Consider the following 72089-nt stretch of genomic DNA (forward strand, 5'->3'; position numbering starts at 1 on the left):
CCAGGTCTCCACCAAGTAATCAAGATTTTCTGTAAATGTCACTAATGAGTTGCATCAAATCTTATTTTGAATGTGCATTGCAATTGTTGTCATTTTGGATGTGCATTGCACTGTTTAGCTGTATGATGTTTTTAGACCCACAAACTCTTGTCCACATGAGCTGAAGAATCACTGGGAGTGAGAGCATTCAGATTCCCACCAAATTTTTGTTGAATAACTAATCTCCAGATTGAGAAACACTGAATTTGAGATAGGTTATATATGTGTCTGACCTTGTTGGGGTATTTAAACCTGACATTTTTAGGAGAGACTTGAACGGAATTAGGGGCGCCTAATAAAACAAATATAGGGTCACCCAAACCTTAAATGAATGGACCCCTTATCTCCCATTTTTCATAATGGAGAATCTATCCTTGACAATCGGTAGATAAGATTACAATCGAGAGAAATTATTTATTTAAAAAAAAAAACGTTTTCTATTTTTTTCTAACACATGTCTGCAATAGTGTCACGCACCAAATCGTGCCTAAAACTTAAGACCCACCTCATTTGCACAATGCAAGGCATGGTAGCCGAAAATATCCATATCCCTTTGAAAAAGTGGGGGTCTAACAACACCACCCAATATTTTGCTTAGCAATATGTATGGACTAACTCCGAAATACTTCGCTAGAGAGTCAACTAGACAGTCAGACTCAATCTAGATAAAAGTATCTCAAGGAGTTAATATCTCTCTCTTGATTTGATGTTTACTCAAGCTAAAAACAATAGCGAGTCTTTATCAAATACAAGGAATAACTTGGAAGGTACCAAAGACCAACGTCCAAGTGTTAATCAATGAAATCAACAACCATAAGGTCGGATCTCCAATCGATTAACCTTTAACGCATAACCTGTATTATTTCAGTTATAAAGATAAACAATATAATGCGGAAAATGAAATAACACAGACACCAGAAATTTTGTTAACGAGGAAACCGCAAATGCAGAAAAATCCCGGGACCTAGTCCAGATTGAATACATACAGTATTAAACCGCTACAGACATTAGCCTACTCCAAGCTAACTTCGGACCGCACTATAGTTGAACCCCAATCAGTCTCCCACCGATCCAAGGTACAGTTGTACTCCTACGCCTCTGATCCCAGCAGGATACTGCGCACTTGATTCCCTTAGCTGATCTCACCCACAACCAAGAGTTGCTGCAACCCAAAATCGCAGACTTGATAATAAACAAATCTGTCTCACACAGAAAAGTCTATCAAAGGATAAATCTGTCTCCCACAGAAAAACCCTAGGTTTTGTTCCGTCTTAAGATATAAAATCAAGGTGAACAGGAACCAATTGATAATCCGGTCTTATATTCCCGAAGAACAACCTAGATTAATCAATCACCTCTCAACAATCCTTCTTGACTACACAAGCGTTTTGTCGAGGAATCACAAACAGTGAGACGAAGATGTTTTTGACTTCTTTATCTTGCATATCAGAGAACTCTCACGATCTCAAGCCAATCAAAGATTGTACTCGCACGATAGAAGATGCAAGATCAGATCACATAACTACGATAAAAGTAGTATCGGTCTATCTTCACAATCCCAATGAAGTCTTTAAGTCATTAACCAGGTTTTAGAGAAAAAAAACCAAAGGTTAAAGGAGAATCGACTCTAGCGAGCGCACTAGTATCACACAGACGTGTGGGGATTAGTTTTGCCCAATGCTAGATGTCTCCTATATATAGCCTTCAAATCAGAGTTTGCCTTAGTTACAAAGCAATCCATATTCACCGTTAGATGAAAACCTGATTTAGATTCAAGCTAATATTTCTCAACCGTTATATCGAAAACTTAGCTTGTCACACACACTTGGGTAGACATTTACTGGGTTTGTGAAAACCGTGCCCAAATGTGCACGTGTATGTTGGTTCAACATAGTAACCCAAAAGGTTAACCATATGAGAATTTCATATTAACCTAGTTCTTCTTCACCATAACTAGTTCAATTGACTCAAATGAACTAGTTAGAGAGTTGTTCAATTGCTATGAGATCTTATGTAACTACACAAGACACAATTGAAACAAAAATGATTCGATTCGATGAATCGGCTCATGAACTTTATAGCCACGGTTTGCATAAAGCATTCCTTAGTAATTTAAGTTTCATGTTCAGAGCACTTCTTTAGATCATAACCACTGAAGCTCACAAACAAGTTCGCGGACTTAAGGAAACCGGCAGAGTTTTCTAAACTCAGCAAAAAATCTCGGCAAAGATACTTCCGCCAGTTCGCGGACTAAACATGCAAACGAGTTTTTAGAAAATCCAGCATAAATTCTCGGTAAGAGAACTTCCGTCAGTTCGGGGACTGAGTTCGCGGACTTGGCAAAGCCAATTCCTCTGGTTTCTCTCAATCAACAAAGTTCGAAAACTTCGGATTAAGGAATACATGACTATGTAATCTAAACTCTTATTCCAATCATTGAGATATTCTCAGAGGACGTTATATATCCGTTATTCACAGACCGTTTTACGTCAGAGCAATTCTCAAAGTAATTGAAACTTTTCATGACTTTCGTCACTAGGTGAAGATAAACTTGATCAAAGAGAAACGCTTTACCAACACACGATTTCGAGAAAAAGATAAGTACTGAATACTCAGCTCGAAATGTCAAATGTGTATGATCCAGTCTATATAGCATACGACTTTTTGTCTCATAAGAAGTAGGAGATATAATAGATATACTTTTGAGTGATAGATAAGTTCAAGTCTCCACATACCATTTTGTTGATGAAGTTCCACTGTTCCTTGAGTAGATCTTCGTCGTTGTATGATGAATCACCATGAATTCTTTGAGCTCCAACTACACTTTTCTATCCTAGTCCGAGACTTAGCTATAATAGACTAGAAATCAAGACTCATAGTTTTGATCACTAACATTGACAAACATGCTTGATATAGCAATGCATGCGAGGTTGACCGAGCTATTCTCTAACAATCTCCCCCTTTGTCAATTTTACTGACAAAACTATTAATACATATGGAATACAAAAAAAGATTAACTTTAGCGGCTCCTATTCCATAGTCTAATCTTCAACGTTCCTTGAAATCTTCGTCCTTCCAAGTACTCCAATGATCCCAAAGGTTGTAAGTTTAGCACCACCGTTGTTGAAGATCCGTAGCTATAACAATGAGAGAAATCGAGATTATCGATCATCATTATACAGTGTCATAGTATCATTATGTAACATCAAAGTCCAATTGCAACACGACTTTAACAACAATACTATGGTGATATGTATCACTCCCCCTTAGTCAATACTCCATCTCGATCATGGAAACCACTCCCCCTTACACAATGATCCGAAAACCATATGTATTTGTAGTGTGAACTACATTATTTCTCCCCATTTTTGTCAATAAAATTGGCAAAGGTAAAAGAACGAGATCATAATGAAATTTCCACAAGAGACATTTCATAGACTAAAAGAAAAAAATACATACCAACTTAATTTAGATGCAATCATAAAGACGAAGCTAAATGCATTAATCAAGGAGTTTTAAGATACAAGATAACCCCTATAAAATTCCACAGCCGCACACCCCGCAAGATATTACCATTAAGCACAAGTTCAAAAGAACTTTCCCCCATTTGATGTCATTCCCGAGAGAACAACAAGAGCGACCTTAATTTCGAAAGAAAAAAAGGATTTTAATTGGACACCAAAAACCATAGGAAAATTATTTTCTATATCCAAAACTCAATCAAATTAATCACAAGTAAACTCATGATTAATTTAATTGGAATACACAACTAAATCAAACCACAAAAGTGATCAATTTAATTGATTGTGCTCAAACATAAGTAAACTTACGGAGCTACGACTAAGGTAATCATACGGAGATGACTAACTTAATCGTTCACATACTCAACATAAGAAAAATCTTACGGAATATACGACTACATCAACCAATAGAACATAGTTAGTATAACCGTTCATATACTCAACACAAGAACTTGTGGAATATATGAAAACTCAACTAGACTAATTACAAGAGAACCAAAAATTAATCTAATTGGAATACAAACAACCAAACTAATCACGAAGGTAATCAATTTAATTGTCAAAAGTTTTGCTCGACAAAAGAAGACTTTCGGAGCAAATAACTAAATAACCAACCAAGATGATTAATTTAGTTCATAATACTCAACGTATAGCATCTTATGGAACAACCAACAAAGCCAATAAGAATAATCAACTTAGTTGTATCGTGCTCAACATAAGACACACAATGGAGCTTTCACGGTAATACAAAAAGAATGGATCAATGAAGATCAATACCGTGGAATACATACAAGGATCTATTCTATCTTTCCATCACTATATGCATAATGACATAATAGACTTTATCCTTGTCACACAAAAGATTTTACCCTATTTTCCATCAAATAAATGACTGCATAGGTATAAATTTTGTATTTGTCAAAAGTCCATTCGTCCTTTCATCAATACGAATACCAATTTATGAACGACTTTACTTTTGAAAACATATGGGACCTTCAAGTTCACGGACGGAAACAATACATATGCCATAAAAAATTGCAATATCACAAAATCATAAAGATTAATACTGCAATAACAATCTTTTCCCTTAGAAGGTAGAATCAATCTTTTTCGCACGGATTTATACCAAGAGTGGTTACCAAAAGCGTATAAAAAAGCTTTCCTTAACAAAGAAGAACATACAAAGTCATTGACGACTATGCACCATGATTGTGAACACTCAAGAATATATAGAAATGTGAACTACTACCCATTCTCGAACTTCCTTCTTTGTGATTCACCAACATCACTCTTGTAACAGCCATAAAATATCTTAGAATAGGATTTCTCCAAGAATCCCAGTGCCCAAGTCCAAGAGAATAGAACAAGTGCAACGAAACGGAGAAAACATTAAAAAACAAGAGACAGAACAAATACCAATATTAACTCATCAAAATTCAACAATTCTCATCTCCATTTTGAAGGGAATTCAATAAGGAAGAGAATTCAAAAAGAATGAGGTAAATCCGAGTTCGGACGAAGAAGTTACGGCCAAAACAAGTTTACCGAATATCGACGTCAAGTATGCATACGGGTTTGCGAACTTAAACCCCTGGATTTTGATTTTAAATGTTGTTATGCATACTTGGTATGTGTACGATGTAGTCCAAACATCCCGAACTATTATTTTCAAACCTAAACATTTAAGAACCTTAAACACAGATCAAGTTAGGTAGAAATGAACGATAAGCAAGATTATTATAAGTATTCTAAGCAAATAAAAGTACAAATCTTGCTCAAGTTTATAGACATACCTTTTTAGATGAATCCAATCGAATTCTACCGCCTTACCGAACATAATCTGTGTGCCCCAATTCTTGTGCTTCCCTCACCGTATACAAAGCAGGGCATTCCTTGGTGAGGATGCACTTCCAACACAATCAAGTTGCGTTGGGGTGAACAAAGTCTTGCTCACCACAAGTGACCTTTGGATTATCATGAAAGAGATCACTTTTAGAACCTTTCACATCCAATTCCATTTTTCCAAAAAACTTGTTAAGTTCCAACATCATGGATACTGCCTTTTCCATAGTCATGGAGTTTTCTGGAAGATCATTCCTTTTCACACTCAAAACATCATTGTCTTTCTTCGGTATCCACTTCTGAGTGCGTTTAGGAACAGTCGGAACCTTCTTCCCATCACTCTCTTCTAGAATTCTTGGAAGAGAATTGGATTGACTATTCTTTTGCAAGTTAGTCTTTCTCCAATTGGGAGCATCGGATCTTGTCTTCGTCTTTACGAAGTTATCCTTTTGATAACCATTACGATTATGAAAAGGATTCGTACGACGTTTATAGGCAAATCTAGGTCTATCATAGCACTGATTCCTTTGCCTAAAGGTTGGACAATTACAACCTGTAACGTTAAGAGGATCAGTCTTAACGTATGATCTTGGTTTCACAACTTCTTGTGATGCCCAAACAAGAACATCATGAAGTTTCTCATTCCTTATACGGAAACGACATCTCCTTTCCAGGTGACCTTTATTTCCGCAATAGTGGCAAACATAAGGAATGTTCTTACCTCGATCCGTGTGTGCTAACTTTGGAGGTTGATAAACTTTGCTCTTTTGAACCTTAACTGCCGGAGAAGGTATTTCACTTTTGCCATCAGTGGAAACCTTTTGTTGAGAAGAATCACTAGCCTTGACAAATTTTACCTCTTTGCTAGTACTTGGAGCATCTATTCCCTTATAGCCCAATCCTCGTGTATCACGATGATTTTTACTTGCTCCTAGCATAGTGGTTAATTTGCTTGAACTAGTATTGAACTTTTTCAAGTCATCTTCTAACATCTTGATTTTATCAAGAGCAGCAGCTAAATCTGCCTCAAGGCATTTTTCTCGAGTGAGATAAGCGCTTTCTCTGTCATCAAAATTTGTTTGCTGGGAGTTAAACCTTGCTTCAGATTCTGTAAATTTCTCTTCCAACAAAAAGTAATTTTGATAAAGATTATCACATTCAAGTGACTCCATACGTAGGTTTTCCTCAGAATCCTTGAGGATCGATTCGGTAGAACGATTCGAAAAATAAACACATGCGTAACATCTTCTCAATTTCTTGTTTTCTCGACAGAGAGGAGTCAGAAGAGGTATGACATGAGAAGTTGTAATTTTCTTCATATTTCACGAATCCAAAAACTTAACATACTCTGGGACTTCCTCATCAACATCTCTATCAATATCTGAATCACCTTCATCAGAAAGTTCATCCAACTGTTCTTCTAGGAGAGTTTCCCAATCAACAGTTTTTACATCAAGAGAATGTTTGGATATTGACTTAGATGTGACAATTCTCTCAGGTGAATCCAAGCTTTTAGAATCATCTGGTAATTTCTGAACTGGTACGTTATTTGAGATAGACTCGTCCATAATCAGATCGCTACAAAAACAGACTTATAAGGTCTTTAACGTGTTTTCCTGCTCTGATACCAATAGAAAAAGTGGGGGTCTAACAACACCACCCAATATTTCGCTTAGCAATTTGTATGGACTAACTCCGAAATACTTTTCTAGAGAATCAACTAGACAGTCAGACTCAATCTAGATAAAAGTATCTCAAGGAGTTAATATCTCTCTCTTGATTTGATGTTTACTCAAGCTAAAAACAATAGCGAGTCTTTATCAAATACAAGGAATAACTTGGAAGGTACCAAAGACCAACGTCCAAGTGTTAATCAATGAAATCAACAACCATAAGGTCGGATCTCCAATCGATTAACCTTTAACGCATAACCTGTATTATTTCAGTTATAAAGATAAACAATATAATGCGGAAAATGAAATAACACAGACACCAGAAATTTTGTTAACGAGGAAACCGCAAATGCAGAAAAATCCCGGGACCTAGTCCAGATTGAATACATACAGTATTAAACCGCTACAGACATTAGCCTACTCCAAGCTAACTTCGGACCGCACTATAGTTGAACCCCAATCAGTCTCCCACCGATCCAAGGTACAGTTGTACTCCTACGCCTCTGATCCCAGCAGGATACTGCGCACTTGATTCCCTTAGCTGATCTCACCCACAACCAAGAGTTGCTGCAACCCAAAATCGCAGACTTAATAATAAACAAATCTGTCTCACACAGAAAAGTCTATCAAAGGATAAATCTGTCTCCCACAGAAAAACCCTAGGTTTTGTTCCGTCTTAAGATATAAAATCAAGGTGAACAGGAACCAATTGATAATCCGGTCTTATATTCCCGAAGAACAACCTAGATTAATCAATCACCTCTCAACAATCCTTCTTGACTACACAAGCGTTTTGTCGAGGAATCACAAACAGTGAGACGAAGATGTTTTTGACTTCTTTATCTTGCATATCAGAGAACTCTCACGATCTCAATCCAATCAAAGATTGTACTCGCACGATAGAAGATGCAAGATCAGATCACATAACTACGATAAAAGTAGTATCGGTCTATCTTCACAATCCCAATGAAGTCTTTAAGTCATTAACCAGGTTTTAGAGAAAAAAAACCAAAGGTTAAAGGAGAATCGACTCTAGCGAGCGCACTAGTATCACACAGACGTGTGGGGATTAGTTTTGCCCAATGCTAGATGTCTCCTATATATAGCCTTCAAATCAGAGTTTGCCTTAGTTACAAAGCAATCCATATTCACCGTTAGATGAAAACCTGATTTAGATTCAAGCTAATATTTCTCAACCGTTAGATCGAAAACTTAGCTTGTTACACACACTTGGGTAGACGTTTAATGGATTTGTGAAAACCGTTCCCAAACGTGTACGTGTATGTTGGTTCAACATAGTAACCCAAAAGGTTAACCATATGAGCATTTCATATTAACCTAGTTCTTCTTCACCATAACTAGTTCAATTGACTCAATGAACTAGTTAGAGAGTTGTTCAATTTCTATGAGATCTTATGTAACTACACAAGACACAATTGAAACAAAAATGATTCGATTCGATGAATCGGCTCATGAATTTTATAGCCGCGATTTGCATAAAGCATTCCTTAGTAATTTAAGTTTCATGTTTAGAGCACATCTTTAGATCATAACCACTGAAGCTCACAAACAAGTTCGCGGACTTAAGGCAACCGGCAGAGTTTTCCAAACTCAGCAGAAAATCTCGGCAAAGAGACTTCCGCCAGTTCGCGGACTAGGTTCGCGGACTAAACACGCAAACGAGTTTTTGAAAAATCCCAGCAGAAATTCTCTGTAAGAGAACTTCCGTCAGTTCGCGGACTTGGCAAAGCCAATTCCTCCGGTTTCTCTCAATCAACAAAGTCCGAAAATTTCGGATTAAGGAACACATGGTTATGTAAACTCTCATTCCAATCATTGAGACATTCTCATAGGACGTTATATAGTCGTTATTCATAGACCGTTTCACGTCAGATCAATTCTCAAAGTAATTGAAACTTTTCATGACTTTCGTCACTAGGTGAAGATAAACTTGATCAAAGCGAAACGCTTTACCAACACACGATTTCGAGAAAAAGATAAGTAGTGAATACTCAGCTCGAAATGTCAAATGTGCATGATCCAGTCTATATAACATACGACTTTTTGTCTCATAAGAAGTAAGAGATAGAATAGATAAAATTTTGAGTGATAGATAAGTTCAAGTCTCCACATACCTTTTTGTTGGTAAAGTTCCACGGTTCCTTGAGTAGATCTTCGTCGTTGTATGATGAATCGCCATGAAGTCCTTGAGCTCAGTACACTTTCCTATCCCAGTCCGAGACTTAGCTATAATAGACTAGAAATATGGACTCATAGTTTTGATCACCAACATTGACAAATGCTTGATATAGCAACGCATGCGAGGTTGACCGAGCTATGCTCTAACACCCTTTTTTACATAAGGGACAAGCACCATCTACTTCGAAAAGGGGGATCCCTAACCTATACTGGAGAATTTCCTAGATCCAACATGTTGATTGAGCCCCAAAATTGGAATTTCCATCAGGAAATCCCACGCATCTTTTGTTTGGTTGCATTGCCATAACACAGAATCACGCTCTGTCATAACATAACTGGTGGGTATGTTCTTCTTGATCGCATAAAAGTAGATAGTTGCCAAGGAGTTCATGGAAAGTGCTAAGAGAAGAGACAACACCACATATAGAGTTGAAGGAGTCCATAAATTGCTGGAGAGGAGGACCACAACCACTGAAACCAGTTTTTCTCAAAATGGTGGACTGCAATTCTTAGGTCTGTAGACAGGAAGCAAGGAAACAATAGTGCTTGGTGTCTTGCAAAGTATACGCACCCAAAACTCTATGCTTGAAATGCAGAGTAGAGAGTCTGTGTTGAAGAAGACCATAACCCATCCCGTCTCCTGTAATAATATGTCGAAGAAAATGATGCAAACGTGTGTCAAACAAGTCTTGAGCTTCATGAAAAAACCCTGGATTGGTAGTTCGTAGCGCGAAGTAGATCCCTGACACACCTGTACAATTCTGAAATAAAATCAGTTCACATTAAGGGTCATCTAGCTTTTCTGCCGCATCTACTGACAACCAAATCCTTGTTGAATTGAGCATCAAGACTAACCAGACCACCAAATAGTTTCATTCCCTTAGCCGTCCTTAAGGCTGTCAATATACGTCCGAAATCCGAGATCCGATTCCGAAAATTCGACATCCTATAGGATTTAATCCGATGTATCGGATTTCGGATTTCGGAACTGTATTACTTATCAGAATTTATCTCCTTATCATAACGGAACCGGATAAGGCTATATACGATAGGTTAACTTCCGACATCCGATAAGCCTAAGGACGTATAGTATTTTCCACTCCTAGGTATTAGATGTCGATAAGATAAGCCTTTATCTTTAACATTTTTTTCTTTTCTCTCCTCAACATAAAGAGACTGATAGAGAGAATCAGAGAGATATCCAAAGAGCCACAGTCTCAAAAAGAGGTAGATCGATAGAGAGAGTTTGATACTCACCAAGACATATTGAATCGTTTGCCAGAGACAGATAACAGATTGAATCGTGAGAATCGATTTGAGATGGTGTTGTTATTGATTTTAGGTCAGGTCAGAGAAGATAAGTTTTTCATTCAGAAAACAAGTAAGTAATCTAAACCCTTTGTTGATTTTTGTTAAAATCGACTCATGCATGATGTTTTTGTTGATTATGTTAGAGAATTGCTCGGTAGAACTCGCATGCGTTGCTATCTCAATCATGTTTGTCAAGTTTAGTTGTCAAAACTATATGTCATGATTTCTTGACTACTTATAGCTAAGTCTCAGTTTAGGACAGTTTAGCGTAGTTGAGCTCCAGACTCCATGGCGATTATCTTACGAAGACGAAGAACTACTCAAGGAACCAGTGGAACTTCATCGGACTAAAAGGTATGTGGAGACTTGAACTTATCTATCACTCAAAAATCTATCTACTCTATCTCCTACTCTTGAGACAAAGTCGTATAAGTATGATAGTTTTCATACATACACATTTGCTATTTCGAGACGAGTTTACTCGCCTATCTTTTTATCGAAATATGTGTTGGTAAGCTTTCGCTTTAACCACTTTTCATCTTTACCCGTGACGAAAGTCATGATGACATTTCAATCTTGAAAATAGCTTTGATGACGATAGTTGTGAATAACGACTGTTATAACATTATAAAAGAATGTTTCAATGATTGAAACGTAGAGTTGAGATTACGTAACCAACTAAGGATATAAGCATATATAGTGTGTTCGCACATTAGTGTATAAATCAATGTGCCCGAAACCAAGTGTGTGCATATGTGTGCATACGGTATTGGTAAAGGAGACAGGTTGAGTACGCGTACCAGCGGAAGTTTTCGAACCGAAAATTTCTGTTGAGTTTGTAAGTTTGCAGACTGTTAAATCAGTCACCTCAGGTACGCATACCCGTACGCGTACCCACAGAAGTTTTCGAACCGAAAATTTCTGCTGAGTTTGTAAACTCAAATCCGGTAGCTATGGTACACGTACCCATACGCGTACCCAAGCTGGTTATATTTCTCAAATTGGAAGTTCATGAACTTAAAACAATAAATTATAAGGAATGCAATCTTTGCAAACTGTGGCTATATTGTTCATGAATTGATTCAAGTGAATCAAACCGATTTTGTTTCAATGGTGTCTATTCATAAAGACCTAAGAAATTGAACAACTCTTCAACTAGTTCTTATGAGTCATTTGAACTAGTTATGAGAAAGATGAATACAGTTAATATGAAAGTACTCATATGGCTAACCATTGGTTAACTATTTCTGAACCAACTAAGTGCACATGTTTAGGTACGGTTACTCAAACTTAAATGAAATACATTTCATTTGTGTGTGACAAGCTAAGTTTCGATCTAACGGTTGAAAGATATTAGCTTAGTTAAATCAGGTTTTTCATCTAACGGTGAATATTGAATGCTTTGTTACCAAGGTAACTTGGATTGCAAACCCTAATTTGAAAACTATTTAAAGGAGACATCTAGCAACTGGAAAAACTAATCCCCACACCTCTTGTGTGATACTAGTTGGTTTGCTAAAGTCAATTCTCCTTTAACCTTAGGTTTCTTCTAGAGACCTTGTAGATTAACGATCGAAAGACTTCATTGGGATTGTGAAGCCAGACGAAACTACTTCTCTTGTAGTTGAGCGTTCTGATTTTGCCATTTTCTATCGTACGAGTTCAATTGAATAATTGACTTGAGATTATATCTACAATAGGGCAAGATAAAAAGAAATCAAAAACATCTTCGTCTCATCGTTTGTGATTCCGCAATATCTAGTTTCGCTACCATACGATTTAGATTATTGTGAGGTGATTTATAATTCTAGGTTGTTCTTCGGGAATATAAGTCCGGGTTATCAATTAGTTCCTGTTCACCTTGATTTTATCATAAGACGGAACAAAACTCATAGGTTTATCTGTGGGAGACAGATTTATCTATTATCGTAGACTTTTCTGTGTGATACAGATTTGTTTATTAAAGTCTTCTACTTTGGGTCGTAGCAATTCTTGGTTGTGGGTGAGATCAACTAAGGGAATCAAGTACGTAGTATCCTGCTGGGATCAGAGACGTAAGGAGCGCAACTGTACCTTGAATCAGTGTGAGATTGATTAGGGTTCAAGTACAGTCCAGACCGAAGTTAGTTTGTAGTAGGCTAGTGCCTGTAGTAGTTTAATACAGTGTGGTGTTCAATCTGGACTAGGTCTCGGGGTTTTTCTGTATTTGCGGTCTCCTCGTTAACAAAATTTTTGGTGTCTGTGTTATTTCTATTCTGCATTATATTTTGTTATATAATTAAAATATCACAGGTTGTGCGTTAAGATCAATCAATTAGAATATCCAACCTTTGGTTGTTGATTTAAATTGATTGACACTTCGATATTGGTCTTTCGTACCATCCAAGTTACCTCTCTAGTATTTGATAAAGACTCGCAGATTTCTATTTGCTTGAGTATAGATCAAATCGAGTGATTGAGATATTAACTCTTTGATATACTTTTATCTAGATTGAGTCTTACTATCTAGTTGATTCTCTAGAAAGTATATTGGAGTTAGTCCATACAGATTTCCAATCGAAATATTGGGTGAGGTTGTTAGACCCCCGCTTTTTAAATTGGTATCAGAGCAAGCAAACACGTTCAAGACTTCAAAAGTCTGTGTTTGTATCAATCTGACTCTATGGACAGAGGTGCTATCTCTATTAGCGTACCACCAGTCTTAGATGGCTCAAACTACTTATGGTGGAATATTGCTATACGAGCTTTTCTTCAAGCGCATGATTTTCAATCATGGGTATATGTTGTTAATGGCTATGATGCTCCCGTTGTGGCAATAGGTAACGCTATTGTTCCAAAGAATATTGGCGAATACGATGCTGCTGAGATACTTGATGCAAAGCAAAACTCCTACGGTTTGAATGTTATCATACATGTCATTACCCTAAATCTTCAGCACCATGTGTCAAATTGCACTAGGTCTAAAGATGTGTGGGATATCTTAGAAACCGTATTTGAAGGAAATACCAGTGAAAAGGAATCCAGGTTTCAAAACCTAAATTCTGATTGGGAAAACCTTCGTATGGCAGATGAAGATTCATTTGATGAGTTGAATCACAAAGTGTCTGAAATTGTTAATGCATCTTTTGCATTGGGTAAGACTATTCCTGAAAAGGACATTGTGATGCAAATTCTCAGATCGCTGCCATCTAGATACGATTCTAATAAGCATGCCATCGTTGAGGGAAATAACCTTGATACCCTCTCCAGAAATACATTGGTTGGGAAGATAAAGATCTTTGATCACGAACATTCGTCCAAATCCAAGGATGTTGCGTTCAAAGCACTGAAAGACACAAAGTTACTTGATAAAAGTAAAAATGTGTATATCTCTGAATATGATGACTCTGAGACGGATTCATCAGATGAAGATCTTGACAAATCAGTCTCGATGATCACAAGACAGTTTAGGGATCTTCTGTTGAAGAGAAGTAAACGGTTCTCCAGAGATAAGCCAAAGGCATCAGTCAAACCTCATAATCGTATTCCTCCTAAAAACAGGGACACAGATGAAACTGATGACAAGGATATGCCTCAGCACTTTAAGTGTAAGGGTTTTGGTCATTTTGCAAATGAGTGCCCAAATCGTAGAAAATACACAGTGAACAAAGGTCTTGCTGCGACACTTGATGAGATGTCTGACAGTTATGATTCTGATGAAGACAAGAAATCAAGTGTTGCTCTTCTATGTGAAAATATTGATTTTGATAATTGTAGCAATACATACATCAATCTTGATAATCTTTTAGAAGAGAACCCAATCAAGACGGAAGAATCAATTGACCCATCTTTTGGAAACTCTATATTTAATGTTTCAGGATCTACTTTGTGCCTAGAATCTTGCACTTCACAGGCGCCTGAATCATCTTATTCGTTGACATGCTCCTATTGTTCTCTCAAGGGTCATGAAATTTCAAAGTGTTTCAAGTACAAACACAAGATGAGGTGTCAACAAGCTTCAATGAAGAGCAGATCGTCTAGCTATCAAGCTTAAATTAGCGGAGAAAACAGCTGAGGTATGTAAGATCTTATCTTCATCGAAGAAATTAGTTTCCAAAGATAGATTTAGACCACTAGAGAAGAAAACATGGTCTAAACATAAGGAAAGGTAGAGTTCCATGAATTCCAACCAAAAGGGTCATGGTGGACAGATTGTTGTTCACCACAACACAAATTGATTGTGTTGTCTTGTGCATCTTGTATCATGTGCCTGTTCAAAAGAGACAAGATCTTGCACGCCTCAGGCATTAAAAATAAAAAATTTTAGTTTTGTTTTTTAGCTTAGTATTGTTTGGTTTTTGGAATTCCTCCATATCACTGTTGATATTGGAAATGACCGTTTTTCCAAAAGAAAAGGGTTATTATCGACAGTTCTACTCTTTATAGGGTTGTGAGTTGGACGTGTACGAACCTGTTTAAAGGTTTCGAAACCCTACATTCCTTTTTCCTTCTCTGATACTATTTATATCTTAAGACTGCTTGTTGAGAATGTGTATTCCTCTCACAAAACCGGTTGCATAAGGGTACTCCAAGCATCATGTCTTCTAATGGAAAAGATATCAATATGATTTTTAAGCCATCAATCACTAAGAAAAAAGAGAAATCTCCTTTGTCTCCAACTTTGAAAAGAAAAAGAAGGAATTGAGGAAGCCAAGAGCAGTTCCTTCTAATTCTCAGAAGTTTTCTGATGTTCTTGAAGAGTTGAAGCTGGCAAGAAAAGAGATTCAACAAATAAAGGCTTGTGTTTTAAGATCATTAGAAATTCAGAAGGCCTTGGTTCGACATCATCAACCAAGACGGTTTATTGGTATTGACTCCTTCCTCCATGAATATGTTCCAATGGCTGTTGACGACAAGGAGTTCGGGGACGATAAGGAAATTTTCAAAGATCTTAACGTCTTAAGAGAATTTTATTCTTGTTTTGTTTAGGAAGAATAACTAGAAATTGGAATAGCCATTATTATGAGTACACATAGCTATGTCCAATGTTTTCATCTTGCAATGTTTTTAGATTTATTTATTTAAATTCTAAAGTGATTTGGAAGATGATGTTTGCAGTATTAATCTTTATGGTTTCATATATTGCAATATGTTATGGGATATGTTTGTTTGCGTCCGTGAACTATTATTGTCCCATAAAATGTCAAAAGTTATCTCCTTCATATGTCGATATGCATGTATTGATACAAGATCGATGAACTTTTGACAAACAAAAGTTAAGCCTATTATGTTAATTCTTTGATGAAAGATAGGTTAAAATCTTTTGTTCACGAGGATTATGTCTATTATATGTCGTTATGCAAATAGTGATGAAGATAGAATGAATCTTTGTATATTCCGCAGTATTGATCTTCACTGGTCCATATTATATATATATACTGTGCGGCTCCATAAGTGTTCTTATGTGAGCATTTCCGACTAGACTAATCATAGATTCATTTGTGATTAATTTGGTTGTGCATTCCGATTAAATTAATCATGGGTTCTCTTGTGATTAGTTTGATTGAGAATCTTTGGATACAAAATCATTTCCTTATGGTTTTTGGTGTCTAAAGAAATCCTTCTTTTCTTGTAAAAGTAAGGTCGCTCTTGTTGTTCTTTCGGGAATGACATCAAATGGGGGAGAGTTCTTTTGAACTTGCACTTAATTTCCATATCTTTGTGGGGAGTGCAGCTGTGAAATATTTAAGGGGTTATCTTGTATCTTTATAAACTCCTTGATGAATGCATTTAGCTTCGGATATATGATTGCATCTAAACAAGTTGATATGTACTTTTCTTTGGTCTTGAAGCATCTCCGTGGAAATTTCATTAGGATCCCGTTTTCGTACCTTTGCCAATTTTATTGACAAAAAGGAGGAGAATTAATATGTAGTTCACACTACAAATACATATGGTTTACGTGTTTTACGGAGTGGTTTTCATGTTGAGATGAAAGTATTGACTAAGGGGGAGTGATACATATCACCATAGTATTGTTGTCGAAGTTGTGATATAAGAACTTTGATACTGTGTAATAATACTATGACACCGTATAACAATGATTGAGAGCTTTTGTTTTCTCAATGTTATGGCTACAGATCTTCAACAATTATGATGCTGAATTGAACATCTATGGAATCATGGGAGTACTTGGAAAAGACGAAGTTTTCGAGTAATGTTAAAGCACCAAGGAGATCAAGCATGTGTACTAGAAGCTACAAAGTTTTATTTATTTTGTAATCCATATGTATTAATAGTTTTTCCACTAAAATTGACAAAGAGGGATATTGTTAGAGCATTGCTCGGTCGAAATCGCATGCGTTGCTATCTCAAGCATGTTTGTCAAGTTCAATTGTCAAAATTATATGTCTTGATTTCTAGACTACTTATAGCTGAGTCTCGGTTTAGGAAAATTTAGTGTAGTTGAGCTCCAGACTCCATGGCGATTATCTTAGAAGACGAAGAACTACTCAAGGAACCAGTGGAACTTCATCCGACTAAAAGGTATGTGGAGACTTGAACTTATCTTTCACTCAAAAGTCTATCTACTCTATCTCCTACTCTTGAGACAAAGTCGTATAAGTATGATAGTTTTCATACATACACATTTGCTATTTTGGTCCGAGTTTACTCGCCTATCTTTTTCTCGGAATATGTGTTGGTAAGCTTTCGCTTTAATCACTTTTCATCTTTACCCGTGACGAAAGTCATGATGACGTTTCAATCTTGAAAATAGCTTTGATGACGATAGTTGTGAATAATAACTGTTATAACCTTATAGAAGAATGTTTCAATGATTGAAATGTAGAGTTGAGATTACGTAACCAACAATGGATATAAGCATAATAGTGTTTTCGCACATTAGTGTATAAATCCATGTGCCGGAAACCAAGTATGTGCATATGTGTGCATACGATATTGGTGAAGGAGACATGTTGAGCATGCGTACCCGTACGCGTACCAGCGGAAGTTTTCGAACCGAAAATTTCAGCTGAGTTTGTCAGTTTGCAAACTGTTAAACCAGTCACCTTAGGTACGCATACCCGTACGCGTACCCACGGAAGTTTTCGAACCGAAAATTTCTGCTGAGTTTGTAAACTCAAATCCGGTATCTATGGTACACGTACCCGTACGTGTAACCAAGCTGGTTATATTTCTCAAATCGGAAGTTCATGAACTTAAAACAATAAATTATAAGGAACGCAATCTATGAAAACCGTGGCTATATTGTTCATGAATTGATTCAAGTGAATCAAATCAATTTTGTTTCAATCGTGTCTATTCATAAAGACCTAAGCAATTGAACAACTCTTCAACTAGTTCTTATGAGTCATTTGAACTAGTTATGAGCGAGATGAATACGGTTAATATGAAAGTGCTCATATGGATAACCATTGGTTAACTATTTGTGAACCAACTAAGTGTACACGTTTAGGTACGCTTATTCAAACCTAAATGAAATACATTTCACTTGTGTGTGACAAGCTAAGTTTCGATCTAACGGTTGAAATATATTAGCTTGGTTAAATCAGGTTTTTCATCTAACGGTGAATATTGAATGCTTTGTTACCAAGGTAACTTGGATTGCAAACCCTGATTTGAAAACTATATAAAAGAGACATCTAGCAACTGGAAAAACTAATCCTCACACCTCCTGTGTGATACTAGTTGGTTTTCTAGAGTCGATTCTCTTTTAACCTTAGGTTTCTTCTCGAGACCCTGTAGGTTAACGACTGAAAGACTTCATTGGGATTGTTAAGCCAGACGAAATACTTCTCTTGTAGTTGAGCGTTCTGATCTTGCCATTTTCTATCGTACGAGTTCAATTGAATAATTGACTTGAGATTATGTCTCCGATAGTGCAAGATAAAAAGAAATCACAAACATCTTCGTCTCATCGTTTGTGATTCCACAATATCTAGTTTCGCTACCATACGATTTAAATTATTGTGAGTTGATTGATAATTCTAGGCTGTTCTTCGGGAATATAAGTCTGGGTTATCAATTAGTTCCTATTCACCTTGATTTTATCATAAGACGGAACAAAACTCATAGGTTTATCTGTGGGAGACAGATTTATCTATTATCGTAGACTTTTCTGTGTGATACAGATTTGTTTATTAAAGTCTTCGACTTTGGGTCGTAGAAGCTCTTGGTTGTGGGTGAGATCAGCTAAGGGAATCCTGCTGGGATCAGAGACGTAAGGAGCACAACTGTACCTTGAATCAGAGTGAGATTGATTAGGGGTCAACTACAGTCCAGACCGAAGTTAGTTTGTAGTAGGCTAGTATCTGTAGCGGCTTTATACAGTGTGGTGTTCAATCTGGACTAGGTCTCGGGGTTTTTCTGCATTTGCGGTTTCCTCGTTAACAAAATTTCTGGTGTCTATGTTATTTCTATTCCGCATTATATTTTGTTATGTAATTGAAATATCACAGGTTGTGCGTTAAGATCAATCAATTAGAATATCCACTTTTGGTTCTTGATTTAAATTGATTGACACTTGGATATTGGTCTTTGGTACCATCCAAGTTATATCTCTAGTATTTGATAAAGACTCGCATATTTCTATTTGCTTGAGTATATATCAAATCGAGAGATTGAGATATTAACTCTTTGATATACTTTTATCTAGATTGAGTCTGACTGTCTAGTTGATTCTGTAGAAAGTATATTGGAGTTAGTCCATACATACTGCTAATAGAAATATTGGGTGAGGTTGTTAGACCCCCGCTTTTTCAGATTATATTGAAGTTGAGATGATTGATAATTCTGAAATTAGGGTTTCTAGGAGAATTTCGAAATTAGTTTCTGTTTTTTTCTCAAATTGATTGCAACATGATTAATTGTGTCAAGTTAATTACATATTATGCAAATTCCGTTTACTGATGAATCTCGTTTGAATTGGGTACAATTGGTTTAATTTTGATGAATCTCGTTTGAATTTTGGGAGCTTCTTTACTGACAATAGAGTTTGGTTCCTTTGAAAAACTGAATTGTCCAAACATTGCCATAGATCCCTGTCAATAATTGAATTAGGGACTGAAAAGATGAGGGTACCCAAATATACTTCAATCTAAAAATTTTCCACCTATAAGTCCTTTCTCCGAAAGTGATTGTCTATGGACTGAGTCGAGACAATACAACTAATCGGTTCACACTTCGTGTGATCGTCTATGGATACGAGATCGAGACAATAAGACAACAAGATAACTTGTGTGATTGGCCATGGATACAAGATCGAGACAATACAATAACAAAGTATGCTTAATTGATAATAGGTTCAGACTTAACCAAACACAATAGGATTGCTATCAAGTAAATAGGAATTAACGTTTGTGTATTTTACTTCTAATTATAATAAAACAGTTATAATTGTGGTAATAGAAAAGTAAAAGACACAGCAAGATTTTGTTAACGAGGAAACCGAAAATGCAGAAAACCCCCGGGACTAGTACAGAATTGAATACTCTCAAGATTAAGCCGCTATACAAAATCAAACCAACTTCATATAGTTGAGACCAAGCAACTAAACCTATAGTTCAACTAGTTTCGTCTGTATCCCTGCGCCTCCAACTTGCAATAAGTCACGCACTTGGAACAATTCCTTTGGTTCGTATTCCAAACAGTAAAGGAACAACAAATATGTTCGGTAACAACTCTTTTCAAACAAGTGATATGAGTTTGACAAAAGGCTCTTCCGTTTATCCCAATAAACTCCTTTGTCAGGTCCTTAGATCTATCTTTTCAACAACTACCAAAGTAATTGTTAAGATTATGCAATCAATACTTTGAATCACAAAGAATTGTATTGATGCCGATCTACTCAAATAATCAGTCCAATCTATCGCAAAGATAAACTGATTATAGTTGGATCCCCAGCCGATCAAGTTTTATGCACACCAAAGATTATGAACCCAAATATCTTCTTTGTCTTCAAATCTTTTTTGATCTTCAATAAACACCTGCACACAATCAACTTGAATCTCTTGTGATCAATAACACACAGAATGGAGTCTATTAACGATGGATTATCACAAGACATCTTTAGATCTACAAACAGTCTAAAGATCCCCGTCGAAACTTCGATCTAGTTTGAGTGAATCTTATATCAGAAGAGAAGATTCTCAAGCATAAACAAACTAGGTGCAATCAAAGTTCAACGACCTTTATTCAATCAAATCATTCGAGAACTAATAATAAACTGCAATTATCTAGTTTTCCACCAACGGTACTCGTAGAGCTTCCAATACCAAAGAAGTCTTTAAAGCGAGCGGTCGTAAGAGATTTCGCCTAATTAGGGTAATTTCCTCTCCGAATAGACGGATCCACCAGTAACAACACAACTAGGTAGTTTTGCTGGCTCTGAGGATTAGTTTGCTAGAAATGCAAACTTCAGTATTTATAGACAAGGAAGTTTGGACACCAAGGAATTTCCAAAACCGAATATTCTCAAAGATATGCAATAAGCGCAAAAACGGTTTTCATAATTCCTGAAAATGCTTTGTCCAAATATTGACCAAAATCTCATTAGAAAATCTCCAACTAGCAAATGCACATTACTAATTTTTATTTTCTAAAGATATGCATTTTAATTGCTGGAAATTAAAAGCATATAAAACTAAAAACCTTAATTAAAAGATTCTCAATTTATTTCGATCCGGGATTCTCCTTTAGCTATTAAGGAATATCTTTGAACAATAAAAGATAAGAGTTACTGCACATGTTCAAAGTATGTCGACATCTTTACTTTGTAAATCCGTTTTCATATTTACAATCTTGGAACCGATTTGCACACTTCCAAACAAGTTTAGAATTGATTCGTATGACTTCCAAGAACTATGTGATTGATTATCCTATCAAATCAACATTAATGGGTTTCACGGTTCTACCTCAACATAAAGTTTCGGTTCGACCTCCAAGTGGGTACTAGGATCGATTACACTAGTTACCATAAAATGGATAACTAAGTACTAGGATCGTTTACCACTTCTTATGGTAAAACTTGTGATCGGTTGACAAAGTTATAGGATCGGTTACACCAACTTACTAAAACTTGTTAAACCTCTTACAAGGATCGATTACACTTTCTCTTGTGATCGGTCACACCTCTTACTAGGATCGGTTACCCAATGACTAGTATTTAGTCACACCAATTTCAAGATATCGATCTTACCATCTCAGGTGATTACTTAAGATCGATTTCACTAATAAAAGTCATACCAATACAAAAGTCAGGCCTTGTGAATAGTTTTACCAAGATACATAAACAAGTTATGAGCGGTTATACTAAACACACATATTGGTAATTCAAAAGATTTGCAATGAATAACAATACCAATAAGCCTAGAGATTTCCCTTTCAATTCACAAAACAAGTTTATGAATTTACTTCTTTTAAACGAATGTAAAAAATTGTTTCCAAGGACGAAATCTTCACACATACCCATACATAATCACAATAGCATTAATATGATTATGGCGATGTCTTATATACACAGTTCAAAAGATAGACGTTATACTTCGTATTGTAATTCCTTAATACTATGTATTACTAGAGTATAATATTCACAGCTTCGCAGTTATGTTTTCAATATGCAAGACTTGAAAGATACGTTAGGGAATGAAACATTTCAAGTCAAATATTACTAACCTCAAGTGGAAGGATGATGTCATCATTGTAGCTCCTTACTTCTTCACATTCTTCAAGTCTTCACGTAATACTTGTAATGTCGCATATCCTAATACTTTCAAGCTAACCTATACGAAGTTGACTCTAGTAAATAATCAAGCGACTCTTTAAATGAGTTTTGGTTCACTAAAATATGACAATCAAACTTGACATACCAACGCTTGGTGGGTTCAACCGAGCTATGCTCTAACATGGACTAAATTTCCTTCATATTTATCACTGGTTAGGGTTTTTAAATTGATTGAGCTGATTGTACCTTGATTGATGTTTCTTTGATTCTTTCTTTTATCTACTTAATATCTCTATGTTGATAAAGAGTGGTTCATGTTTAGAAATTTTAAAACACCTCTCCCTTGTTTTTCTTTCCTCTATATTATTGATTTTGGTATGAAATGTGTAGTCTTCTTTTATATCGCACTTACTGTCTTCACCTTCGTTAAATGGTTCTCTTCTCTTATTCTGACTTGAATGTTTGTATACTATGTAGCTATGGAAAGACTGAAGTTGATGCGACATGCAAGCAGCCAAGCAAGAACACTAGCAGTCTGCCATTGCCCATTGACAATTTATTTCTTTTGCTGCATGTTCTGCATTTCTTTGTGACTTTTGTGGGGTTGTCTTTGTACTTTATTTTCATGTGTGAGACTGAGAGACTGAATTGAACTCTATTTTAGAACATTTTGAATGTGTATGAAGACGGAAGAAGACATTTTTAGAACTGAGTTGAAGTTTTGGACTTTGTTTTTCAGTTTTTTTTCTTTTCCAGAAACCGGATTTTATCGGAAATAAATCCGATATCCGATAACTTAGCCTAACGGAATCGGATTATGAATTTTGGATTCCGTCGGATTTTATCAGATATCGGATTTTCGATAAACCTTAAACTTAACCTTATCGGATTGGTCAAAATCCGACGGATTTTTATCCATTAACACCCCTAGCCGGCCTGCTAATATTAGTAGGGAAAACACCTGTGACTGAAGCTCTAGGATCAGGAGAGGGCCAAAACAGCTCAGTTTTTGTTACATTCATATGCAAGCCCCTCTCAACCCCTTCATCCTATATGATCTTTAAGACCTTTGCAACCATCGATCTATCGCCTATCAAGGTTCCATCATCAAGGTACCAGGCTTGAATTTCAAGCTCACATTGCTCCGCAATACTCTTGACCAAAGGATGAAGTGAGAGAGCAAACAACAGTGGTCCTAAAGGATCACCCTGCTGCACTCATGGGGATGTGGAGAGAACATGATCCATATAATACAAACGAGATGGAGAAGTGTAACAAAATTCTACCCAACAAGAAATTGATGGGCACATCTTATGAACCTCGGATAATTGTTAGAGCACTGCTCGGTCGAACTCTCAAGCGTTGCAATCTCAAGCTTGTTTGTCAAGCTTAGTTGATCAAAACTATATACTTGATTTATAGTTTACTTATAGCTATGTCTCGGATTAGGATAATGTGTAGTTGAGCTTTACACTTCATGACGTTCACCAATTGAAGAAGAAGATCTACTGAGAAGCTTGGAGGAACTCACACTCCGTAAGAAATCCTTTTTTTCTTGTAAAAGTAAGGTCACTCATGTTGTTTCATTGGGAATGACATCAAATGAGGGAGAGTTCTTAATTGAACTTATGCTTAATTGTCATATCTTTGTGGGGAGTGCGGCTGTGGAATATTGTAGGAGCTATCTTGTATCTTTATAAACTCCTTGATGAATACATTAAGTTTTGACTATGTGAAATCATCGAAACAAAGTTAATATGTTCTCTTTTAGTCATGAATTATCTCTTTGAGAATTTCATTATGATCTCGTAGTTTTCGTACCTTTACCAATTTATATTGAAAAAAGGGGGAGAATTATTTGGTAGTTCACACTATATACATATGGTTTACGTATCATTATGTAAGGGGGAGTGATTTTCATTGTAAGATGGAAGTATTGACTACGGGGGAGCGATACATATCACCATAGTGTTATTTCAAAGTTGTGATGCAATTGTACATTGATTCTATATAATAATACTATGACATTGTTTAACAATGATTGAGAACATATGTTTTCTTATTGTTATGGCTACGTATCTTTAACAACAATGGTGATGAGTTGAACACGTTCAGAATCGCTGGAGTAGTTGGAGTAGCGAAGAATTTAAGGAATGTCGAAGAGCCAAGGAAATCAAGCATGATGGATGAGAAGCTACAAATTTCATTTATTTTGTAATCCGTGTGTATTGATAGTTTTGTCACTAAATTTGACAAAGGGGGAGATTGTTAGAGCACTGCTCGGTCGAACTTGCAAGCGTTGATATCTCAAGATTGTTTGTCAAGTTTAGTTGATCAAAACTATATACTTGATTTCTAGTCTACTTATAACTATGTCTCGGATTAGGATAGAATGTGTGGTTGAGTTTTAGACTTCACGGCGTTCACCAATTGAAGAAGAAGATCTACTAAGGAGCTTGGAGGAACTTTATCAACAAAAGGTATATGGAGAATAAAACTTATCTATCACTCATAAGTCTATTTTATTCTATCTTCTAATGAGACTAATTCGTATATCTATATATAATTTTACATTATAGACATTTGATATTTTGCGCCGAGTTTATATCGCTTATATATTTCTAGAAATATGTGTTTAAAGTTTTTTGCTTTAACTATGTTCATCGTATTCTTGACGAGTTTAGTTGGAAACAATCTATTTGTTGGAAACTAAATGTTAAGTCAAAAGATGATCATGTGAAAATTACCTTGAACATCTTACATGATTTGTGTAAGACAGTCATTTGATGTTAACTTGGGAAGTTTCGTATTGATCATTCGATCACTTGAAAATTACTTGAAGCTAATAGTATGTGTGAGATTACCATTGTCGTCTTCTAAGGATGTTTGAATAATTGAAATGATAGTTTAGAACAATTGCCTATGTCTGGATGCAACACGGTATGCATACCTAGTATGCGAATTGTTTTGTAATGATTCAGGTCCGGGAAAGTTGTTTGCGTACCTAGTATGCGAACGGTTTTACCTGAGTTAGGTATGCGATGGCTGTTTGCGAACGGCTTGACAGGCCAAGGTCCGGAAATGATGTTCGCGTACCTGGTTTACGAACACAGTGGTTAAGTTCTAAAATTGGTAATGTATGGTTCTCATACTCATGAACTAAAACATTTATGAATTAAGGAATGCAATCTTTGCAAACCGTGGCTTAAAGTTCATGAATTGATTCTTGTATAAGTACTTTGTATGGTTACGAATCAATCCGATTGTGTTCCAATTTGTTCATATATATTTCTATGAGACATTGAACAATAGAACAAATCTACTTGGAACACAATTAGATTCATTTGATTATCTTTCATGATTGATTGATCATAATATTTGATCTAGAAGTGTTAGATGAATATATGGTTAAGACAAAAGTCATCATATGGCTAACTTCGGTTAATTGTTATTGAGCTAGCTCAATATACACGTTTAGGTACATATGGCTAACTTCGGTTAACTGTTACCCATATCTAGATGGAGGTATATTTCATTTGTTTGTAACAAGCTAAGACCATCTAACGGTGGAGATTAATTGATTAATTTCTTAGCAGACTTAGCTTGAATCTTAAATCAGGATTTTATTTAACGGTGAATATTTAATGCTTTGTTACTAAGCTATCTTAGATTTGATTTTAAGCAACCCTAATTTGAAAGACTATATATGGGAGAACTCTAGAAAATGGAAACCTGATCCCGACACTTTCATGTGTCCTAGTTGCAAACTAGAGCCAATTCTTCTTTAACCTAGGGTTTTCCAAATCCATTATAGGTTAACTACTTGAAGACTTCATTTGGGATTCGTGAAGCCAGATCAAACTATTTTCTCTATAGTTGCGTATTCTGATCTTACTTGTTTTATCGTATTGAGTTTTATCCTTTCTAAGATTTACTCGAGATTTATCTATGATATGTAAGATATAAAAAGTAATCACCACAGTTCTTCGTCTCAGATTCTTGTGATTCCGCAATAACTTCTTCTGTTAATTAGTTGGGTTATTGTGAGGTAATTGATATTTCTAGGTTGCTCTTTTGGAGTATAACACCGGATTATCAATTAGTTCATGTTCACCTTGATTTTTATCAAAATATAGAACAAAACCGAATAAAGAACAAACATATCTTTGGGAGACATATTTGTTCATAAGTCTTCGACTTTGGGTCGTAGCAACTCAGAGTTGTGGCTGAGATCAACTAAGGGATCAAGTGCGCAGAATCCGGCGTGGTTCTAGAGGCGTAAGAAACGCGACTGTACCTTAATCGGTGTGAGACTTGGTTAGGGCTCAACTACATTCCAGTCTGAAGTTAACTTGTAGTAAGCTAGTGTCTGTAGCGGCTTAATAAAGTGTAGTGTTCAAAGCTGGACTAAGTCCCGGGGTTTTTCTGCATTTGTGGTTTCCTCGTTTACAAAATTTCTGGTGTCTGTGTTATTTCTTTTCCGCATTATATATGTTTTTATAATTGAAATATCACAGGTTGTGCGTAGTTCAATCAGTTGATAAATCATACCTTGATTGTTGTATATAACTTGATTGAAACTTGGACATTGGTCTTTGGTACCGTTCAAATTACTTCTCTTATATTCAATCGGGCTCGCAAATTCCTATTTGCTGATTGCGGATTGAATTGAGAGATAAAGATACAAAACTCTTTGATATACTTTTCTCTATATTGAGTCTGAATGTCTAGTTGATTCTCTTGAAAGTATATTGGAGTTTGTCTATTCAGATTGCCAAACGAAATATTGGGTGTGGTTGTTAGACCCCCGCTTTTTCAGTAAACTTATTATCTCATACCCAAAATGATCAAAAGTGATATAACATGCATTGTGTTTTATGAATCTGGTTACTGACAGTAAATTATGTTTCATATCTGGAAAATGCAAGACATTGTCAAGTCTAAAACTAGTTTTTGGTGTATGAATTTGTGTACTACCATTTTGTGAAATGGTTAGTATCTTACCATTGCCAATCATGAAACTATCTTTTCCTTTGTAGTTAGAAGTATTTTGAAGTATTGTCATGTCTCTAGTCATATGAGTTCAAGCACCACTATCAGAAATCCACACACTGTATTTGATGAGGAAGGATTATCATTAACTGCGGCATCGTTGACATTCAAGCTTGTGAAAGCATGTTGACTAGCACCAACACCAGAAGAATGTACTACTTTATTAGAATAATTTGCTTGATCATCAAAATTAGCAAAGTTTGCTTGAACCTTATAACCAGTTGAGTTACCAGTTGGTGGTGGACGATACCTAAAAAACATCTAGTTGCTACATGACTATTCTTTTTACATATCTGACAAAACTTTTTTTGAATAATCCATATAAGGTCTTGTATCACCATTTGAACTTCACCCATTCTGATATTGACCATTTGAGTTATTAGAACTAGACCCATGTTGATCCTGACTGTTCTTGTAATTGCCACTATTACCATTCCTGTTATTACCACCCTTTCTTTTGTTATTATTATAACCATTACAACCATTTCTTGTAAACAAAGCAGTTGAATTTTGTTCATCATAAACATTTCTCGTATTTTATTGCTTGGCAGCCAAAAACTGCTCATGAGAAAGAAGTTTAGCTTTTACTTCTCCAAAAGAATAAGGTTTCTCCCTACTCTGTGATGAAATGATGAATATATCATAATCACTCCCTAACCCATTCATCATTAAATCTTCATCACTTAGTTTTTCTCCAATTGCTGCTAAAGAATCACCAATAGTTTTAGTTTTCTGAAGATAAACCACAATAGACTAATTTCCCTTTTTAATTCCATGCAGTTGGGTTCTTAACATTTTTTTTCTAGACAAAAACTTTGATTAGATAATGCCATATCTCCCTTTTCTATAGAAAGACCCAGATAATCATCATTAACAGTTGGTGTGAAAGTTTCCTTAAGACATGTTGAAACAAATTTATCTAACTTTCTCCAAGAAACCCATTTTCGGTTAATTATGTCAACATCATTAACATTTTTCTTGTGGTGGTTCTGCCTTCTTACCATCCACATATCCATAGATATCAGTAGAAACCAAAAATCCCTCAAATTGATCACGCCAAAGCAAATAGTTGGAATAATCTAGCTCATGGATACTAAATTTTTTATATTTACAAAAGGAAGAGCACAAGAATTACTAGAGGAAGTCGATATTGTATTGCTAATTTGATGATTCTGCAAATTTTCCAGATATGGGTTAAAATTGTTATTGTTGTTGCAATCAGATGTTCTTATAGTTACCATAAAGATTCACAAGAACCCTAGAATTGGATAATTGGGGGAAAATTATTGAATTTATTATTTCCCATAATCGGTGATGAAAAGCTAAAAATTATTGATAAAATTTATTGAGCTTTGGTGATCGAATGATTGAGGACCGTTTCTAGTATGATACTATGAGAATTAATGTATTCTCAAGATAATCAAGATCAAGAATGAAAACAGAGATGAGAGAAATAAGAAGAAATTATATTTCTGTTAAAGTAAATGTTACTGAGAGGTCTGTATTTAGACACATTTAGGACATTTTCTAACACATTTGACCACGAAGACTTATTGACATGTTGATACTCATTGACTTTGGTAATATTCATATTACAGAAACATCATTCGTTGAAACTAAGATCATCATGAAAACTCAAGAACCTAAGAAAGGATATGTTATAACTATCTTTTAGAGTGTAAGAGGTGGTCTGTATAAGCTAGTTGGCTATGGTTTTCAAACAATGGGTTCCTCTGTTTTCAAGGAACCCATTGACAAAGTTGATGAAATTAAGAGTTGGGTAGATACTAGCATAAAGCAAAACAAGAATGAAGTCAACTTATGGTTGTTGAAGTTAAGCAGCGTGCATAAAAGATTATTAATGATCCAAAATCTAGGGCATATAAAAAGGTGGATGATACTATAGTTGTTTACAAGAACACTATTTATATCTTGAGTGGAGTTATTCCAGGATCAACCATGGTTCTTGCTGGAGTTACCTTGGGAGTTGGCTTTAGATTTGCTAGGATTCACTCCAAGTTATTTGAAGATATGGTGAAGAGAATGAAGTTAGTGGTTTAGGTTTTAAGGATTGAAGGTCTCTAAGGTAATTTGGATCATGAACAATGGGTATTAAGGGTTTATCAGGTTGTCTTATGTAAGGAAAATAATGGAAATTAAGGGTTTATCAGGTTGTCAGGGTCGCCTCAACGTTCTCGGAGGCATTAGGAGAACTTCAAATTTGAGTTTTTTTATGTGTCTCTAATACGCTAGAAAAGATTATTTTTTTTTTAAGAAAAATGTTTTTTAAAATAAAGGAATTTATTTCTTAAAAGTGGTTACAAAATGTCCAAATTCATAATGATAATATATGCGAAACAAATATTTACACGAAAAGAAAACAAATCATATTGCACTAGAAAACGTATATGTAAAAAGATATTCATCAACAAAAACAAAAGTTCGTATAATGACACATTGTATTTTTCATATGTGAAACAAATTTTGACAATTAAATTAATAGTACCTGCAAATAGTAAATGTATTCATATACTAACATGAAATTTTATATTGAAAAAAACTACTTATATGCAAATAATCAAATGCAAGAGAATAAATCATGCTATAAATTTCGCAGGTGTAAACTATTTTTGTTTTGAATATAACATTTTTCTTCAACAAATTAAAAGTGGCACATTTCGTATATATAGAAATAAATTTGGGGTCTTGCAAATCCTAACTTGAAAATTGCTTTAGAATTTATTGAAATGTTAATGAAAATAATTTTAATGTGTAAAGAAGAATTTATAATTTGTAATTTGGGCAAACGCCTATTACCTCGAGTTTTTTTGTAAGCGACTAAAATAAATATGCATGACAACAGGTAATATCTAAATTCATTTACTCAATCGTAAATATTAGCATATATTTACAATCTCGTTCAAGAAGGTGTGTTAGAGTGAATGCTCGTTTGAACCCACATACCTTGGTATGCGTATGTTGTCAAGTATGGATGGCAAACTATTATTTTTTTGATTTATCCTACTAAAGTCAGCTTCAGTTTGGAATAAAATAGGTAATAGAGTCTTAGGATTTTCCAAGTTACTCAAGAAGAATGAAAAACTGAAGATTACATGAAGACTTCAATTTGAAGAAACTTCATTGAGGTAAGAAACGAAGAATGGTCTTTCCTTTTTGACTCTTTTTTGTTCTATTTATATATATATATTTACTGTAGCAAAAGTTGAGGACTTTAGTAGATGATCATATCACGGATTAAGTCTAGTGATATTTCAACTTCCCAAGCTTTTTTTTGTCGAGAACTCGAAACTAAGCTTGATAGAAAGCACAAGTTTTGTAATGTAAATCTCAAGGCTTTCAAATTCATTCTTGAGTTTGTAAAGTTTTGTTTTTGGTAGTTCACTACTAATAATTTTCACTCACTTGAGTTCGCGAACTCAAAAGTTTGAGTTTTCGAATTTATTACTTGTAGAAATCAAAAAGTAAAGTTAATAAGTCAATTTTGTTTGCAAACCTAAATAGGTAAGTTCATGAACCTATCGTTGAAATTTCTTCTGTGACCTTCTTGACATTTGAGTTTGCGAACCTAGTGAAGAAAATTTCTCATGAGGCTTAATGCGATCTGAGTTTGTGAATTTGAAAGGGTGAGTCGCGAACCTAGTACAAGAAAAGTTCTCCAGCGATTTTTTGGGCATTTGAGTTCGCGAACCTAAAGGTTTGAATGTTTTGTATAACTTCAATTGTTTTTCATTTCTCGAACCTATACATATTCTGGATTCTTTTTTGTCTCTAACGAGTTCACGAAGTCATCACCTGAGTTCATGGACTTGACAGATAAACAAGTCAACCTAATAAACTATTGACTTTGGAATCATTCAATCTTTTTTAATTTTCAAAGAAAACTTTTCACACGCTTAAGAATTGTTTTTTTCTTAACTAATTCCTTTGTATGGAAAAGTTTTAAGTTCTTTCTAAGAATTTATCTATCTTGAGATTCAAGATTTTAGATTTTCTTATAGACAACTGCCTCTTTGTATACATTGTATATCCTTGGTAGTTTGAAGTTAATCTTGGTAGTAATTCTTTTAATAAAATGTACTTGAGCTGACAATAATGTACAACTTCAAACTATGGAAAAACCTCATTGCAAGTCTAACTCTTACCAATATTTTTTTTTTGTTGTATCTAAGGAAACTACGAGAATCACTTCTTCCGTTCTCCAGCAAATTCTCCGTATGGAGTCTAACCCTCCCTCCTAAGACTTTCTCAGAAATTTATAATGGTATTTGTGGACCTACTTTTTTAATCTTAAAAGTCTATCTCTCTCTATATATAATTTTATTAATATTCTGAAGGTAATGCCAAACTGTACACATGTTTAAAAACAAGGAAATTCTATAAATCCTAGGTAATTTAACTGAGTTACCGAGCACACGAGAGATTTGGATGAATTCCGGGAATTTTAATCCCACTCAAGATTGTGAATTTTGTAACCAAACCCACCATAATCATTTTTTATGGTTGTCATAGCCATAAGATTTTAATTAGGATTTTTTTTTCTTCTTTACAAAATCACTATTATTCGAACCCTAATCACAATAATATTTCCATAAGTGATCCAAAAAGATCGAGGCCAAACCTTTAGATGAATCAAAACAAAAATCTAGGTCAAATCCGTTTGGCAAGTTCAGAGAACTTATAATTTTCTGGCACCGAAATTGTTGGACAAGGTTAGTGCACCACAATGAATCCCTCAGTGAGAGCATTTAGATTCCCACCAAAAAAAAATTTGTTGAGTAACTGATCTCCACAGTGAGAAACACCATAATGGAGACGGTTATATATGTATCCGACCCTTTGGGGGTATTTAAAACATGAACCAGAATTTTGAATAAGTTGAGCGGCCCCAGGAAACCTTTTGATAAAGATGCGTACCAAAAATTTTGGCGTCAAAACAAAGCCTTCAAATAGCTTCAGAATAAAGCTGATACCACTATACCAGTAGCACAACCCTTTCTATAAATATAAAAACCCTTTGCATATCTTTCTTACATTCCTATCCTTCGATTTTTTTATATTTTTCATCTTTTACTTTTTTTTTTTTTTTTTTTTTTGGGTTATGTTTGATAAATTATTGCGCAGGCACTTTCAAATCAACAGACTGTTGATTATCCCAGTTTCAAGCTTGTGATTGTTGGTGATGGTGGAACTGGTAATTATAATGATGCAATCATGCTTATTAGTAGATTTCCCGACTGAGAATATTATGTTCTGACTGAGAGTACTGTTTTCTTTTTTTGTTTATTGTTATTAATTTTGAATTTTCACTATGTGCTCAGGAAAGACTACTTTTGTCAAGCGACATCTTACAGGAGAATTTGAAAAGAAATATGAACGTGAGTTTGTTTAAATTTATTGAATTTAGAATTCGATTGCGTCGAAATGATAATAGTGCATGTTTTATATATTGATGGAAATCTTTATGTTGATATTGTTGCAGCTACAATTGGTGTTGAAGTTCATCCTTTGGATTTTCATACAAACTGTGGACGTATTAGGTTCTACTGTTGGGACACAGCTGGTCAAGAAAAGTTTGCGGGCTTAGAGATGGATATTAGTAAGATTTTATGCTTGCATCTTTCGGTTCTTAGAAATTGGTCAAGATTGCTGCAAATTCAAGCTTATAATCTTTTATGTTCTCATGTAGCATCCATGGGCAATGCGCGATAATTATGTTTGACGTTACTGCCCGTATGACTTACAAGAATGTCCCTACCTGGCACAGAGATATCTGCAGGTTTGTTTCCTCTCCATTGCTTTCCATTCATTAGTTGTAACCTTTGAAGTATCAGTATTTTGAAACTTAAATGGTCGCAATTGTAGGGTCTGCGAGAATATCCCAATTGTTCTTTGCGGAAACAAAGTCGATGTCAAGAACAGGCAAGTGAAAGCAAAGCAAGTTACATTCCACAGGAAGAAAAGTCTCCGGTACTACGAAATTTCGGCAAAGAGCAACTACAATTTTGAGAAGCCATTCTTATATCTTGCCCGAATGACGTCAGGGTACTGTAATGCGTAATTTTTTGGGTTAAAGTTTTCATCTCATTCAATGCAACTCCTTGTGCTGAAATTACTAATGTTACTTGCATGTACTGCAGCGATCTTTGTGGAGTCGCCAGCTCTTGCCCCTCCTGAAGTTAAAATTGATATTGCATCACAACAAGAGTAAGTCAAGTGTTTCTTTTTTACATAAAAAGTCTACTCTTTCTTTCAGTAATCTTTTCTTGATTTTAATTCTAACTAAAAACTATTCTAATAATGCACACACTGCAGACTCTATTTCTCAATTTGTTTCCCCAAATATAATAAGTGTTGCACCTTGATGTAGCTCCCAATCGACCTGATTAACAAAAAAATTTATCAGTAAAGTTTATTATTTCCTTAAACTGTTCCGACCTCTTGAAATTTCAATCTTGTTTCAATCTTCTTTTCTGCATTCATGTATTGGAAAAACAAAAAAAAAGAAGGAAAAAGGATAGGGGCATTCCGAGAATCGAACTCGGGACCTCTCGCACCCAAAGCGAGAATCATACCACTAGACCAATTGCCCAGTTGATGTATTAGACAGAATTAATTTAGCACGTTCAAATCAGAGGTCCACCTGATCCCAAGACAGCCGCCTTGGAACTTCTATGCTCAGCTTCTCAGTCAAATCACATCAATTTCAAGCAAAAGCCAAAGACTTCACACCAGGGCATACAATGAATATGAATTCAGCTTCTCAGAACTATGCAATGCGAGTAACTGTGTTGATACTGACCATACTCGGGATCAATATCTACAGCTTATAGACAACACTAACCCCAAGTTTGCCAAGAATACTCGCGACGTAAGAAGAAACGATCAGGATCCTCGAAAATCGAGTAGCAAAGAATGCACAAATATGAGTTTAGCTGGATTCCTTTATGTTGTAACATCTTGTTAGTTGACAGACTTGGATGAAGAGCAGCCCACAGACACAAAGAACCTTCGTTAGCAACCATTTTTTCCAAATCAAACGAGTGAAAAGACCCTTCAATAGTACTACCAGATCTCGAGCTAAACACTGCTACAACAAGAGAACTAGAAACGCTTGGAAGCACCTGCAGAGAAGTTGCTGATATGAATCTGTGCTGCCGAGTTACTGCCAGGAGCTGAACCATTGCTGTTGTATGAATCTGAGCGGCTGCTGTTGCATCGTCATACTGAATTAGACGCTGCTGCACAGAGAGAAAGAGCTAGAAACTGTATAGAAGTTGCTGTTCAAATGAACCTGGGCTGCCGAGTGACTGCCACGAGCTGAATTATTGCAGTTAATATATGAATCTGAGCAACTGCAGTAGCTGAAATGGCGCTTTGAGACACTGCTGAAAGTTGTTAAAAATTGCTGTGAGAAGTGCTGTAGGTACAAATTGCCTCGTAGGCAGCTCAAACTTTAGTTCCTGCAAATAGATAACTCTGCAGGATCCAGAGGTGCTAAACATGATATCCCATTGACCCATTCATTCTTTAGAGGTGCTAAACGTGATGTCTCATTGACCCATTCATTCTTTACAAGTAACTAACTCACCACAGCTTCCTAATCAGAGCAAATTTCGACAGTTTAGGATATGAGTCCATAAGTCTCTTCTTGTAACACCACCTCCACCAGTCCCTCCAAAACCTTGTAATATGGCCATGCTCCCCTTTATACCATTCTTTTCTTTGGATTTAAAAAATAAGTCCCAGGCATTATTCAAAAAAAGAAAAAGAAAAGGGGCATTCCGAGAATCGAACTCGGGACCTCTCGCACCCAAAGCGAGAATCATACCACTAGACCAAATGCCCTGATGGAAGAGAAAGCACAACTAAATAATTACACTGTTGTAATACAGCTAATAGAGGATACTCAGCACTTCACAGGGAATAATCGCCACCTAACAAAGTTCTATGACTTGCAACTGTTGAAATGCACAATGCACACAAGGATGGCTAGTCCATTCATAGATAAAATGGAACTCTGACATAAAATTGTAACAGAATTCTTTCTGTACAAAATGAGATTTATTTTCCTATTGCAAATCACAGAATAACAGAATGCCAAGGATAGCAAATATCACCCAATAACAGAATGGCAAATATCACAGAATAACAGAATGTCAAGGATAGCAAATATCACCCAATAACAGAATGGCAAGGATAAAGATGAACATAAGATAACCCTTCATCAGATTAAAAGTTGAGGGGCATTCCGAGAATCGAACTCGGGACCTCTCGCACCCAAAGCGAGAATCATACCACTAGACCAAATGCCCAATTGGTTAAGAAATCACCACTAATTAACTATCATTAGAATTAGAGATCATCCTGATCAGAGCCAGTGTAATTGATTTATTAGACGCCAACTTACGATCAATTTTTGTCTGTCTGGAAAACACATTATTCATATTCCTGGCGATCTCAGGACTAACAACCAAGGTTTTGAGGACCTATAACCGCAAGGCACTTCATCAACTGAAAGAATAGGTCACAAGCACATTCAACTTGCTACGCTTGACTAACTTTACCCAAACAGATTACTTTTCAACATTCAAAGAGACAAGAATATATGAATATTTTAGACAATATACCAAAGTAACTAGTTTTTTCAAGAGTTGAATATATGCATAGAAAACCTACCAATGACGAATTCATCAATCTTTAGTATGGGTCATCGCTAATCATATAGGTTTCATTCCACATAGAATCAAGACGCCACCATGTAGCATAAGTGATAGGTGCAATAAACCTTACAGATCCAAACAACTATCAAGGGTATTATGACTCCTATGTTGAGATACTAAAACAGATTCTTTCAAAAAAGAGAACCGAAAATTCAATGCCAGCATATGTACTTGCACCTACTGAAGCAGCCTTAGTATATATGAGTTTCAAATAGACAGCTCAATGCATTTCGTCCTTGTTTTCCATAGAGTTTCTTTTAGAAAGTAGAAAAATCACATTATGAGTTGAGACCAGTGAAGTTAGTAGGGAATGGATCAATGGATGATATAGATCAATTAACATCAAAATTAGAGGTCAGCATGAGCACAGCAAGTTCAGTAAGTTAACCCCCTAATGGCCTATGCTAGGTCTGCATCGCTTGTAATTACGTCTAATTAGCAATTATATGATGCCCCACCAAACTACTTCTAGTTCAACCAAGTCTATTATGAATCTATGATCTCAATTGTTACAGCAAAAAACACTAGTTTAATATGACCAAAATTAGAGGTCAACTTGAGCACAACTTGTTTAGCTGACCAGGCATCCTCAAATGATACAAAGTCGGTTAAGAAGCTAAGTTTACCCAATGTTATCAAAACATTCAATACCGTTATAGTCTCGACATACTACACGGAAGAAGAGGAATCAACATCAAATAAATTCCATAGAAGCACAAACAAACCCATCAACAGTAAAAGAGCATAACTAATCCTATATGAGACTTTCAAACAGATTTCGTTCAAAGATGAAATTGAGAATTCAATGCCGACAGTGCTACATAGGCTCAAGGATAGGCATAAAATCAATCCAAAAGCACTACAAAGACACAAGCCTAACTCTAAGATCAAACAGTAAGACCCTGGCATACACCCAACCACAAAATTGGAACCCAGAAAAACTATTTTTTCTTCGCTGAAACTCTTTTGCCTTTCCCTAGATTCAAGTACGAACCTCCCTATTTCACTTTCCTGTTGTCTATGGGAATGTCATAGTTCAAAAACAAGACCCAGACCTTCTTCAGAAAAGGTTTGGGGTTGTCTATGGGAAATGTCATAAATCAAAAACAAGACTCAAACCTTCTTCACAAATACTACACGGAAGAAGAGGAATCAACAGCAAATAAATTCCATAGAAGCACAAACAAACCCATCAACAGTAAAAGAGCATAACTAATCCTATATGAGACTTTCAAACAGATTTCGTTCAAAGATGAAATTGAGAATTCAATGCCGACAGTGCTACATAGGCTCAAGGATAGGCATAAAATCAATCCAAAAGCACTACAAAGACACAAGCCTAACTCTAAGATCAAACAGTAAGACCCTGGCATACACCCAACCACAAAATTGGAACCCAGAAAAACTATTTTTTCTTCGCTGAAACTCTTTTGCCTTTCCCTAGATTCAAGTACGAACCTCCCTATTTCACTTTCCTGTTGTCTATGGGAATGTCATAGTTCAAAAACAAGACCCAGACCTTCTTCAGAAAAGGTTTGGGGTTGTCTATGGGAAATGTCATAAATCAAAAACAAGACTCAAACCTTCTTCACAAAAGGTTAGGGGCATTCCGAGAATCGAACTCGGGACCTCTCGCACCCAAAGCGAGAATCATACCACTAGACCAAATGCCCAATTGGTTAAGAAAGCAAAACTAATTAACTATCATTAGAATTAGAGGTCATCCTGATCAGACCCTCTGTAATTGATTTATTAGACGCCAACTTATGATCAATTTTTGTCTGTCTAGAAAACACACTCTTCATACTCCTGGCAAACTTACGACCAGCAACCAAGATTTTGAGGAACCTATAACCACAAAGGCACTTCATCAATCGGAAGACTAGGTCACAAGCATATTCGACCTGCTACTCTTAACTAATTTCAGCCAAACTGATTTCTTTTGAACATCCAAAGACAAGAATATATGAATATTTTTAACAATATACCAAAGTAACTAGTTTTTTTCGTATAGGTTTCAGACATTATAGATCATTACTAATCATATAGGTATCACTCCACATAGAATCAAGAAATCAATGCCACCATGTGAACTAGCTGAGTGTAGCATAAGTGATAGGTATACTAAGCTTTACAGATCTAAACAACTATTAGGAGTATTATGGATCCTATATTGAGATAAGAAACAGATTTCTTTCTAAAAAGTAACCAAATGTTTCAACGCCGGCATATGAACTTGCACCTACTGTAGTAGCCTTAGTATATAAGAATTTCAAATAGACAGCTCAATGCATTGAAAAACACTTACATAACAATTTCGGCCTTGTTTTCTATCAAATTTCTTTTAGAGATGCCAGCATATGAACTTGCATCTACTGTAGTAGACTTAGTATACGGATTTCAAATAGACAGCTCAATGCATCGAAAAACACTCTTGTTTCTATCAAATTCTTTTACAAAGTAGAGTGGTTACATTATTTATGAGTTGAGACCAGTGAAGTTAGCAGGGAATGGTTTAACTAACATCAAAATTACAGGTCAACCTGAGCACAGTAAGTTCAGCTAACCCCACAATGGCCTATGCTAGGTCTGCATTGCCGTTTAATTCCATCTAATTAACAGTTATATGCTGCCTCATCAAACCACTTCTAATGCAATCAAGTCTATTTTGATCTCAATTGTTACTGCAAACAACACTAGTTTAATGTCATCAAAATCTAGATCAACTTCAGTACAACTTGTTCAGGTTCCCGATGTTATCTAAACATTCAATACCAGTGTGCTACGCTATAAAGAAGAAGTGGAATTAACAACCGATACATTTCATTGAAGCAGAATCAACCCACCAATATAGTAAAAAAAGAATAAAACTATTCCTATATTGAGATCTCCAAACAGATCTGGTTCAAAGATGAAATTAAGACTTGAATGGCACCATGTGAGCCAGTTGACCATAACATAAGCAATAGGTTTAATACAAACTATACATTTCAAAGAAGCACAAACACACACAATGTTAAGGGTATTATTACTATTCCTAGTTTGAGAACTCAATCAAAGGATTAAAAAAAAAAACTGATAGTTTTATGTTCAAGTAAAACACACTCATATAACAGTTTTCCCCCAATTTTATCTGATTAATCAATTTCAAATACTAAAAAGAATATTCAGTGAAGTTAAATTATCACCAGTTTTATGATTTTCTGCAGAGTATCCCTTGATTGACTCCATTACCCACTGGCCACTGACACAAATCAAACCCTATCCAATCCGTAAACCCGAGAGAAGTCAATCGAAGTGAGAGATATAAGTATCAGATTCATAATCAATAAAAAAACTCAAGGTTTTTGTAGAAAATTAGGGATTTTGCTTTAACCAAATTCGATTACCTGAAGCGACGAAAGTTAAGCAGATATTGTTTGTATTTATTTTTTAGCTTCCATGTTTTATTCATTTTTATTTTTATTCATAGAAAGTGCTACTTTACATCTATACTTGGTGGGTCGTCCACGTGTTTAAACTTGATCATTTGCAAAAATGATAGGAGGTTCAGCTGTTTTATACGGTATCTCGGAAGAAAAACAATGCAAATTAGCGATCTTAATTGGTAGAAAACACATATTATTGAAGACATAATCATCATCAAAGAAGGTAGATACCAAGCCAAACGGCGAAAAACAACATGACGCTACCCAGCTTACAAACAAAAGAAAACAAGTACATATTGGTTGGGCACTACATTAAATCCTATCCTAAAAAAGCACAAGGATGTCACACATCATGTAACTCTCTATTAATGGCTCCAGAATAACTCTAAACTTTGTGGCATGCTGATGGAAGTGGTTCATAGGCGAAGGGACCGACCGTGAAGAGAGCAAAAGGTAGAGGTTTTGGTGGAACGGTAAGCCTCAAGTAAGCACCACTTAGACCCCCGTGTATGTGTGTTGAGTGTTGGCATTTGGAGTGGGCTGGTGCTGAATGTAAGTAGACTTTGCACCTCTGTCGAGCACCATGATCACTCACCTTCTTTGTTGGTGGGATGAAGAAATAACCTTTTTTGTCTGTCACAGCAAATAGTACTAGTGCATTATCTCTGGGCTTGCCGTGGCATATCATCTTCACCGTAGCACCTACAACAACAAAATAAACAATTAGACTTGAACCTCATGTGGAGTACGTTACTAGATTAGTTTCGATTCGACTGATAAACTAACCTGGGAGTGGTAGACCACGCATAATGGCATTGTGACCAGCATCTGCACATGACTTGCAGGAAACATAACCTTGAACTGCAATAAGCTTTCTGTGTGGAACATAAATAAGCGGAGTTGGTGGAACTGGTACAAGAACGGGTGCGGATTCAGCAGAAACTCTGTTAACAGAAGCTTTTGGTGATTTTGGTACAGGACATTTGAGCTCATCGGCCTCACTACTATAAGTATTGCTGAGCAGAACTAAAAGCATCAATGAAACTAGGACCTTAGGCAAAGCCATTTCTTGCTTCCCAACTCTACCCTGTTTCTTTACTGTAAACAGTAAACTGATAAGATCGTAATTAAGAAGCGAATGAACTTGGAGTAAATAGCTAATACAGTAGTGTGATATATATAGTAGCTTCTAGGGGCCAGTGGGGGAACCACTTGGGGCCTGATGGCTCAACTTGGAATAGTAAATAGCTAAGTAGATATATAGTAAGTTTTTAGGGGCCAGTGGAGAAGCCACTTGCAGACTTGACATCCCATCCCAAGATTGATTTACAACTATTAACAACCTGAAACGAAATCTTAAGATTAATGGTCCATCGACTCTATCCCAAGTTTGATACCATTAGCTTAAAATAGCAAGTATAAAAAGATTTCCTTGACCAAATAATTGGTCCAACCTCTCCAAATTCATGCAGTATCCATGTGCAATATGAAGATTATGTTTGACGTTACTGCTCGTTTGACATACAAAAAAAAATGTCACTACTTGGCTTAAGGATATAGAAATTTCACTACATGGCATAAGGGTATATGCAGGTTTGTTTCTTCTATTATTGGTTTCCACTGTTTAGTTTGAACTTTGAAGTATTAGTATTTTTGAATGCATAATTTTGTATAGTTTGCAATTCGTAGGGTATGTGAGAATATCCCATTTGTTCTTTGTGGAAACGAAGTTGATGTCAAGAATAGATTAGGAAGCAGGTTAATTACATTCCACACGAAGAAAAAACTCCAGTACATGCATGTACTACGAATATATCTACAAAGAGCGACTACAACTTCAACACTACCTGATACACTAGCAAGAGGTGGGATTCGCTTTGAGAAACCTTTCTTATACATCACCAGAAACGCTACTTTGGTATATTAGGTGAAGAATTAGATTCTTTTAATTCACACAAACAAATTGACAAAAGAGGTATACTTGAATTAACTTCGTCGTTCCAAATATAGGAGATTAGGAGCTAGGAGACTATCACCAGAAACGCTATTTTGGTATTTGTAGTGTGAACTACAATATTTCTCCCCCTTTTTGTCAATAAAATTGGCAAAGGTACAAAAATGGGATCATAATGAAATTTCCACAAGAGACATTTCATGACCAAAAGAAAAATACATACCAACTTAATTTAGATGCAATCTAATAGCCGAAGCTAACAACATTCATCAAGGAGTTTTAACATACAAGATAACCCCTATAAAATTGCACAGTCGCACTCCCCGCAAGATATTACCATTAAGCACAAGTTCAAAAAAACTCTTCCCCATTTGATGTCATTCCCGAAAGAACAACAAGAGCGACCTTAATTTCGAAAGAAAAGAAGGATTTTTTAATTGGACACCAAAAACCATAGGAATGATTTTCTATATCCAAAGCTCAACCAAATTAACCACAAGTAAACCCATGATTAATTCTATTGGAATACGCAACTAAATTAAACCACAAAAGTGATCAATTTAATTGAAGGTGCTCAATATAAGTAAACTCACGGAGCTACGACTAAGTCAATCATATAGAGATGACTAATTGAAGGTACTAACATAAGGAAAACCTTATGGAATATACGACTACATTAACCAAAGAACATGATAGTGTAGCCTTTCATATACTCAACATAGGAACTTGTGGAATATATGAAAACTCAACTAGATTAATTACAAGAGAACCTATAATAAAAAAATTTGGAATACAAATAACCAAACTAATCACCGAAGTAATCAATTTAATTATTTTTGGCTCAACATAGAAGAACTTATGGAACCCCGACTAAGTTCATCATAGGATATGACAATCTTAACCGTACATGTACTCAACATAAGAAAGAAAACTTATAGAGTACTAACTAAATAACCAAACTGGTTGATTAATTTAGTTCCTAATGCTCGACATATACCATCTTATGGAACAACCAACAAATCCAAGGTAAATCGACTTAGTTGTAAGGTGCTCAACATAAGACACACAGTGGAGCCTTCACGGTAAAACATAATAAAATGGATCAATGAAGATCAATACCGTGGATAACATACAAGGATCTATTCCCCATCATAACGATATAATAGACTTTATCCTTGTCAAACAAAAGATTTTATCCTATTTTCCATCAAGTACATGATTGCATAGGCATAACTTTTGTAATTGTCAAAAGTCCATCCGTCCTTTCATCAACACGAATACTAATTCATGAACGACTTTACTTTTGACCGCAATATGGGACCTTCAAGGTCACAGACATAAATAATACATATCCCATAAACAAATTGCAATATCACAAACCATTAAAATACTGCAATAAACATCATCCTCCAAATATTTTTAGAATTTAAAACCAATAAACCTAAAAAATAACATAAGAAGATAGTTATGTGTAGTCTCAATCATCGTTATTCAAAGCACTAGTTATTCTTCCAACTAATCCAAAAAGAAGACATCCTAGGCGACAATGCCTTTGAGAAATTCAGCATCATTCCTGAACTCCTTGTTGTCAACAACCATTGGAACATACGGTTCACGAAGATAGGAGTTTATATCAACGGACTGTCTTGGCTGATTATGTCGTACCAGGGCTCTCTGAATTTCTAAGGACTTTGACACAAAAGCCTTTATTTCACGAATCTCCTTTCTTACTTCCTTCAACTCATCAAGAACATCGGAAAACTTCTGAGAGTTAGAAGGCACATCCCTGGTATTTCTTGTATTCCTTCTTTTTCTTTCAGGGACTTAGAAACAGCAGATTTTTCTTTTTCCTTGATTGAAGATTTAACAATCATGTTGACATCCTTTCCATCTGACATGGTGCTTTGAGAACAGTTATAAACAACTGGATTTGTGTAATTGAATCACTTAACTCAATAAGCAATCTTATATAGGATGTCAAAAAGGAAAAAGGAATGTAGGGTTCGAAACTATTGACAGGTTCGTATACGCCCAACTCTAAAACCCTATAAAGAGTAGAATTATCGATAATAACCCTTTATTTTATTTGATAGACAGAAAATAACAAATCTAAGAAAAAAAGGAAAAACTTTACTGAAGCCTGAATCAACACTCAATCTTGTATCTTTTCAATCAGACACATGGGACAAGATTTTCCCAACAACACAATCAAGTTGTGTTACGATGAACAACGATTTGTCCATCTTTTTCCTCAAGGGAGGAATCTTCAGACTTCTGTCTATCAAAACGATTCGACCATACTTTCTTTTTAAATGGTCTTACTCTATCCCTAGAAACCAACTTCTTAGACGAAGATAAGATCCTCAGCTTCTTGCTAATCGATCTGCTTTTCGTTGAAGTTTGCTGGCGTGCCTTATTTGGTGCTTGTACTTGTAACACCTTGATAGTTCGTGTCCCTTCATCGAACAAAACGAGCACGTCAAACTTGGATAGTATTCAGGCATCTGAGATGTGAAAGCAGCTAGATATACAGTAGATCCTGAAACATTACTGACAGGGTTTCTAGTTAGAGAATCTTCCAGCTTGATTGGGTTTCCTTCTTCTCCAAACCCATTGAGGTTGATATATGTATTGCTACAAGTATCAAAATCGATGTTTTCACCAAGGAGACCTGCACTTGATTTCCTATCTTCATCGAAATCATAGGTTTCAGACATTTCATCAAGTGTTACAGCTAGACCTTTGTTCCCAGTGTATTTTCTACGATTTGGGCATTCGTTAGCAAAATGGCCAAAACCCTTACACTTAAAGCACTGAGGCATGTCCTCGTCATCAGCCTCGTCAGCATCCCTTTTTTTAGGAGGTACGCGACCGTGAGGTTTGTCTGATGACCTAGGTTTGTCTCTTGAAAACCGTTTACTTCTCTTCAACAGAACATCCCTAAACTGTCTTGTTATCAAGGAGACCGACTTGTCAAGGTCTTCATCTGAAAAATCATTCTCAGACTGATCATCCTCAGAGACATGAACACTTTTACCTTTGGCAAGTAATTTAGTGCTCTTTTGTGCTTTAAAGGCAACATCCTTAACGACTTTGGATGTATGCTCATGGTCAAAGATCTTTAGCTTCCCAACCAAGGTGTTTCTGGAAAGTTTATTGAGGTTATTCCCCTCAACGATGGCATGCTTCTTAGACTCGTATCTATATGGCAGCGATCTGAGAATTTTCATCACAATTTCCTTTTCAGGAATAATCTTACCCAATGCAAAATATGCATTAACAATTTCAGACACTTTGTGATTAAACTCATCAAATGTTTCTTCATCTGCCATACGAAGGTTCTCCCAATCGGAATTAAGGTTTTGAAGCCTAGCTTCCTTTTCACTGGAGTTTCCTTCAAATAAGGTTTCTAAGATATCCCAGCATCTTTATACCTAGTGCAATTAGACACATGGTGTTGAAGACTTGGGTAAATGGCATGTATGATAGCATTTAACCCTTCAGAATTTTTCTTCGCAGCAAGAATCTCGGCAGCATTATATTCACCAATATTCTTGGGAACAGTTCCGTCTCCAGCTGCAACAACGGGCGCATCATAACCATTCACCACATATACCCATGATTGAAAATCACGCGATTGAAGAAAAGTTCGCATAGAAATTTTCCACCATAAGTAATTGGATCCATCGAAGACTGGTGGTACGTTAGTAGAGATAGCACCTCTGTCCATAGAGTCAGATCGCTACAAACACGGACTTGTTAGGTCTTAACGTGTTTGCCTGCTCTGATACCAATTGAAAAAGCAGGGGTCTAAAAACACCACCAATAATTCGATTAGCAATCTGTATGGACTAACTCCGAAATACTTTGCTAGAGAATCAACTAGACAGTCAGACTCAATCTAGATAAAAGTATCTCAAGGAGTTAATATCTCTCTCTTGATTTGATTTTTACTCAAGCTAAAAACAATAGCGAGTCTTTATCAAATACAAGGAATACTTGGACGGTACCAAAGACCAATGTCCAAGGATCAATCAATATCAATCAACAACCAAAGGTTGGATTTCCAATTGATGATCACGAACGCACAACCTGTATTATTTCAATTATATAAAATATAATGCAAAGAAATAACACAGACACCAGAAATTTTGTTAACGAGGAAACCGCAAATGCAGAAAAACCCGGGACCTAGTCCAGATTGAATACACACTGTATTAAGCCGCTACAGACACTAGCCTACTGCAAACTAACTTCGGACTGGACTATAGTTGAACCCCAATCAGTCTCCCACCGATCCAAGGTACAGTTGTACTCCTACGCCTCTGATCCCAGCAGGATACGCACTTGATTCCCTTAGCTGATCACCCACAACCAAGAGTTGTTGCAACCCAAAATCAAGACTTGATAATAAACAATCTGTCTCACACAAAAAGTCTATCAAAGGATAAATCTGTCTCCCACAGATAAACCCTAGGTTTTGTTCCGTCTTTTGATATAAAATCAAGGTGAACAGGAACCAATTGATAATCCGGTCTTATATTCCCGAAGAACCCTAGATTAATCAATCACCTCTCTACAATCCTTCCTGACTACACAAGCGGATTGTCGAGGAATCACAAACAGTGAGACGAAGATGTTTGTGACTTCTTTATCTTGCCTATCGGAGAACTCTCACGATCTCAAGTCAATCAATCGATTGTACTCGTACGATAGAAGATGCAAGATCAGATCACACAACTACGATAAAGTAGTATCGGTCTGGCTTCACAATCCCAATGAAGTCTTTAAGTCGTTAACCTGATTTTAGAGAAGAAAATCAAAGGTTAATGGAGATCGACTCTAGCGGGCGCACTAGTAGCACACATACGTGTGGGGATTAGTTTTGCACAATACTAGATGTCTCCTTTATATATCCTTCAAATCAGGGTTTTGCCTTAGTTACAAAGCAATCCTTATTCACCGTTAGATGAAAACTTGATTTAGATTCAAGCTAATATTTCTCAACCGTTAGATCGAAAACTTAGCTTGTCACACACATTTCGGTAGACGTTTACTGGGTTTGTGAAAACCATGCCCAAACGTGTACATGTATGTTGGTTCAACATAGTAACCCAAAAGGTTAACCATGTGATCATTTCATATTAACCTTGTTCTTCTTCACCATAACTAGTTCAATTGATTCAAATGAACTAGTTAAAGAGTTTTTAAATTGCTATGAGATCTTATGTAACTACACAAGACACAATTGAAACAAAGATGATTCGATTCGATTGAATCGGCTCATGAACTTTATAGCCACGGTTTGCATAAAGCATTCCTTAGTAATTTAAGTTTCATGTTCAGAGCACATCTTTAGATCATAACCTCTTAAGTTCACAAACAAGTTCGCGGACTTAAGTTAATCGGTTGAGTTTTCCAAACTCAGCAGAAATTCTAGGAAAAAGAACTTCCGCCAGTTCGCGGACTTAGCACACAAACGAGTTTTGGAAAATCCAGCATAAATTCTCGGTCGAGAACTTCCGTCAGTTCGCGGACTGAGTCTGCGGACTGGGTTTGCGGACTTGGCAAGCCAATTCCACAATCCTCCCGATTTCTCTTGATCAACAAAGTTCGAAAACTTCGGTTCAAGGAATACATGGTTATGTAATCTAAACTCTAATTTCAATCATTGAGACATTCTCAGAGGACGTTATGTAGCCGTTATTCACAGACCGATTCACGTCAGAGCAATTCTCAAAGTGATTGAAACTTTTCATGACTTTCGTCACTAGGTGAAGATAAACTTAATCAAAGCGAAATGCTTTACCAACACATGATTTCGAGATATAGATAGGCGAGATATACTCGGATCGAAATATCAAATGTGTATGATCTAGTCTATATAGCATACGACTTCTGACTCATAATAAGTAGGAGATAGAAGAGATAGACTTTTGAGCGATAAATAACTTCAAGTATCCACATACCTTTTTGTTAATGAAGTTCCACGGTTCCTTGTATAGATATTCGTCGTTGTATGATGAATCGCCATGAAGTCCTTGAGCTCAACTACACTTTTCTATCCTAGTCCGAGATTTAGCTATGTAGGCTAGAAATCAAGACTTATAGTTTTGATCACTAACATTGACAAACATGCTTGAGATAGCAACGCATGCGAGGTTGACCGAGCTATGCTCTAATATACACAGTAAGACTTTGTTAACGAGGAAACTGCAAATGCAGAAAAACCCCGGGACCTTGTCCAGAATTGAATATTCTCAGGATTAAGCCGCTACACAAAATTACACCAACTTCGTTTAGTTGAGACCAAGCAACTAAACCTATAGTTCACCTAGTTCCGTCTGTATTCCCACACCTCCAACTTATGAATAAGTCACGTACTTGGAACAATTCCTTTGGTTCATATTCCAAATAGTAAAGGAACAACAAATCTATTTGGTATCAAATCTACTCAACCAAGTGATGTGAGTCGGACAAAGGCTCTTCTGTTTATCTTAACATAAACTCCTTCGTCAGGTTCTTAGATCTATCTTATGTTCAACTACCAAAGGTAATTGTTAAGATTTTGCAATCAATACTTTTAATCACAAAGAATTTTATTGATGCCTATCTACACAACTAATCAATCGAATCTACCACAAGGATAAACCGATTATAGTTGGATCCTCTTATACCGAAACAAGTATTGTGCACACCAAAGATTATGAACCCCAAATTAGAAATCTTCAATATCTTATTTGTCTTCAAATCTTCTTAGATCTTCAATAAACACCTGCACACAATAACTTAAATCTCTTGTGATCAATCACGCACAAAACGGAGTATGTTAACAATGGATTAGCACAAGATCGTCTTCAGCACTAACAACAGTCTAAAGATCCCTGTCGAAACTTCGATCTAGTTTGAGTGAATCTTATATCATAAGAGAAGATTCTCGAGCATAGAAAAACTAGGCGCAATCAAAGTTCAACCACCGTTAGTCAATCAAATCAATCAAAAACACAAGATAAACCGTAATTATCTAGTTTCCCACCAATGGTACTCGTAGAGCTTCTCAATACCAAAGAAGACTTTAAACTGAGCGGTCGTAAGAGATTTCTTCTAATTAGGTTACTCTCCTCTCCGAATAGGCGACTTCACCAGTAACAACACAACCGAGGAAGTTTGCTATCACGAAGGATTAGTTTGCTAGAAATGCAAACTTCAAGTATTTATAGACAAGGAAGTTTGGACATCAAGGAATTTCCAAAACCGAAAATATTCTCAAAGATATTCAATATATTCCAAATTCGGTTTCCATAATTCCTGGAAATGCTCTGTCCAAAATAATGACCGAAAATCTCTTTGGAAAATCTCAACTAGTAAATGCACATTACTAATTCTCATTTTCCTGAAATAAAATTAACAACCTTAATTAAAATATTCTTAACTTATTTATATTTCGATCCTGAGATTTTCTTCTTGTAGCTATTACGGAATAACTTTGAACAATAAAATATAAACATTATTGTACGTGTTCATAGTATGCCGACATCCTTATTTTGTAAGTCCCCTTTCATACTTACAACCTTGAAACCGATTTTCCACACTTCCAAACAAGTTTAGAATTGGTTCATCTGACTTTCAAGAACTATGTGATTGATTAAGAAACACTCAATCACAAATCATGGGTTTAACGGCTCTACCAAAACAAGTTTCGGTTCTACCTCCATGTGAGTATTGTGCATAGTCACACTAGCTTTCCAAAATTCGGTTGACTAGGTACTAGGATCGGTTCTCCACATATATATGGTATCTAACTTATATGTGTTGCACATGTTCATGGGATCGGTTCCCCTTTGCCTAAAAACGTGTTGCACATGTTCATAGGATCGGTTCCCCTTTCTGCTACAAACTTGTTGCACCTCATACAAGGATCGATTCGTCTTTGTTATGTGTTGCACCTCTTCATAGGATCGGTTCCCCTTTACCCAGATTCAGTTCTACAAATCACAAACTCGATCATACCATCTCAGGTGATTACTTAAGATAGGTTTCACTAATAAAAGTCATACTAATACATAAGCCAGGCCTTTGTGAATAGTTTTACCAAGAACACAAACAAGTCGTGAGCGGTTATACTAAATTACACATATTGGATGTTCACAAGATATGCAATGAATAACAATCCCAATAACGCCTGGCGATTTCCTTTTCGATTCATAAACAAGTTTATGAACTTACTTCCTTAAAAAACATGTAAAACATTGTTTCATAGGATGAAATCCTCACCTCATACCCATACATAATCACAGTAGCATTTAAACGATTATGTCGATGTCTTATCTACAAAGTTTAATGGTTAAGCAATAAACTTCATATTGTATTCCTTAATACTGTGTCTATATAGAGTGTTCATGCTTCGCAGTTTCGTTTTCAATATGCACGACGTGAAAGATACGTTAGGGAATGAAACAGTTCAAGTCAAATATCACTAACCTCAAGTGGAAGGATGATGTTGTCGTTGTAGCTTCTTACTTCTTCACTTCTTCAAGTCTTCGCAATACTTGTAATGACTCATATCCTAATACTTTCAAGCTAACCTATACGAAGTTGACTCTAGTACATAATCAAGCGACTCTTAAAATGAGTTTTGATTCACTAAAATATGAAAAACAAACTTGAAATACCAACGCTTGGTGGGTTCAACCGATCTATGCTCTAACACAATCGATGGACGTCGTGAAGTCTGATGCTAAACTACACATTTCCTAATCTGAGACATAGCTATAAGTAGACTAGAAATCAAGACTTATAGTTTTGGCAACTAAACTTGACAAACAATCTTGAGATAGCAAAGCTTGCGAGTTCGACCGAGCAGTGCTCTAACAGTATGGCTCCGTAAGTTTTCTTATGTTGAGTATTTCCGACTAAATTAATCTATAAGGTCTTTTTGTGATTAATTTATTCGAGTTTTCTGGATACAAATTCATGTTTCATGTAATTTGTTAATATCCAACGAAATCCTTCTTTTCTTGTTAAAAGTAAGGTCGCTCTTGTTGTTTTTTCTGGAATGACATTTTATGGGGGAGAGTTATTAATTGAACTTGTACTTAATTGCCAAATCTTTGTGGGGAGTGCGGTTGTGGAATATTATAAGAGTTATCTTGTATGTTTATAAACTCCTTGATGAATACACTAAGTTTCGACTATGTGAAATCATCGAAACAAAGTTGATATGTTCTCTTTTAGTCATGAATTATCTCTTTGAGAATTTCATTATGATCCCGCAATTTTCGTACCTTTGCCAATTTAGATTGACAAAAGGGGGGAGAATTATTTGGTAGTTCACACTACATATGGTTTACGGATCATTATGTAAGGGGAGTGGTTTTTCATTGTGAGATGGAAGTATGGACTAAGGGGGAGTGATAAATATCATCGTAGTATTATTGTCAAAGTTGTGATATAATTAGACTTTGATGCTGTGTAATAATACTATGACATTGTATAACAATGATTGAGAACATATGTTTTTTCATATGTTTTCTTATTGTTATGGCTACGGATCTTCAACAACAATGATGCTGAGTTGAACACGTTCAGAATCACTGGAGTACTTGGAGTGGCGAAGAATTCAAGGAATGTTGAAGAACCATGGAAATCAAGCATGATGGATGAGAAGCTACAAAGTTTATTTATTTTGTAATCCATGTGTATTGATAGTTTTGTCATTAATTTTAACAAAAGGGGAGATCGTTAGAGCATTTCTCGGTGGAACTCGCACGCGTTGCTATCTCAAGCTTGTTTGTCAAGTTTAGGTAATCAAAATTATAATTCTTGATTTCTAGTCTACTTATAGCTTTGTCTCGGATTAGGATAGAATGTGTAGTTGAGATTTAGACTTCACGACGTTCATCGATTGAAGACGAAGATCTACTGAGGAGAGCTTGGAGGAACTTCATCAACAAAAGGTATGTGGAGACTCAAACTTATATGTTACTCAGAAGTCTATTCTATTCTATCTCCTAATAAGACTAAGTCGTATAGCTATATATACTTTTATAATATACACATTTGATATTTCGAGCTGAGTTTAACTCGGTTATCTATTTCTCAAAATATGTGTTGGAAGCTTTTTATTTTAACTACATTCATCATATTCTTAACGATTTTAGTTGGAAACAATTTATTTGTTGGAAACTAAATAATAAGTCAAAAGATGATCATGTGAAAATCGCCTTGAAACATCTTACATGATTTGTGTAAGACAATCATTTGATGTCGACTCGGAAAGTTTCGTATCGATCATTCAATCACTTGAAAATTACTTATAAGCTAATAGTTTGTGTTAGACGGCTATTGTCGTTTTCTAAGGATGTTCCAATGATTGAAATGGGAGTTTGGAACAAATTAACCTTTTTCTAGATACAACACATTATGCATACCAGTATGCAAACTGTTGTGGTATGATTCAGGTTCGGAAACCTTGTTTACATACCAGTATGTGAACGATTTTAACTGGTAAAGTCCGGGAACCAAGTTTGCATACCAGTATGCGAACGGTTCTACCTGAGTTAAGGTCCGGGACAACAGTATGCATACCGGTTTTCAAACTGCTGGACAAGACCAAAGTCCGTAAGCTATAGTTTGTGTACCTGTTTGCAAACTTAGCGGTTAAAGTTCTAAAATCGATTAAATATTTTTTCGTACTCATGAAGAAATACATTTATGAATTAAGGAATGCAACCTATGCAAACCGTGGCTTTATGTTCATGAATTGATTCTTATGTATCAATCCGATTTTGATTCAATTGGTTCATATGTATTTCTGTGAAATAGTGAACAATTGAACAAATAAATTTGAAACACAATTATATTCATTTGACTATCTTTCATGTTTGATTGATTATCATAGTTGATCTAGAAGTGTTAGATGAATGTGGTTAAGACAAAAGTGTTCATATGGCTAACTTCGGTTAACTATTATTGAGCCAACTCAATATACACGTTTAGGTGCGGTTACCCATATCTAAAGGTAAGTATATTTTATTTGTGTGTAACAATCTAAGACCATCTAACGGTGGAGAGATATTGCTTTGGTTTTAGCAGACTTAGCTTGAATCTTAAAGCAAGTTTTCATCTAATGGCAAATATTGAATGATGTGTTACTAAGCTATCTTATCTTTGATTGAAAGCAAACCCTGATTTGAAAGACTATATAAGGGAGACTATATCAACTGGAAAACCTAATCCTGGCACTTTCATGTGCCCTAGTTGCAGCTAGAGTCGATTCTCCTTTAACCTAGGTTTTTCCATAACCATTATAGGTTAACGACTTGAAGACTTCATTTGGGATTCGTGAGGCCAGACCCAAGTATTTTCTCTGTAGTTGCGCGATCTGATCTTACTTTTTCTATCATATTGAGTACTATCTTCTCTAAGATTAACTCGAGATTTATCTCTGATAGGTAAGATATAAAAAGTAATCATTAAGCTCTTCGTCTCATTCTTTGTGATTTCACGATAACTTCTTCTACTACCATATAGTTAATGTATTGTGAGGTGATTGATATATTTCTAGGATGTTCTTCGGGAATATAAGACCGAATTATCAATTGTTTCATGTTCACCTTGATTTATCAAAACATGGAACAAAAACTTCATAGGTACTTGTGTGGGTGACAGATTTATCTATCAGAATAGACTTATCTGTGGGAGACAGATTTGTTTATAAGTCTTCGAATTTGGGTCGTAGAAATTCTTAGTTGTGGGTGAAATCAGATAAGGGAATCAAGTGCGTAGAGTCCTACTGGGATTCATAGGCGTAAGGAACGCAACTATACCTTAATCGGCGGGAGACTTGGTTAGGTCTCAACTACATTCCAGTCCGAAGTTAACTTGTAGTAGGCTAGTGTCTGTAGCGGCTTAATACATTCTGAAATTGTTAATGCATATTTTGCATTGGGTAAGACTATTCCTGAAAAGGATATTGTGATGAAAATTCTCAGATCATTGCCATCTAGATACGATTCTAAGAAGCATGTCATCGTTGAAGGAAAAAACCTTGATACTCTTTCCAAAAGTAATCTTGTGGGAAAGATTAAATTACTTTATCTTGATCAGAATACAGTCAGAACTTCTGCTTTAAATGATATGACCATACCAAGTGAAGCCTCTAACTTGTCATGGGTTGATGAATGCTATTCTAACCATGTTGATTCTAATAAATCACTGATGGCACAAAAGATCAAGGATATGGTAAAGAAAAGCAAAAGATCCGAGAGATCGTCTTTCCTCTCTATTGCTTCTGATGATTCAAGTCAAGAAAAATCTCAGGGTCACAACGTCTTACATACTATTGTAGTGTGTACGGAAAGTTCAGCCTTCTCACCAGAAGTTTTATGTAATTCAAATTCCAGTTTGGAATGCGAATCAGAAACTGAGATCCTAGAATTTCTGAATAAGTCTAAAGAAATTCACCAGAAAAATATTCAACTGAAAAAACTGTTGAATAAACTTGAGTCATCACTACAGGTGAAATCTCTTGAGATTGACTGTCTTAATGATGAATTCACCAGAACCCTATTTCTAAAAGAAAAGGAGATAAATTCTCTCAAGTGTGACTTGCAAAGGTTGTCAGGAAGCTCAGACAAAATTTCAGCAATGTTATTTGGTCAAAAGGCTTTCGGAAACACACAAGGTTTGGGGTTCAAAGGTAAGAATGTAAGCACACAACTAACTCGGTTGTTCCAACCGGTTTTGGATCAATCAAACTTGAGCGTTGTGATAAACAGGTATCAGCTCTACAAAGCAAATCTTCTTTACTCTGCTCTTTTTATGGAAGTACAAGGCATGTCCAGAGTAAGTGTTGGAGATTCAAGAGGAACTGTAAAAGAATTACCAAACTTCAAGATGACATGCAAAAGATGAATCTGACTATACAGAAGCATTCAGAGACGCCTAGGTACAAGAAGAAATCCAAAAGAATCATAGGTAGACGAGGTAAGTCTGTTTACTCAATAAACCTTGAAATGTCACCCAGTGACACAAGATGTGAACACTCTGTTAACTCTATTACTATCTAAACCATAGTAATAAATCATATTCTTATTTTGGACTTGAAAAATAAAGACTACTTCAAGGTTGATTCAAGTCTTGTAAATCTTTTGTTGATTTTTCTGTTCCATATTGAGCAAGTAAATATTTTATTGTTAAGATTGATAATGGATCATAAACCGTGGAGACTTTTTCAAGGTCCTTTAGGGTTTTTCTATCCTGAAGTCTATTTATGTTCATTTGTGAACATCACTGTTCTTTACCTTCTTTTCTAAAGATACAGTCTCATGGCCCCTATAACTAGAGGTACCACGAAAAGAGATGTTGTAGAAGTAGTTAATGTGTATCTGTGTGAAGGAATTGCTTATTCAAGGAAAAGGAAGGCGAAAAACACGGCTGATAATCCCGGTTCTTCCTCTAACTGCCTATTGTATGTTTGTTATTCCGATAATAACTTTAGGGCTACGGTGGAGGATTTCATCAGGAAAAGAAATGATTTAAAATCTCGAATCATTTCTTTTATAAGAGATATCTCTCACTAAGAACAAATGTTGTCTCCAACAAAGAACACTCTGCGTGGACTGAAAAGAGAACTTAGTGAGTTAACTGATATTTCTGAAGATTTGGAGGAGTTGAATGATCCTATTAACAATGGCTTTTTCAATAATGAGAAGAAATTCTCTATAGATGCCCTGAGAAATCTCTACAATGTCTAGTAAATCTTCCTTTTTTTTTTTATGTTTTTAGAAGAATAACTATGGTTTGGAATAGCCATTAGTGTGAGTACACATAGCTATGTCGAACGATTTTCATCTTCAATGTTTTTAGATTTATTTATTTAAATTCTAAGTTATTTGGAAGATGATTTTTGCAATTTTAATCTTTATGATTTTATATATTGCAAATTGTTATGGGATATGTTGTTTACATACGTGAACCTGTGACCGTCCCATACTTGTTCAAAAGTTATCTCTATTATGTCGGTATGAAAGTATTGATAGAAGATAGAATGAACTTTTGACATTACAAAAATTAAAGACTTTTATGTCATTGTTTTGTTGGAAGAAAGGATAAAACTTTTGTTTACAAGGACTAAGTTTATTATATGTCATTGTGCAAATAGTGATGGAAAATAAAATGAATCCTTATCTATTCCGCAGTCTTGGTCGATCTCCGATCCACATTTTTGTGCATATACTGTGTTGCTCCATAAGCTTTCTTATGTTTGAGCATGACCAATTGAATTGATCATTCTCTTGTGGTCAATTTATTTGTTGCTCCGTAAGTTCTCTTATGACGAGCATGACCAATTGAATTGATCATTTTCTTGTGGTTAATTTAGTTGTGAATTTCGATTGGATTAATCATGAATTCTTTTGTGAATAATTCAATTGAATACTTTGGACTCAAATTCATGTTTTCATGTGATTTGGTTATGTCCAAAGAAATCCTTCTTTTCTTGAGAAAGTAAGGTCGCCTTTGTTGTCTTTCGGGAATGACATTTTATGTGGGAGAGTTCTTTTTGAACTTGTGCTTAATCGCCAAATCTTTGTGGGAAGTGCGGCTGTGGAATATTATAGGAGTTATCTTGTATCTTTATAAACTCCTTGATGAATGCATTTTATGATGACATCTAAATAAGTTGATATGGTATTCTCTTTTGGTCATGAAGTATCTCTATGAAAATTTCATGAGGATCCCACTAGTTTTCGTACCTTTGCCAATTTATATTGACAAAAAGGGGAAGAATTAATGTGTAGTCTAATACTACAAATACATATGGTTTACGGATCATTATGTAAGGGGGAGTGGTTTTCATGTCGAGATGAAGTATTGACTAAGGGGGAGTGATACATATTACCATAGTATTGTTGTCAAAGTTGTGATACAATTGAACTTTGATGTTGTGTGATAATATTATGACACTGTATAACAATGATTGAGAGTATTTGTTTTCTCATTGTTATCGCTACGGATCTTCAACAACAATGATGTTGAACTTACAACCTTTAGGATCATGGAGTACTTGGAAGTGACGAAGATTTCGAGTCGCGTTGAAGATTCCAAGGAGATCAAGCATTTGGATGAGAATCTACAATTTTTATTTATTTTGTAATCCATATGTATTGATAGTTTTGTCACTAGAATTGACAAAGGGGGAGATTGTTAGAGCACTACTCGGCCGAACTCGCATACGTTGCTATCTCAAGCATGTTTGTCAATGTCAGTGATCAAAACTATAAGTCTTGATTTCTGTCCTATTTATAGATGTCTCGGACTAGGACATAGTTTGTGTAGTTGAGCTTAGACTTCACGACGCTTATCACTTGAAGAAAAAGAACTATTAAGAAGACCTTGTGGAACTTCATCGACAAAAGTTATGTGGAGACTTAAACTCATCTATCACTTGGAAAGTCTATTTATACTCTATATCCTATGTTGAGACATAAGTCGTGTTACGATATAGTTTTCTCTATACACATTTGAGATTTTGAGCTGAGTATATCTCGCTTACATATTTCTCGAAATATGTGTTGGTAAGCTTTCGCTTCGACCAAGTTCATCTTATATCATGAGAAAATTGCTGAGTAACATCTTGCATGGTTTGTGTGATACAATCATCTGGTGTAAGACTTGGAATGTTTCGATAATGATTATTTCAATATCTTGAAAATTGCTTTGATGCTAATAGTGTGTGAAAATGGCTATTTTCATTATAGAAGAATGTTTCAATGATTGAAGTAAAGATTTTAGAATCTTGTAACCATCTTTGGATATAAGCATAATGTGTTTGCACATTAGTGTATAAGTCCAAAACCGGGAGCCTAAAGTATGCATACTTGTGTGTATACAAAAAGGTTGTAGGAGACTGGGTAAGTATGCGTACCCGTACGCATACTGGCGGAAGTTCACGTCCGTGAATTTCTGCTGAGTTTGAAAACCAAAACCAAGCTCATCCGATTACCTAAAGTACGCTACCCGTATGCATATTGGGGAAAGTTCACGTCCGTGAATTTCTGCTGAGTTTGAAAACTAAAACTAAAACAAACTCAAATTCGGTTGCTTAAGTACGCATACCCGTACGCATACTTAAGTGGTTACTTTCTAAAATCGGTTTTACATGAACCTAAAACACTTATCAATAAGTAATGCAATCTATGCAAACCGCGGCTATAATGTTCATGTATTAATTCGAGTGAATCAAACCGATTTTGCTTCAATTGTGTTCTTGTATAAATCCATGAGAATATAGCAATTGAACAATTCCTTAACTAGTTTCATTTGAGTCATTTGAACTAGTTATGGTTAAGATGAATAAGGTTGATATGAAAGTAATCATACGTCTAACCTTGGTTAACTATTTTTGAACCAACATGGTGTGCACGTTTGGGTGCGGTTACATAAACCTAAATGAGGGTACATTTCATTTGTGTGTAACAAGATAAGTTCGATCTAATGCTTAAAAGATATTAGCTTGGTTGAATCAGGTTTTTTATCTAACAGTGAATATTGAATGCTTTGTTACCAAGGTAACTTGGATTGCAAACCCTGATTTGAAAACTATATAAAGGAGAACTCTAGAAACTGGGAAACCTAATCCCCACACCTCCTGTGTGTTACTAGTTGCATAACTAGAGTCTATTCTCCTTTAACCTTAGGTTTCTTCTCGAGACCCTGTATGTTAACGACTTGAAGACTTCATTGGGATTGTGAAGCCAGGCCCAACTATTCTCTTTGTAGTTGCGTGATCTGATCTTGCTGTTTCTATCGTGATTGAGTGCAATTGTAAAATTGTCTTGAGATTTATATCTCCGATAGGAAAGATAGAAAAGTAATCACAAACACCTTCGTCTCATCGTTTGTGATTCAACAATAACTTGTTTCGCTAGCCGATTAAGTTTATTGTGAGGTGATTGATAATACTAGGCTGTTATTCGGGAATATAAGTCTGGTTTATCAATTGGTTCATGTTCACCTTGATTTATCAAAAGACAGAACAAAAACTCTTGGGTATTTCTGTGGAAGACAGATTTATTCAATTGTATAGACTTTTCTGTGTGAGACAGATTTGTTTATCAAGTATTCGACTTTGGGTCGTAGCAACTCTTAGTTGTGAGTGAGTTCAGCTAAGGGAATCAAGTGCGTTGTATCCTGCTGGGATCAGAGACGTAAGGAGCGAAACTGTACCTTAAATCAGTGTGAGATTAATTAGGGTTCAACTAGAGTCCATTCCGAAGTTAATTGGTAGTAGGCTAGTGTCTGTAGCATCTTAATACAGTGTGGTGTTCAATCTAGACTAGGTCGCGGGGTTTTTCTACATTTTCGGTTTCCTCATTAACAAAATTCTGGTGTCTGTGTTATTTCTTTTCCGCATTATATTTTGTTGTATAATTGAAATATCACAGGTTGTGCGTTAAGATCAATCAATTAGAATATCCAACCTTTGGTTGTTGATTTACATTGATTGACACTTGAACATTGGTCTTTGGTACCGTTCAAGTAATTCCTCTTATATTCAATCGGGCTTGCAGATTTCCATTTGATGATTGCGGATTGAATAAAGAGTTAGAGATATTAAACTCTTTGATACACTTTATTCTAGATTGAGTCTTACTGTGTAGTTGATTCTATAGAAAGTGTATTGGAGTAAGTCCTCTCAGATTTCCAAACGAATTGTTTGGTGTGGTTGTTAGACCCCCGCATATTCAATGGGTATGCATACTTATAGTTCCAAACTTGGTATGGGTTCGCCAGTATGCGAACAGGTACGCATACTTTCGTACGTGACCAAACTCAGTTGAATTCTCGGACTTGAACTTTTAAGCCGGTACGCATACGGGTATGCATACTAAGTTCCCGGACTTCAACTATCAAACCAGTACGCATACGGGTATGCATACTATGGTTCCCGAACTTGGAATAACTTGCAACAGTTAGCATACAAGTACGCATATTGTGCTATATCCAATCAATGGTTAATCGTTCTAAACTCCATGTTAATCATTTAAACATTCTTGAAATACGAGAATAGTTGTCTCACAGAAACTATTAGCTTCAAAGCAATTTTCAAGTGATCAATAGATCAATACGAAACATTCCGAGTCTACATCAAATGACTGTCTCACACAAATCATGTAAAATGTTACCAGGCGATTTTCACATGATCATCTTTTGACTTTCGTCAAGAATAAATATGAACTTGGTTAAAGCGAAAGCTTACCAAAATATATTTCGAGAAATATGTAAGCGAGTTGAACTCAGCTCGAAATATCAAATGTGTATAATATAAAGTCTATATAGTTATACGACTTTTGTCTCAATAGGATATAAAATAGAAATATAATTCTGAGTGATAGATGAGTTCAAGTCTCCACATACCTTTTGTTGATAAAGTTCCACAAGCTCCCCTTAGTAGTTCTACGTCTTCAATCGATGAACGTTGTGAAGTCTAATGCTCAACTACACATTCAATCCTAATCTGAGACATAGCTATAAGTAGACTAGAAATCAAGACTTGTAGTTTTGGAAACTAAACTTGACAAACAATCTTGAAATAGCAACGCTTGCGAGTTCGACCGAGCAGTGTTCTAAAAATGTATGGATCCGTAAGTTTTCTTATGTTGACGATTTACGACTAAATTAATCTATAAGGTCTTTTTGTGATTAATTTATTCGAGTTTTCTGGATACAAATTCATGTTTCATGTAATTTGTTAATATCCAAAGAAATCCTTCTTTTCTTGTTAAAAGTAAAGTCGCTCTTGTTGTTCTTTCGGGAATGACATTTTATGGGGGAGAGTTATTAATTGAACTTGTGCTTAATTGCCAAATCTTTGTGGGGAGTGCGGTTGTGGAATATTATAAGAGTTATCTTGTATGTTTATAAACTCCTTGATGAATACACTAAGTTTCGACTATGTGAAATCATCGAAACAAAGTTGATATTTTCTCTTTTAGTCATGAATTATCTCTTTGAGAATTTCATTATGATCCCGCAATTTTCGTACCTTTGCCAATTTATGTTGACAAAAAGAGGGAGAATTATTTGGTAGTTCACACTACATATGGTTTACGGATTATTATGTAAGGGGGAGTGGTTTTCATTGTGAGATGGAAGTATTGACTAAGGGGGAGTGATAAATTATCAACGTAGTATTATTTTCAAAGTTGTGATATAATTGGACTTTGATGTTGTGTAATAATACTATGACACTGTATAAAAATGATTGAGAACATATGTTTTCTTATTGTTATGGTTACGGATCTTCAACAACAATGATGCTGAGTTGAACACGTTCAGAATCACTGGAGTACTTGGAGTAGCGAAGAATTCAAGGAATGTTGAAGAACCATGGAAATCAAGCACGATGGATGAGAAGCTACAAAGTTTATTTATTTTGTAATCCATATGTATTGATAGTTTTGTCACTAAAAATAACAAAATGGGAGATCGTTAGAGCATTGCTCGGTCGAACTCGCACGCGTTGCTATCTCAAGCTTGTTTGTCAAGTTTAGGTAATCAAAATTATAAGTCTTGATTTCTAGTCTAGTTATATCTATATCTCGGATTAGGATAGAATGTGTAGTTGAGCTTTAGACTTCACGGCGTTCATCGATTGAAGACGATGTTCTACTGAGGAGAGCTTGGAGGAACTTCATCTACAAAAGGTATGTGGAGACTAAAACTTATTTATTACTCAGAAGTCTATTCTATTATATCTCCTAATGAGACTAAGTCGTATAGCCATATATACTTTTATATTATACACATTTGATATTTCGAGCTGAGTTTAACTCGGTTATCCATTTCTCGAAATATGTGTTGGAAGTATTTTTCTTTAGCTACATTCATCATATTCTTGACGAGTTTAGTTGGAAACAATTTATTTGTTGGAAACTAAATAATAAGTCAAAAGATGATCATGTGAAAATCGCCTTGAAACATCTTACATGATTTTTGTGAGACAATCATTTGATGTCGAGTCGGAAAGTTTCGTATTGATTATTCAATCACTTGAAAATTACTTATAAGTTAATGTTTGTGTGAGACATTTGTTGTCGTTTTCTAAGGATGTTCCAATGATTGAAATGGGAGTTTGGAACAAATTAACCTTTGTTTGGATACATCACAATATGCATACCAGTTTGCAAACAGTTGTGGTATGATTCAGGTCCGGAAACCTTGTTTGCATACCAGTATGCGAACGATTTTAACAGGTAAAGTTCGGGAACCAAGTTTGCATACCAGTATGCGAACGGTTCTACCTGAGTTAAGGTCCGGGACAGCAGTATGCATACCGATTTTCAAACTGCTGGACAAGACCAAAGTCCGGAAGCTATAGTTTGTGTACCCGTTTGCAAACTTAGTGGTTAAAATTCTAAAATCGGTTAAATATGTTTTATTACTCATGAACAAATAAATTTATGAATTAAGGAATGCAATCTATGCAAACCGTGGCATAATGTTCATGAATTGATTCTTATGTATCAATCCGATTTTGATTCAATTGGTTCATATATATTTCTGTGAAATAGCGAACAATTGAACAACTCTATTTGAAACACAATTAGATTCATTTGACTATCTTTCATGTTTGATTGATCATCATAGTTGATCTAGAAGTGTTAGATGAATGTGGTTAAAGCAAAAGTGTTCATATGGCTAGCTTCGGTTAACTATTATTGAGCCAACTCAATATACACGTTTAGGTGCGGTTACCCATATCTAAAGGTAAGTATATTTCATTTGTGTGTAACAAGATAAGACCATATAACGGTGGAGAGATATTGCTTTGGTTTTAAGCAGACTTAGCTTGAATCTTAAATCAGGTTTTCATCTAACGGTGAATGTTGAATGATGTGTTACTAAGCTATCTTATCTTTGATTGAAAGCAAACCCTGATTTGAAAGACTATATAAGGGAGAACTATATCAACTGGAAAACCTAATACTGACACTTTCATGTGCCCTAGTTGCAACTAGAGTCGATTCTCCTTTAACCTAGGTTTTTCCAAAACCATTATAGGTTAACGACTTTAAGACTTTATTTGGGATTCTTGAAGCCATACCCAAGTATTTTCTCTGTAGTTGCGCGATCTGATCTTACTTTTTCTATCGTAGAGTACTATCTTCTCTAAGATTAAATCGAGATTTATCTACGATAGGTAAGATATAAAAAGTAATCATAAAGTTCTTCGTCTCATTCTTTGTGATTCCAAGATAACTTCTTCAACTACCATATAGTTAAGTTATTGTGAGGTGGTTGATATATTTCTAGGATGTTCTTCTGGAATATAAGATCGGATTATCAATTGGTTCCTGTTCACCTTGATTTATCAAAACATGGACCAAAAAATTCATAGGTACTTGTGTGGGAGATAGATTTATCTATCAGAATAGACTTATCTGTGGGAGACAGATTTGTTTATAAGTCTTCGAATCTGGGTCGTAGAAACTCTTAGTTGTGGGTGAAATCAGCTAAGGGAATCAAGTGCATAGAGTCATGCTGGGATTCAGAGGCGTAAGGAACGTAACTATACCTTAATCAGCTTGAGACTTGGTTAGGTCTCATCTACATTCCAGTCTGAAGTTAACTTGCAGTAGGCTAGTGTCTGTAACGGCTTAAAACAGTGTGGTATTCAAATCTGGACTAGGTCCCGAGGTTTTTTTTGTATTTGTGATTTCCTCGTTAACAAAACTTTTGGTGTCTGTGTTATTTCTTTTCCGCATTATATTCGTTTATATAATTGAAATATCAATGGTTGTGCGTAGGTCAATCAATTAGTAAATTCAACCTATGGTTGTTGATATAAATTGATTGACACTTGGGCATTGGTCTTTGGTACCGTCCAAGTTATTTCTCATATGAATCGGGCTCACAGATTTCTATCTGTTCGATTGCAGATTGTATTGAGAAATTGAGATATAACTCTTTAGTGTATTTCTTGATTGAGCTCGCTTTATAAGGTGGTGCTCTCGGAATTATATTGGAGTTAGTCCATATAGATTGTCGAACGAATTATTGGGTGTGGTTGTTATACCCCCGCTTTTTCAGGGAGTTTACTTGGTTTAACTATATGATGTTGGTAGTGTCTTTGTATAGCGGCTTAATTCTGAGAGTATTCAAAATTGGACTAGGTCTCGGGTTTTTATACACTCATGGTTTCCTCGTTAACAAAATCTTGTTGTGTTATACTTTTATATTATAATTATTGTATAGTTATACTAAAGTAAATTACACTTGTACGTTAACCAGACACTTGGTATTGATCATATAGTTAACTTGGTCTTGTACTGTAACTATTATTAAGTGATTATCTTGTTGTTGTATTGTATCGAATTCTTTGTCCATAGACAATCATACAAGATATCAGGCCTATAGGTTGATATCGAATAGATTATGGTGTAATTGGTACCCTCGTCATTTCATTTGGAATAATCAGAGTGGGCAAACACGAAAAAGATCCAACAGTTTGTGTTTGGTGTGATCCAACCTATAAGACTGGAATCTAAAATGGTTAAGGAAGAACCTAGTGATTTGGTGAACGTAACTCAAGATAATTGAAGTCAACATGTTGCATATGATATTGCATCTGCATATCCTTCTAGAGATAAGGCTGTAAACAACACTTTTTTTTTCTGATTCTGATGTCGAAAGAGATACTGAAAAGGAGTTGGTCAAACTGTTCAAGCCTATTAATCTTCTGTCTACCGAGGTTCTAAAATTGAAAACATGGGCTACTACTATCAGAAAAGGATATGCAACTTACTTGATTAGTCGAAGAATCCAAATCCCTCTCAGAAGTTCTTGATAAAGCTCACAATCAATAACAAGAGCCTCATGATAAAATGCTGACTAATTAATGCATCTGTTGCAATTTATTCGGATGAAGAAACAAAAATTCCTTGTACGACTTTATCAGATTGTGATAATAATCATAGTTTTGTCACATCTGAAACAGATCATGATTCTCAAAGGTTTATCACCCGTTAGAATCATAAAGTCAGAAAAAAATCTCGGAATTACTCTACCTACTACTACTGATCATTCAAATTCTGATTCAAAGGAAACTAAGAATAAATCTCGATGGAAATATCATAAAGAATAGAGCTTTCAGTCTGTTGACAAGAGACTGGTGCTACTCCGGAATGCTCTTGTAAAAGTGTTGAAAGAAGTATCTTGTCTTAGAAATTTGAAAGATCATTATATAGTAGAAAAAGTACCTACATCCCATACTAATCCAATCGGTTCCAAGGATTGTGAAAAGGGAGTTGACAATCACTTCTGAGAAAAGGTTTCTCACATTCTTGTCGGAACTTTCATGACTCACGTGAAGGGTTATCACCCATGAGGAGTATCCGAAAGAAAGGAAAAGAGAAAAATTTTTCCAATAAGAAAATCAATCAGAAACAGAACAATCTCTTGTTCTCTAATTAAAGAACTGAGGTCTGTCATAAGGAAATCTTTAGGATGAGGAAATCTTACGAAGATCTCAGCGACAGAATAAAAATAGATTTCAAAATCCCAAATATCTCTTATATCAGTTTATTTGTTACTTGTAATCCGGCTTGTATCATTTTAAGGAAATGTCAGGGTAAAAAGATCTGATTTTTGGAAGAAGAAGACTGTCTCGAAAAGCATGCATGATTATGATTCTGATAGTTCTAAAGGATCTCAAGAGGAGTGTTAACTGCTTACTTTTGATTTCAAGATCCTAAGATAACCAAATGGATTCCTACTGATAGTATGGTGGATTTCATCACTGGTTTCGAAGAACTAAGAACCAATTTTATTAGCTCGGTTCGGAATCAAAATTAGCTAAAAGATAGAATTGAATAGACTACTGCAGATCTTGCTCAGATGAAAAAATCAAGTTGAAAAACTTGAAGAAAAAAAAAAGAGATGGTTGTTGTCAAGTCTCTCGAAACAAGTTTCAAGAGTTTGAACACTGAAGAAACCTCAGAGAACAACCAAAGTATTTCTAAAGATTAAGATAGACGATGTTATGTTTAATATTATAATAAACTATCATTGTTGATCTATTTCGGTTCTTGTATAAGGTATATTGACAACTATGAGATATTTTTTTGGTTTTGATCAAACCATAATATTTCCGATTTCATATTATTTATATCTCTTATGATGTTGTGATTCTTGATATAAGCAGGTTTCGGATTTAACTATGTGGGATGCTTTTATCAATTGATCATAAGTAGATCTAATAATCTGTGTTTGGTGCGATCCAACCTATAAGAATTGAATCTAATGGACGATTAAGTTAACGTTATACAAGAGTATGAATACTCAAAATTCGATGTTACCACTTCGTTAACTCATGATCCAGGAGTTACGAAAATTAAGAGTACATCTGATTCTATCTCTGATGAAAAAGAATATGCTGATAAAGAGTAGTAAAACTCCTAAAGCCTATAATATCTCTATCTACAAGGATGTTAATATTAATACATAATCTAATCTTCTTAAGCAAGAGATCAGAGAAAAAGATATTCAACTAAATATTCTAGCCAAAGAGAATATGGATCTCACTGCCAAAGTAGAAGCTCTTGGTAAATCTATTACTCGAGATCAAGAGATTCGTCCCATGACTCTGACTAATGATTATGTTATAATTTCTTCTGATGAGGAAACCAAAAGTCCTTGATCGACTTTTACAGATTGTGATAACAAGACTGGTTTGATCAAATCTGAAACAGATCATGATGATGGTAGTATACCTAACTACATCAAGTCAGAAGAGAATAAAAAACATCTTCTACAACTACTAAATACAACTTTCAGTCACTTGACAGGAAACTTATACTTCTTCAAAGTACTATTGTAAAAGTGTTAAAAGAAGTTTTCCTCAGTAGAAAGACAGAATATACCCCATCTCGATAAAATCAACTCAAAAGAATCATATGAAAGAGTTGATAATTAATTCTGGAAAAAAGTTCCACCTCACTCATGTCGAAAAAACTTTGTTTACATGAAGAACTTTTCCAGAAGAAAGGGAAGGAAATAATTTCTGCCAAGAGAAACAATCAAGAAAAATTTTCAATAATTGTTTCAAATGATCAAGCTGATGTGCATAATAAGGAACTCCTTAGAATGAGAAAATCATATGAAAATCTCATTGATATAATTAAGAAAGATTTATCTATCTCTGAAAATTCTCACATCAGTACAGTTTCTCCTTATGATCATACCTTTATATCAAGGAAGGATCATCTTCTTGGGAGAAAATACTTTGGGAAGAAATATCCAAGGAGAAACATGAACTATGTTTCTGATACTCGTTGTAAGCACGATAAGGCTTACTCTGATACAACTTAGTTGTACAGAGAATGTGCACCATCATCCAAGTTCGTGCTCATAACTTTTGGGATGAGGAAGTACATAAAACGAGAGCACATGTCTGTGTGTTTGTATCAGAAAAATTAGTGACAAATTCTGGATAATCTGCGAATCCATTTTGTCTTAAAAAAAGTTCATGTTTATAGTGATCTTCCATAATTAGGTTTTATTCGAAATTTTCGAATTTTAACAAATCTTCCAGCATGAGAATTTTGGACAGAGGAAACAAAATATATTATTAATATATTTTTGGAAATTCCTAGATTAGGACCGAAAGTTGTCTCTTGTTAAGAGAAACTTTCTCTCTTGCTTGTATCGTAAAATCCTGATTAATTCTTATTTAAATCCTTAGGCATGCCTCCAATAAATCGGAGTATTACAAAGGTAAATAAGGAGGAATCTCAAAGAGTTAAGGATTGTCAAGGAATCAATACAGAAAGGAAGAAGAAAATCTTATCAAAATTCATGCCTGATTATGAATTTCATAACGGTTCGAAATCAAGATTGGCCGAAGGATAGAATTGATGAAACAAAAGGCGAACTTGCAGACATGAAGAAACAAGTTGAAAAGATTGAAAAACAAGAAGTGGTTGCTGATAAGTCTCTCGAGACATGCTTCAAGAGTTTGAACACTGAAGAAACCTCAGTGAAAAATAGGAGCACCACTAGGGATTAAGTTATATGCTGTAATACTTAATCCAGAAAATAGATATCAATGTTTTGATTTACTTCAATTATTTAAGGTCTATTTTTGAATAAAACTATCATTATTTATTAATAGAATTATTATTTTATAAATTTTCTTGTGATAGTTACCGATTACATAGCCTGTGAATGAATGTTTATATTTTTTCTATGTGTATTCGGTTTATGAGATGTCTGATTTCGGTTTTTATTGACCTTAATATTCGATCTCATATGATGTAACCTTTATGATTCGGGTGGCTTTTTGTTTTAGCGAGATTAAATTATATCCCATGTTGGTAGGATTTAACAAAAGATCATGAGGAGTTATGATTGAAACTCATATGTGAAAAGTCACAATATGTTGAATCAATTTGTGTTTACATGAGTTGTGTTTAGAATAACATATGTGTTTCGGGTTCAACTTTTTCTATAGGTACGCATTAGTTAAAACCGATTCAATGTTTCTCTGGTAAAGGTTTCTTTTATTGTTGTTCTTTTTTTCTCGCGATAGGATGACAACATACTGGGGGAGAGTTCTTATTTGAACTTGCACTTAATGATATATCTTTCTGGGGAGAAGAGGCTGCGAAATTTGAGGTAAAGAATTTGTTAGTTAATCGTTTCTTGTTTAAGAAAAGTCTGTTTATATTGCATATATTTTGCTTTTTCTTAACAAAATTTTGGTACAATTGATATGTTCCATTATATTGTGTATGGATATGTGTGTATGATTCAATTGTTTCCTGTTAAGAAAAAATGTGTCAATTTATTTGACTTATTAATTGTTTGGTATCTTCTTTATTGTTGGGTATCAAGTGTTTTTGCTTAACGAAATTCGGTACAATTGCGGTGCTATAATGTCTATGTTTGTTTCAATTGCTTCCGGTTAAGAAAATAATTGTGCAAGTCAATTTATTTTGGTTTGTATGTTTGTTTATGGCTTAACAAAATACGAGATCATTTGTTTAGTCCAAATTAATTCCAGATAAGAGAAACTAAGTTAATTCTGATCTTTGTTAGACTTATCAAATTGGAGGATTCGGTTATTCAAGTCTAATCGAATGCCTTGACAAGAAAAACTAGTTAACTAACCTAGTGTTTGTCTTGTCTAAAGAGAAAGGTCTAAGTTATTGTATGAATAATTAGAGACTAATGAGAGAAATAAAGTTAATTATGTTCTTTATTTTGGTCTTGTCGAATGAACCGATTGTGTATGCGTTAATCAAAATTATTTTTTGGTCAATCGGTTTAACAAAGGAACTAAGTTTCTTAGTCGATTTGTTAAACTATTAGGGAAAATTGCTTTGGGAAATTGTTTCCTTGATAACATACTAAAAATAAATTACTTGTATTTTCGGTTTTAATATTGGTTATTCTAAAGTGGTATGTGAAACCTTCGTGCTTAACTCTTATAGGTTTTTTACAAGTCTTTTGAATTTATAAGATCCTTTCGGTTTGTTCTTTTATTTGCTCGAACCTTTGTCATTTTGTGACAAAAGGGGGAGTAATATATGGAGTAAACAAGTGATTTGCAACCACTAAGGAAAGGACAATTGTGCTTAAATGTTATATCTAACGAAAGAGTAAAGCATTGACTAAAGGGGAGAAACATATCGTATTGTTGTTGTAGTATTTTGACTACAAAAAGGGGAATAACAAAGATGTTCGGATTGAATATTTACCTAGCTTACCTTTAGGGGGAGAAAAAGATTTTGTTATTCAAATGTCAACAACGGCATTTATTGATTGAATATATGCAGGTTATTGTGCTATTGAAAACTTGGAGTCAAGCGTATGTAAAATGAGTTCTTTTGTAATTTGTTTATCCATATGTAATAAGTGTTTTGTCACTAAAATTGACAAAGAGGGAGATTGTTAGAGCATATCTCGGTTGAACTCACCAAGCGTTGGTATGTCAAGTTTGGTTGTCATATTTTAATGTGTCAAAACTCATCTAAAGTCGCTTGATTAAATACTAGAGTCAACCTCGTTTAGGTTAGACTAGAAAGTATAGGAATGTCGAGACATACAAGTATTACTCTGAAGACCTGAAGAATGTGAAGAAGTAGAGAACTACGAAGACGACATCATCCTTCCACTTGAGGTTAGTAATATTGACTTGAACTGTTTCATTCCTAACGTATCTTTCAAGTCGTGCTATATTGAAAACATTATTGCGAAGCTGTATATACTGTACATATTGTATAATACCCTATTGATGTGACATGGTCATAATTGTATGATCATAATACTAGGGAATTAGAATACGGAGTATAATGCTTATCTTTTGAACTTCGTAGATATGACATCGACATAAACTTGTATATATTGTTATGATTATGTGAATGGGTTATGGTGAAGATGTCACCCTAGGAAACAATGTTTTACATTCGTTTAAAGGAAGTACATTCATGAACTTGTTTCGTGAATCGAAAGGGAAACCATTAGGATAATTGGTCCGGCTTTTCATTGCAAATCTTTGGATGACCATGATTTGGTATGACTGTTTTTTATTAATTAGTGTAACCGATCCTTATTAATCACCATGAGTGGTATGATCGATCCTTGTAACTTGGGTAACCAATCCTAGTAATTGGTGTGACTGATCAAAAGTGTTGTGTAATCGATCCTTGTAATTGGTGTAACCGGTCCTGGTAACTGGTGTAACTGGTCCTGCTAACAGGTATGACCGGTCACAAGAATTACCATGTGTGGATGAAACTAATCCTGGTAAGTGGTGTCACCGGTCCTGGTAACTTGTGTGACCGATCATTTCCATATTGAGGTATAACTGATCTTATTGATTGGTAGAACCAATTAAACCTATGTATGTGATTTGGTATTTGATCAATCACATAGTTGCCTTGGAATACAGGGAAACCAATTATAAACTTGTTTGGAAGTGTTGTATGACCGATTCCAAGAATGTAAATCCATGTAAATATGAAATAAGAATTTACAGTGAAAAGGTGTCAATATACTTTGAACACGAGAAGTAACTCTTATCATTTATTGTTCAAAGATATTCCTTAGTACTCAAGGAGATCCTGTGCCGAAATAAATTGAGAATATTTTAATTAAGGTTTTTGATTGTATATGCTTTAATTACCAGCAATTAAATGCATATCTCTAGAGAATAAAAATTAGTAATGTGTATTTACTAATTGGAGATTTTCTATTGAGAGATTTCAGAAATATTGGACAAGCATTTATTGGAATTAGGAAAACCGAATTTTGCCATTCATTGCAAATCTTGAGAATATTTTCGGTTTTGGAAATTCCTTGATGTACAAACATCCTTGGTATATAAATACCTAAGTTTGCATTTCTAGCAAACTATCCTAAAATCCAGGAAAACTTCATTTCTTGTTGTTTCTGGTGGAGCCGTCTATTCGGAGAGGAAAGTATCCTAATTAGGTGAAATCTCTTATGACCGCTTGTTTAAAGACTTATGTGGGATCAAGAAGCTCTACTAGTACCGTTGGTGGGAACTATATAATTGCAATGTTATTAGTTTTCGATTGATTTGATTGACTAACGGTTGTTGAAACTTTGATTGCACCTAGTTTGTTTATTCTTGAGAATCTTCTCTTTTGATATAATATTCACTCAAACTAGATCGAAGTATCAACGGGATCATTAGAACTGTTTGTAGATCTAAATACATCTTGTGATAATCCATCGTTAACATACTCCGTTCTGTGTGTGATTGATCACAAGAGATTCAAGTGGTGTTGTGCAGGTTATTTGAAGATAAAGAAGATTTGAAGACGAAGAAGATTTCTTATTGGTTCTCATATCTTATTGTGTGCACAAACCTTGATCGGATGGGATCCAACTAGAATCGGATTTATTCCATTGATTAGTTGCATGAGATCGGCATCACTTTATATTTTCTCTTTGAGATCTAACTGATTGATTGTGAATCTAAACTTAACTACTTTTGTAGTTATTGGATAGATTGATCTAACTAGGCAAAGGAGTTTATTATATTAAACAGAAGAACCTTTGCGTATGACTTGAGATATCTTTATCTTGAAAAGAATCAATAGAGTTGCTACCAAACAAATTCGTTCTTCCTTTGCTGTTTGGAATACAATCCAAAGGAATTGTACCAGTGCGTGACTTTCGAAGTCGGAAGCATAGGGATACTGAGGAAACTAAGTGAACTAGGGGTAGTTGCTTGGTCTCAACTATACGAAGTTGGTTTAGATTTTGTATGGCGGCTTAATTCTGAGAGTATTCAATTCTGGACTAGGTCCCGGTTTTTTTTTTCACTTGCATTTTTCCTCGTTAACAAAATCTTGTGTGCCATTTACTTTTGTTTTACGCAATTATATTTTTATATATAATTTAAAGTAAATCGAACTTTTACGTTAACTCTGAATTACTTGATAGTGATCCTATAGAGTTTGGTTAAGTCCGAACCTATTATCAAGTAATCATACTTTGATTGTAGTATTGTCTCGATCTTGTATCCATAGACGATCACACAAAGTGTGAATACCGAAGTTGTTGTATTATC

The 72089-nt window shown here is 35.3% G+C and overlaps 1 protein-coding gene, 4 non-coding genes and 1 pseudogene across 5 annotated transcripts; 1 reads left to right on the forward strand and 5 right to left on the reverse strand.

Annotated features, from left to right (window-relative positions):
* Positions 1–32489: 32489 nt before the first annotated feature.
* Positions 32490–35141, forward strand: LOC113312022 (annotated as a pseudogene).
* TRNAP-UGG lies at positions 33898–33969 on the reverse strand. The gene has a single exon. It is a non-coding gene; the product is annotated as a tRNA-Pro (tRNA).
* Positions 35142–35153: 12 nt separating the features above from the next.
* On the reverse strand, positions 35154–35225 carry TRNAP-UGG. The gene has a single exon. It is a non-coding gene; the product is annotated as a tRNA-Pro (tRNA).
* A 395-nt stretch (positions 35226–35620) lies between these two features.
* On the reverse strand, positions 35621–35692 carry TRNAP-UGG. Its single transcript has one exon. It is a non-coding gene; the product is annotated as a tRNA-Pro (tRNA).
* Positions 35693–37701: 2009 nt separating this feature from the next.
* On the reverse strand, positions 37702–37773 carry TRNAP-UGG. Its single transcript has one exon. It is a non-coding gene; the product is annotated as a tRNA-Pro (tRNA).
* Positions 37774–39704: 1931 nt separating this feature from the next.
* On the reverse strand, positions 39705–40663 carry LOC113308695 (non-classical arabinogalactan protein 31-like). The gene is made up of 2 exons (XM_026557161.1): positions 40315–40663; positions 39705–40230 (listed from the first exon to the last, which is right to left on the reverse strand). Exons 1-2 carry the CDS (start codon positions 40592–40594, stop codon positions 39914–39916), a joined length of 597 nt encoding a protein of 198 aa, XP_026412946.1. The 5' UTR covers positions 40595–40663; the 3' UTR covers positions 39705–39913.
* Positions 40664–72089: the final 31426 nt, after the last annotated feature.

This window comes from Papaver somniferum, chromosome 9 (genome assembly GCF_003573695.1).
Source record: "Papaver somniferum cultivar HN1 chromosome 9, ASM357369v1, whole genome shotgun sequence".
NCBI classification, from domain to species: Eukaryota; Viridiplantae; Streptophyta; class Magnoliopsida; order Ranunculales; family Papaveraceae; genus Papaver; species Papaver somniferum.

Bases quoted from the DNA above. Each gene is read 5' to 3' on its own strand.
- LOC113308695 (XM_026557161.1), bottom strand. From the start codon at position 40,594: ATGGCTTTGCCTAAGGTCCTAGTTTCATTGATGCTTTTAGTTCTGCTC. The intron at 40,231-40,314 runs GTTAGTTTATCA...TTGTTGTTGTAG, and splicing joins GCGTGGTCTACCACTCCCAG to GTGCTACGGTGAAGATGATA.